The 72,089-nt window shown below is 41.0% G+C and overlaps 1 protein-coding gene across 1 annotated transcript; it reads right to left on the bottom strand.

Annotated features, from left to right (window-relative positions):
* Positions 1-5,066: 5,066 nt before the first annotated feature.
* LOC6603701 (homeobox protein extradenticle) lies at positions 5,067-43,775 on the bottom strand. Its single transcript, XM_026990946.1, has 5 exons — positions 43,603-43,775; positions 32,908-33,213; positions 6,060-6,378; positions 5,731-5,989; positions 5,067-5,673 (listed from the first exon to the last, which is right to left on the bottom strand). The coding sequence occupies exons 2-5, from the start codon at positions 33,170-33,172 to the stop codon at positions 5,386-5,388; spliced, it is 1,131 nt and encodes a 376-aa protein (XP_026846747.1). The 5' UTR covers positions 33,173-33,213; positions 43,603-43,775; the 3' UTR covers positions 5,067-5,385.
* Between the last annotated feature and the right edge of the window lie 28,314 nt (positions 43,776-72,089).

Genomic DNA, 72,089 nt, shown 5'->3' on the forward strand with positions numbered 1-72,089 from the left:
TGCGTGCAGTTCCTTTTACTGGTACATTTTGAAAGTGCATGGGAACGGCTCAGACAGTTGAGGCATGCCTTTGCATGATCGACGATGGCTTTCCTTGCAAAGCAGTCCTTGGACAAAAGGTCCGGGCAATGCCGAAGATTGTGACTGTCGCTACAGTGAGGGCAGCGAGTGTGTTCGGCCACCGCAGTCTTGGCGTGGAAACTGTTGCCCTTGTATGTTACGTTGCCAACTGACTTCTTCGGGTGCCTTTGATTGACAGGCTGCGGCACAGGGGTCCGCGTCGTGGAGTGGCCTCGATTTTCGAATACATCGATGCTGACGAGACGGTCGTTGAGAAATGATTGTAGCTGAGAAAATGTGGCAAGTTCGGCAGAGCTCCCGAGATGGAGCTCCCAAGCTTGCAGGGTCGGGCTTGGCAGTCTGGAAGTGAGATGATGAGCCATCCAATGCTGAACATCTAGATTCTTGAAAGCATTGAGACAAACCGTCGCAACATTAAGCATATGTTTTATATCAGCAGACTGCTCCTTTGTCAACTGTGGCAAGTCATACAAACCGTTCATATGGTACATAAACTGCAGCCGTTTGTTGTCGTATCGCTTGAGGACGAGACTCCAAGCTGTTGCATAGTTATTTCCCGCAAGCGCCATCTGCTGAATATCCTCGTCGCGATCCGAGGGAAGAGCTTGCTTCAGGAAATGAAACCTTTGGACGTCGGACAGTTTATGGATGAGTTGAACAAATGCATCGTGAAATGCCGGCCAATCCACAAACTTGCCTGTAAATGTCGGTACTGATGATACCGATGGATTTGCTGGCTCTGGATTCTGCTGTACCGGTGGTGCTCTTGGACATACATTTTCGTAGGCCTCTGATATGATGCTGAATGCCGTTGTATAGTCTTCATCAAAGCGAAAGGCCACTTCGCTGGACACATAACTATGCGTACTTGGACATCGAAGTATTAGTAAACGTTGATGATTTTGCTCAAATTCACCTAAGAACCGTTGCAAAGTTTGTAAGCGCGTTTGAAAATAAGCTTTTGTTTTCCGATCTGCGCCATCCTTTCTGAAATTACGAACCGTTTGATTAACCCTCGCAATGAGATTTGTCTGAATATTACTGAGATTGTCGATCTCCACCTGAGGATCGGCTTCGAGATCGTGGGACTCGGCTGTTGACATGTTGCTGTTATATGTGTATGTACCTTTCTCACCCTTAGTTGCACTCTCTTTGCCTTGTACAAAATACCCACAACGAAACACTTACTCTGGTACTCGGGAGTGCTTCTCTTTGCTTAAAGCGTAGCTTAAGAGAACTTGCGAGTCGTTCTTGTTGGTGTTGTGCGAGCGGAGAGCAGAAACTGTGCTACTGTGAGCGTTGAGTTGAGGCCTTGTGTCTAGAGATGATGTGCAGCAACAGAACGCTCGTTGGTCTCTTGGTTTCTGCTTTGCACGAGAGAGAGGCTGCTGTCTAACCGTCGGCTTGAGTTGCCTTTTGTGTGCTGCAGTGAGGCCACTGTCCAGGCGTAGAGCTATCGTCTGGTCTTCTTTGTCCCTGCTTCGTTCGAGAGATAGCGGCTGTTGGATAAACCGTTGGTTTGCGTTGTGTTTGCCGTTTACCGTTGCAGCCGGTAAAATATGATTTTGTTTGTACATTTAACTGAACGCGGAACGAGGTAGAATCATATGCGGAGAGTACGAATTAAACGCGGTTCCCCTCATGGGCCACCAAAAATGTTGTGAAATCCTCGATACGAGCTTTCAATGTTGAGCAGAAATGCTCTGGGGAATCTTTGCGTTTAATAATGTACTACACGATATAGACAATTCGAGATTTATTAATTTATACTTCAATCAACTTAAACTTTAATCGTAATCGCGTATAGAGTACAATGTAATGGGTAATACGGGTTTAAGCGCGGCCGGCTGCAACTGCTAATTGTCGTTGTAATTTCGTCGACACGCAAACAAAGACTCTTCTTGGTGATCGGAGACGAGGTTACGCCGCCCTAGCATGAAACGACGCCGTTCTCCGAGTGGGCAATTGCAGTTAGAGCGCTCTCACTCTCTTTGTAGTTTAACCCTTAGCAAACCGTCCAATTACTTAAGCATACTTCTGCAACTGAACAGCAACGATGAGTAGTCGAGAAATTCCTACCCTTTATTTCGAGTTTTTTGGTTCTTCTGAGAACTAAAAAATGCAGAATTGTTATCAAATAAACTGCGTAATTGCTGCGAATTAGTTTTGTTGGCTGGTCACAATTGAAAAATTATAAGAGTTTTTCCAATTGAAATTAGCGAAAACTTTGTGTAATTTAGTTATTTATTCGGCGGGGCGAAAATGGATACGCTCGATCTCCTTCAATGTTAGCGAACATCTATATTTTCTTCACAATGCAAAATCTCTTACTCTAGCTAACCTACGGTGGCAAAGCGGGGCGAATTCACCAAGAGCGAGAGAGCGAGCTTTTCTTGCGCTCCCGCTTTGCCCTAGCCTAACTCACACTAGACTTCATAATTACGAGCAAATAAACAATAATCGCCGCATAGAGGGAAGGTCACGCAACACTTGATGTTATCGTTACCATAAATATAAGCACATCTAAAACCTTGGATCAATTTATTAATTTAAACAGTTAGTTAGTGATTGAATTTCTCAATTTTTGATTAATTCACAATACCTATAAGCTGTTCTAATGATGCCATGAAGTTTTTATTATGTACTAGCTAACCACCCGAAAGAAGTTGATCTGCCACACAACAAAAAAATTTTCTGAATTAAATGTGGCTAATTTATAGCGAACAATTTTTAAATGACCCGGTCAACTTTTTTCTGCCTTAGAGGCAATACATAAGCAGATTTTATATTTTATCATGTTCATTTTAGTATTTTAACGTCTACTGTGATGACGTTTATGTCCTATCACACGGGAGCGCGGTCGAACGATATAAAAAGTATCCTACAGCAGTATATATATACACCGCTAACCAAATTGCCATTCAGTTCTGAACACTGGTAAACGGGTCGGACACTGCGCTCAAAGGCGATCTCCAGGCAAGCAATATTATTTTTGGGCAACATGATCGGGGATATGGCATATGTTACTTTTTTGACGGAGATATCTTTTGAGTGCCAGTGGCCGTTGTCTGGTGTTTGTCATCGGCATGATCACCCAGACGGTGACCCTTGGTCACATTCTTCACGAGTTGGCTGAAGATGTTCGCTGGTGTTGGTTTTCCAGATGTCATCAATGTCCCCATTGGTGCTCTTGTCGGCCGACGTGCATTTGGGTTTTCTGTCCGATCTGCTGGTCGTCTGACTGTTGTGGCCAGCACTTGCCTCGGCAGTGTTTTGCTGATGTTTCTCCTCTGTGGTGGGAGTAACAGCATTCATGCATCATTCATCAAAGATTGGTGCCGCCAATCGGAGAAGAATTGACGGCTGCAATAATATTGGCACAGCTTCATAAATTGTGGTGTTTTTTTCATAGTTAGGCAAGATAAAATAGGCGATAAAAAAAAAGTGATCTTCGCATAACATTTTGCAGAAGGTTCTACACGGAATTGCCGGCCAGACTGTGCTTCAATTTGTTTCTTTCCTCTAATTATTTTTTAATACTGCACAGTGGGTGAAATGGCCAGTATTGCAGAAGAAACCCTCTAGCTCATACGGTATTGAATACAACACAAATCTGGTTTAAAACGAGGGGGAACGTTGTGAGTTGCTGCGGACACCGCAACTCTACGGTTATACCCGATACTAAGTCAGTATGGCTCTCCTCCGGCAGACGCCGCTAATATTTAACGACACGACAAAGAGTGCGTGCGAGAGAGACAGAAAATCAGTCTGAGCGTGACGTCGGGCGCTGCGTAGCCACTGCAAATTGATTTGTTCCTTTTGGCTATAAAAATGATCTGATCTGATCCAGATTCAGCAACCTGATAGATATGGTCATTATTTATGATTCTGCGTTTTTAGTTTTCTCGAATGTTCAATATTGTTGATGCAACAGATTTTCGTCCTTTGTGTGGGCGGAAGGGGGTGGGGCGAAATTTTGAGATATACGTTTTATAGTGAGATCTAACAGGAGTACGGACACTAAATTTGGTTACTCTAGCCTTAATACTCTCTGAGATTTGTGAATATCCCCAGATTTGCATCCTTTGCGGGGGCGGAAGGGGGTTTGGCGAAATTTTGAAACAAACTCGTCTCGTTCTGATATATTAGGAGTGTGGATACCAAATTTGGTTGCTCTAGCTTTTATAGTCTCTGAGATCTAGGCGCTAATGTTTTACTCTAAGCAAAGCCGCCTATGCTACGTGTGTGTTAGAGAGAGACAGGGCAAGAAAAAATGAAATTGTTTTCTTGATGCTGGCTATAATAATAATACGATCCAATTCAGATTCTGCAGTCTAAAAGATATGGTCATTCTCTACGATTCTGCGTTTTTAGTTTTCTCGTATCTTTAAAATTGTGGATGGCACAGATTTTCGCCCTTTGTGGGGGCGGAAATGGGCGGGGCAAAGTTTTGAAATATTTTTGTAGCAGTGACATATCACAGAAGTCTGGATCCAAAACATCGTTGCTCTAGCTCTTATAGTCTTTGAGCACTAGGCGCTGAAGGGGACGGACAGACGGACGGACGGACAGACAGACAGGGCTCAATCGACTGTATGCTGTGTGCTGTATCATGCCTAAGCAATGTAGTTTTTTTTGCATTCTTGCTCATCCAGGCAAAATACAAAATCGCGATCGCATATGGTTATTAAATTAGCATAAAAAATATAACTAGTTTAATTTAAGAAAATAATTCCCAAGCACCAAGTTGCGCTCTGCCCTAAGCTAACCAAATTGCATGCGCACCAATCTCTACCACTTCGTACCTTCAGTTTTCACTACAAACAATAGCTTTTCACTTAAAAGAAAAAAGAAACGGTTGTTTAGTATTCTTTAAAGTTTATTTGTGGCTTTTACGTACAGTTTTAAAATTCACCACTTTTGCGTTAGGTGGATTGAGTAGTCATATTCAAAGCAGCAAAATAAATATGTATTAGAAAAAAATGTATAAGAAAAGAATTCTGTTTAATTTACTGTTGGAAAAAAATGGAAGCAAAATGTACTTCAAAGATAATGTTATCTATTAATGAATATAAACTTATTTAAAAATACGCGTTAGATATCCGTATGCCATTGGGTGAGTACTATTATTAAGATTTAATCGTATACAGTATTGTTGGTATGGTATTCTGGCCAGACTAACACACACGCGCAGCTCAGTAGTAATATGTATATATATAAAGTGCATTAGTTTCGATTACGATAACTTGCCCATATAAAGATGCCATCAATATAGATTAATAGATATTTTGATAAAATTTATTTTCAAGGGCTAAGATCCTGGTGGAGGTTGGGATCGTAACCGCCCATGCTATTATCGTAAGGTTGCTGCTGATCGTAGCCACCGGAGCCCATGGTATAACCCATTGAATCCTGTGGCGGAGCTGGTGACATCATGGGTGTTGTTGTGCCACTGGGCGGACCTGCCATCGAATAGGGGGAAGCACCTGCTGCCTTTTTGGCTGCATACAAATTGGCCTCTTCTTGTGCCTTACCAATGTTCTTTTTATAACGAATGCGTTTATTGCCAAACCAATTGGATACTTGTGAGACCTGGTGATAGATACGATTATACCACAGCCGTAAGGAATGATTGATTTCCAAACTCACCGTTATTCCGCACTTACGCGCCAGCTCCTCCTTGGCCTCCTCGGATGGATATGGGTTACTTAAATGACTATAAAAGTATTCATTGAGGATTTCTGATGCTTGCTTGCTAAAATTACGCCGCTTTCGACGTGCGTCTAGAAAGCGCGAACGAAGAATCATTACAGCTTCGCATGTCGACTGCTTCAGCTGCATTTGTATAGAGCTAAACTTTTTGTGAATGATCTGTACCATTCGCTCGATTTCTTTGGGCGTAATGGGTCTGGGTCAAAGAAAAAGAATGAATTGAATTTAAATATACTAAATAAGTCACTCATCCTAAATTGTATTACCTGGTTCGACTCTGCTCACGCAGAAGATTCATAACGTGCGTAGTGAACTCGTTACAAGCCTGCTCGTACTTCTCTAGCTCTTGGTGATAGATCTGACGAATCTGCGCCAACTTTGCGCGATAGTCTGAGTGTTCAATGGCATTGTCAGCACCATCAATCGATAGCGAGCCACCCTGACTAGCAGCTGCTGCGGATGCAGCTGCTGCGCCTCCACCACCTTTTTCGGGACCAGCAACGCCCTCGGCAATCAGCATATTATCTAGTCGCATCAGTTGCGGGTCTGGTGGTTCTTCTTCCTGAGTATTGCGAATTGAAAGAACTGTAAAAATTAAACATATAAAAAAATAGATTTTGAAATTATTTTTTATCTATTACTTCAGTATCTAAATTTAGTATTTTAGTAGTTCTTTATTTTTCGATCGTTCGTCTAAGACTGTATATACGAGTAACGTGTATATTATTTTGAGATTTAAAAGTTCGCTTTCTTGGAATCGTTTTTATTTGATGTCGAAAATATATTTTATTTGGACATCACCAATGTATTTATTTATTTTATTTACAAAACTGTAACCTTATATGAACCCTACAGCAGGGTTTTTATACCCGATACTCAAAGAGTATAGGAGTACACCTAATTCTGTTTTTATACTGTAGATTGGTTCCTGAAAAAACCATGTAAGAAATGCATTGACCGTATGAAAAAAAAGTGATTGGTTCCTTGTCTGTAAAACATATATATTATTATTTATTATTTATTTTCAAGCTTTCAAGTAGGACATACTTTTTGTTTGTTTTATTACTTTTTTAAATTTGAATTATTTATTTTACTATTTTTATTTATTTGTTCTATTATTTTTATTTATTTTCTTTCTTTTAGTGAATTTTTTAATTTTATTTTATTGATTTCCAAAATGTTTGTAACTTTAAAGCTAAATTGAGTTGCGCTCCTAATGGTTTTTATGCCATGGTGAAGATTGTTCCATAAGCGAATAGCGTTAATGCAGAACTACCTCTTCGAGCAAAGCGATTCAATTCGAGAGTGATGCAGCGGTGTTAAGTTTGCGATAAAGGTAAATCGGTCATTGGGTGGTCACAATTTTATGAAAGTATACTAAGGTTTTAAAATATATCCATGAGGTCAAGTTGAGGTGAAGTATTTTACGAGAATGGTGCGAAACATAGTCAAAACGACTTAAAAGCATAACGGACAATTGAATTAAAGCCTACTACTAGTGTAAGCCTACTACTAGTGTGTGCAAGTCACGAGCGTCACAATGACCAACAATTTCTACCCCATAAAAGAGAGTGGGGATGAGAATGTCTTTAGCAATTAATAGTCTTATTTCTTCTGGCAAAAAAGTTGTAAATGCTGAGAGGTGACGCAACAGACCATATGTACGTCCAGTTGCCTTTGATATATGTTTACTCTATGACAGAGTACTACTGAATATTATCCCCAGATTAACTGCACAATCTTCGTAGGAAATAGGTGTATTGCCTATGTATAATGTATACGAGAGATTTTTTGTATCAATCCGTTTTTTTACAATTAAAATTTTTTAGGATTTAAATATGTATTTAAATTGGAGAATTTAAATTAGGAAAAAGTTGGAAAAACAAATTTGCGAACAAAAAATGTCTTTATCAAACACGTCTGATTGCATAGTTCATCATTATTATATATGCACTACTGGCCAAAATAATAAGTACATCGGTGTCGTGCTAGTTTGTTATGGAATAGCTCGAAGGTTTGTAAATTTAAGGATGCCAATTGTTTATATTTGGAAAGGTTACAGTTTTGCCACATATTTAAATCAAAAATTAAAGTGGGGAACCATCTTAATAAAATTCTATGCATACATTTTTGCTGAATGGGCATTTTTGGTCTGGCCAAAATAATAAGTACACTGGTGTTATTTATAAATTTTAAAGGATTAGATAAGGATTTGGTCAAAGGATTGTTTGTTTTTATTGAGTTCTTTCATATTTAAGTACACGAGAGTTAAAAAAAATCTTCAGATAGGCCGTACTCCTGAAGAAAAGAAGTTTTCCATAAGTCTTCAAAAAGAAAGGAAAATTCTCCGGGAAATTGCGAAAAGTCTTGGATGCTCGGAATTTTTTGTTCAGAATGCTTTAATATCTAAAGTGCTTATTGAAAATCAAGGATGGAAAAAGAAATCGTTACAAACAACGGACACCCGCATCATCAGTCTTGCAAAAAAGGATCAGTTCATGTCTTCCAAGGCCATATTCGCTCAAATTGGCAAAAAAAAAATCAGGTCTGATGGTTCGTCGGAGACTTCAATATACAGACCTAACAGGACGTATAGTCCGAAAAGTTTCCTTACTCCGAGTAAAAAGTTTGAAGATGAGGCGAAAAGTTGTTGAAAATCATTTGGCATGATCTGGGTCAGATGGGTCTTAGAAGTGGAATAATATATTATTGAGAGACGAAACAAAAACAAATCTTTTTGATAATGACTCCAGAATTTGAAAACCTTTGGGGTGACATAAAACTTCGAATTGGTAAAAATTCTTTTCGAAAAAAAACGAGGGGGAACGTTGTGAGTTGCTGCGGACACCGCAACTCTACGGTTATACCCGATACTAAGGCAGTATGGCTCTCCTCCGGCAGACGCCGCTAATATTTAACGACACGACAAAGAGTGCGTGCGAGAGAGACAGAAAATCAGTCTGAGCGTGACGTCGGGCGCTGCGTAGCCAATGCAAATTGATTTGTTCCTTTTGGCTACAAAAATTATCTGATCTGATCCAGATTCAGCAATCTGATAGATATGGTCATTATCTATGATTCTGCGTTTTTAGTTTTCTCAAATCTGCAATATTGTGGATGCAACAGATTTTCGTCCTTTGTGGGGGCGGATGGGGGTGGGGCGAAATTCTGAGATATACGTTTTATAGTGACATCTTAAAGGAGTGTGTGTACCAAATTTGGTTACTCTAGCCTTAATAGTCTCTGAGATTTGTGGTTGCCTCAGATTTTCGTCCTTTGCGGGGGCGGAAGGGGGTGTGGCGAAATTTGGACAGGAAACGGTCAAGGTCCGATATCACAGGAGTGTGGATACCAAATTTGGTTGCTCTGGCTTTTATAGGTTCTGAGATCCTTGAACTCATATTTTGCAATTGGCAAAACCGACCATGAAACCTGTGTGTTAGAGTGAGACAGAGCGAGAAAAAGTGAAATTGTTTTCGTGATTCTGGCTGTAATAATTATACGATCTGGTTCAGATTTTGCACTCTAGAAGATTTAGTCATCTTCTACGATTCTGCGTTTTTAGTTTTCTCGTATCGTCGAAATTGTGGATGCCACAGATTTTCGCCCTTTATGGGGGCGGAAGTGGGCGGGGCAAAGTTTTGAAATATTTTTGGAGCAGTGACATATTACAGAAGTCTGGATCCAAAACATCGTTGCTCTAGCTCTTATAGTCTTTGAGCATTAGGCGCTGAAGGGGACGGACAGACGGACGGACGGACAGACAGACAGGGCTCAATCGACTCGGCTATTGATGCTGATCAAGAATATATATACTTTATAGGGTCGGAAACGATTCCTTCTGGACGTTACACACATCCACTTTTACCACAAATCTAATATACCCCAATACTCATTTTGAGTATCGGGTATAAAAAGAATTGTGGAGAATTTGTGCAAAAAACGTGGTGAGATTCCAGTGGAGACTTGCCGCAAACTTATTGCTAGTATGCCAAGAAGAATGGCCGAAGTCATCCAAAACGAGGGGGAACGTTGTGAGTTGCTGCGGACACCGCAACTCTACAGTTATATCCGATACTAAGTCAGTATGGCTCTCCTCCGGCAGACGCCGTGAATATTAAACGACACGACAAAGAGTGCGTGCGAGAGAGACAGAAAATCAGTCTGAGCGTGACGTCGGGCGCTGCGTAGCCAGTGCAAATTGATTTGTTCCCTTTGGCTATAAAAATAATCTGATCTGATCCAAATTCAGCAATCTGATAGATATGGTCAAATCAAGTCAAATCCCGCGCATTTTGCGTGGACTACGCTGTCGCAGAGCCAGCAGGGGACATTCGGCTGATCGTGAGTGATCTGCTTCTTGCAGGTTTTTTTGGCGCAGACCACAGCGAATTCCATTTTTATTATTTAAATATTTTCTTAAGAAAATTTACGAAGAAAAATTAAAATTAAAAAAATTAAAATTTCCAAATTGGTATCAGACCAATGTGCCAGACAACGCTCAAAGCGGAATTGGTAAGAAAAAAAAAAGGAGAGCAGAGTGGAGAGCGGTTATAGCGAGAGCTACTAAACAGAGAGCGCTATTGCTCAGAAAGTTGAAAGAGCGAGAGAGAAAGAACAGTTATTGAAGTTGAGGTGATAGCGAGAGAGTGATAAAACAACAAAAGCTACCAGACGAGAGCGGACTGCAATGCAATACTCACTCACTGCAACAACACAACACAAACCGACGCCGAAAAATAAAAAGTTAAATAATATTTTAACACAAATCAAAAGGCATGCACTCGCGTAAAAGAATTGGTTTCCAGATTGTTGTCTGGTTAGGGAGTATAATTAGAATTTAGTTAGGAAAACACCGGCTGTTTATTCGAAACAAAACGAAACGAGGGGGAACGTTGTGAGTTGCTGCGGACACCGCAACTCTACGGTTATACCCGATACTAAGTCAGTATGGCTCTCCTCCGGCAGACGCCGCTAATATTAAACGACACGACAAAGAGTGCGTGCGAGAGAGACAGAAAATCAGTCTGAGCGTGACGTCGGGCGCTGCGTAGCCACTGCAAATTGATTTGTTCCTTTTGGCTATAAAAATGATCTGATCTGATCCCGATTCAGCAACCTGATAGATATGGTCATTATTTATGATTCTGCGTTTTTAGTTTTCTCGAATGTGCAATATTGTTGATGCAACAGATTTTCGTCCTTTGTGTGGGCGGAAGGGGGTGGGGCGAAATTTTGAGATATACGTTTTATAGTGAGATCTAACAGGAGTACGGACACTAAATTTGGTTACTCTAGCCTTAATACTCTCTGAGATTTGTGAATATCCCCAGATTTGCATCCTTTGCGGGGGCGGAAGGGGGTTTGGCGAAATTTTGAAACAAACTCGTCTCGTTCTGATATATTAGGAGTGTGGATACCAAATTTGGTTGCTCTAGCTTTTATAGTCTCTGAGATCTAGGCGCTAATGTTTTACTCTAAGCAAAGCCGCCTATGCTACGTGTGTGTTAGAGAGAGACAGGGCAAGAAAAAATGAAATTGTTTTCTTGATGCTGGCTATAATAATAATACGATCCAATTCAGATTCTGCAGTCTAAAAGATATGGTCATTCTCTACGATTCTGCGTTTTTAGTTTTCTCGTATCTTTAAAATTGTGGATGGCACAGATTTTCGCCCTTTGTGGGGGCGGAAATGGGCGGGGCAAAGTTTTGAAATATTTTTGTAGCAGTGACATATCACAGAAGTCTGGATCCAAAACATCGTTGCTCTAGCTCTTATAGTCTTTGAGCACTAGGCGCTGAAGGGGACGGACAGACGGACGGACAGACAAACAGGGCTCAATCGACTCGGCTATTGATGCTGATCAAGAATATATATACTTTATAGGGTCGCAAACGATTCCTTCTGGACGTTACACACATCCACTTTTACCACAAATCTAATATACCCCAATACTCATTTTGAGTATCGTGTATAAAAATGCGGAGCGCAAAACAAAAACACGTCTGATCACTACGAAAGAGAACGGATTATGATTCTGCGTTTTTAGTTTTCTCGAATGTGCAATATTGTGGATGCAACAGATTTTCGTCCTTTGTAGGGGCGGAAGGGGGTGTGGCGAAATTTTAAAACAAACTCGTCTCGGTCCGATATATTAGGAGTGTGGAGTGCTGAAGGGGACGGACAGACGGACGGACGGACAGACAGACATGACTCAATCGACTCGGCTATTGATGCTGATCAAGAATATATATACTTTATGGGGTCGGAAACGTTTCCTTCTGGACGTTACACACGTCCACTTTTACCACAAATCTAATATACCCCAATACTCATTTTGAGTATTGCTACAAAAATATTTCAAAACTTCGCCCCGCCCACTTCCGCCCACACAAAGGACGAAAATCTGTGGCATCCACAATTTTAAAGATATGAGAAAACCAAAAACGCAGAATCGTAGAGAATGACCATATTTCTTAGACTGCAGAATCTGAATTGGATCGTATTATTATTATAGCCAGCATCAAGAAAACAATTTCATTTTTTCTCGCCCTGTCTCTCTCTAACACACACGTAGCATAGGCGGCTTTGCTTAGAGCAAAACACTAGCGCCTAGATCTCAGAGACTATCCAGTGGCATCCACAATATTGAAGATACGAGAAAACTAAAAACGCAGAATCATAGATAATGATCATATCTATCAGGTTTCTGGATCAGATCAGATCATTTTTATAGCCAAAGGGAACAAATCAATTTGCACTGGCTACGCAGCGCCCGACGTCACGCTCAGACTGATTTTCTGTCTCTCTCGCACGCACTCTTTGTCGTGTCGTTTAATATTAGCGGCGTCTGCCGGAGGAGAGCCATACTGACTAAGTATCGGGTATAAATTTAGCAGCAACTCACAACGTTCCCCCTCGTATTTTCTAAAAACTGCTTTAATTTTAAAGATTTTAAGATTTGTGTTGTATTCAATACCGTATGAGCTAGAGGGTTTCTTCTGCAATACTGGCCATTTCACCCACTGTGCAGTATTAAACAATAATTAGAGGAAAGAAACAAATTGAAGCACAGTCTGGCCGGCAATTCCGTGTAGAACCTTCTGCAAAATGTTATGCGAAGATCACTTTTTTTTTATCGCCTATTTTATCTTGCCTAACTATGAAAAAAACACCACAATTTATGAAGCTGTGCCAATATTATTGCAGCCGTCAATTCTTCTCCGATTGGCGGCACCAATCTTTGATGAATGATGCATGAATGCTGTTACTCCCACCACAGAGGAGAAACATCAGCAAAACACTGCCGAGGCAAGTGTTGGCCACAACAGTCAGACGACCAGCAGATCGGACAGAAAACCCAAATGCACGTCGGCCGACAAGAGCACCAATGGGGACATTGATGACATCTGGAAAACCAAAACATCTTCAGCCAACTCGTGAAGAATGTGACCAAGGGTCACCGTCTGGGTGATCATGCCGATGACAAACACCAGACAACGGCCACTGGCACTCAAAAGATATCGCCGTCAAAAAAGTAACATATGCCACATCCCCGATCATGTTGCCCAAAAATAATATTGCTTGCCTGGAGATCGCCTTTGAGCGCAGTGTCCGACCCGTTTACCAGTGTTCAGAACTGAATGGCAATTTGGTTAGCGGTGTATATATATACTGCTGTAGGATACTTTTTATATCGTTCGACCGCGCTCCCGTGTGATAGGACATAAACGTCATCACAGTAGACGTTAAAATACTAAAATGAACATGATAAAATAAAAAATCTGCTTATGTATTGCCTCTAAGGCAGAAAAAAGTTGACCGGGTCATTTAAAAATTGTTCGCTATAAATTAGCCACATTTAATTCAGAAAATTTTTTTGTTGTGTGGCAGATCAACTTCTTCCGGGTGGTTAGCTAGTACATAATAAAAACTTCATGGCATCATTAGAACAGCTTATAGGTATTGTGAATTAATCAAAAATTGAGAAATTCAATCACTAACTAACTGTTTAAATTAATAAATTGATCCAAGGTTTTAGATGTGCTTATATTTATGGTAACGATAACATCAAGTGTTGCGTGACCTTCCCTCTATGCGGCGATTATTGTTTATTTGCTCGTAATTATGAAGTCTAGTGTGAGTTAGGCTAGGGCAAAGCGGGAGCGCAAGAAAAGCTCGCTCTCTCGCTCTTGGTGAATTCGCCCCGCTTTGCCACCGTAGGTTAGCTAGAGTAAGAGATTTTGCATTGTGAAGAAAATATAGATGTTCGCTAACATTGAAGGAGATCGAGCGTATCCATTTTCGCCCCGCCGAATAAATAACTAAATTACACAAAGTTTTCGCTAATTTCAATTGGAAAAACTCTTATAATTTTTCAATTGTGACCAGCCAACAAAACTAATTCGCAGCAATTACGCAGTTTATTTGATAACAATTCTGCATTTTTTAGTTCTCAGAAGAACCAAAAAACTCGAAATAAAGGGTAGGAATTTCTCGACTACTCATCGTTGCTGTTCAGTTGCAGAAGTATGCTTAAGTAATTGGACGGTTTGCTAAGGGTTAAACTACAAAGAGAGTGAGAGCGCTCTAACTGCAATTGCCCACTCGGAGAACGGCGTCGTTTCATGCTAGGGCGGCGTAACCTCGTCTCCGATCACCAAGAAGAGTCTTTGTTTGCGTGTCGACGAAATTACAACGACAATTAGCAGTTGCAGCCGGCCGCGCTTAAACCCGTATTACCCATTACATTGTACTCTATACGCGATTACGATTAAAGTTTAAGTTGATTGAAGTATAAATTAATAAATCTCGAATTGTCTATATCGTGTAGTACATTATTAAACGCAAAGATTCCCCAGAGCATTTCTGCTCAACATTGAAAGCTCGTATCGAGGATTTCACAACATTTTTGGTGGCCCATGAGGGGAACCGCGTTTAATTCGTACTGCATATGATTCTACCTCGTTCCGCGTTCAGTTAAATGTACAAACAAAATCATATTTTACCGGCTGCAACGGTAAACGGCAAACACAACGCAAACCAACGGTTTATCCAACAGCCGCTATCTCTCGAACGAAGCAGGGACAAAGAAGACCAGACGATAGCTCTACGCCTGGACAGTGGCCTCACTGCAGCACACAAAAGGCAACTCAAGCCGACGGTTAGACAGCAGCCTCTCTCTCGTGCAAAGCAGAAACCAAGAGACCAACGAGCGTTCTGTTGCTGCACATCATCTCTAGACACAAGGCCTCAACTCAACGCTCACAGTAGCACAGTTTCTGCTCTCCGCTCGCACAACACCAACAAGAACGACTCGCAAGTTCTCTTAAGCTACGCTTTAAGCAAAGAGAAGCACTCCCGAGTACCAGAGTAAGTGTTTCGTTGTGGGTATTTTGTACAAGGCAAAGAGAGTGCAACTAAGGGTGAGAAAGGTACATACACATATAACAGCAACATGTCAACAGCCGAGTCCCACGATCTCGAAGCCGATCCTCAGGTGGAGATCGACAATCTCAGTAATATTCAGACAAATCTCATTGCGAGGGTTAATCAAACGGTTCGTAATTTCAGAAAGGATGGCGCAGATCGGAAAACAAAAGCTTATTTTCAAACGCGCTTACAAACTTTGCAACGGTTCTTAGGTGAATTTGAGCAAAATCATCAACGTTTACTAATACTTCGATGTCCAAGTACGCATAGTTATGTGTCCAGCGAAGTGGCCTTTCGCTTTGATGAAGACTATACAACGGCATTCAGCATCATATCAGAGGCCTACGAAAATGTATGTCCAAGAGCACCACCGGTACAGCAGAATCCAGAGCCAGCAAATCCATCGGTATCATCAGTACCGACATTTACAGGCAAGTTTGTGGATTGGCCGGCATTTCACGATGCATTTGTTCAACTCATCCATAAACTGTCCGACGTCCAAAGGTTTCATTTCCTGAAGCAAGCTCTTCCCTCGGATCGCGACGAGGATATTCAGCAGATGGCGCTTGCGGGAAATAACTATGCAACAGCTTGGAGTCTCGTCCTCAAGCGATACGACAACAAACGGCTGCAGTTTATGTACCATATGAACGGTTTGTATGACTTGCCACAGTTGACAAAGGAGCAGTCTGCTGATATAAAACATATGCTTAATGTTGCGACGGTTTGTCTCAATGCTTTCAAGAATCTAGATGTTCAGCATTGGATGGCTCATCATCTCACTTCCAGACTGCCAAGCCCGACCCTGCAAGCTTGGGAGCTCCATCTCGGGAGCTCTGCCGAACTTGCCACATTTTCTCAGCTACAATCATTTCTCAACGACCGTCTCGTCAGCATCGATGTGTTCGAAAATCGAGGCCACTCCACGACGCGGACCCCTGTGCCGCAGCCTGTCAATCAAAGGCACCCGAAGAAGTCAGTTGGCAACGTAACATACAAGGGCAACAGTTTCCACGCCAAGACTGCGGTGGCCGAACACACTCGCTGCCCTCACTGTAGCGACAGTCACAATCTTCGGCATTGCCCGGACCTTTTGTCCAAGGACTGCTTTGCAAGGAAAGCCATCGTCGATCATGCAAAGGCATGCCTCAACTGTCTGAGCCGTTCCCATGCACTTTCAAAATGTACCAGTAAAAGGAACTGCACGCAGTGTGGTCAAAGACACCATACACTGCTGCACTTCCCAACTCCTGCTCAGGTGGCAACGCAGCCTCACGCAGCCTCCCATAGCGCTCGTTCCGGTAACTCCTGGCAGTATACAACGAGCGACTCATCTGGCAGGGCTACACCTACGCAACTCTACGCTAGGACCCCACTTCCTACTCAGAGCACTGCACAGCCTCTCCCAGGTGTTCCCAACACTAGTTCACATACTCTGCGCAACTAGTCTCCGCTACGGCAACGCATCACGGACCCAGCACAGTCCTTCTGGCCACTGCCCTGGTCACAATCCACAACCCCCACACTGGCCAATCAGCTGTGGTACGTACGTTAGTGGATTCAGGCTCGGAAGGAACCCTCATTACAGAGCACACAGTGCAGGCTCTCAACCTCAAGCGGCATCCAATTTCGGCAGAAATTGCTGGAGTTGGGACCACCTCCAAGAACAGGTGTACCTACACTACAGAATTGTCATTAAGTTCTTGTTCTTCGCAGTTTTGTACTACCATTGATACTGCGTTTATACTTAAAACGCTATCAAATTGCAGCAATGTCCTCATTTGAACGGAATAGAACTCGCCGATCCCAGGTTCTACAAACCACAACGGATTAATCTTCTGCTGGGAGCGGACGTAATCCCACAGATCCTGCTTTCAGATATCCGCAGAGGAAAGGAGAACCAACCAATTTCACAGCACACCCAGCTTGGCTGGATAGTCTTTGGTCGAGCCACTTCCACACGCTCACACGCTGTCACCATTAGATGTCACCACAACAGGCTAGAGAATCTCGTCCAGAAATTCTTCGAAATGGAGCATCTCGGTTCTGCAAAACAGCTCACACCAGAAGAGCGATGGTGCGAGGAGCATTTTAAACGAACTCACATCCGTCAACGGAACGGCAAGTATTTGGTACGGTTACCACTTAAGCGTTTGTTTGACCCTTCGCAGGTGCTAGGCAAATCACGTCAAATCGCGATGAATCGATTCCAAATGCTTCAACGAAGATTCCAAAGGCAGCCGGAGCTGCAAGCCTAATATTCGGAAGTCATGAATGAGTACTTTCAACTAGGCCAGGTGACCAAAGTAACAACCAAGGAGCAGCAGTATTGCATCATTAGCAAGGAGAATGGAATCGAGTCCACATGTTGCACCTTGCCTCATCACGCAGTATTCAAAGAGGAAAGTGTCACTACGAAGGTTAGAGTAGTATATGACGCCTCCTGTAAAACGTCAAACGGAAAATCGCTCAATGACGTCCTATGCACCGGACCAGCGATCCAAAACGATCTAGCCGGCGTGGTCCTGAATTGGCGTTTCCATCGTTTTGTTTTTGCTGCCGACATTCAGAAGATGTATAGATGCATTGACATGAATGCAGAGGATTCGCAATATCAACGCATCTTTTGGCATGACGCAACTGGCGCAGGATGAACGCGACCGATACCCACTCGCGGAAAGGGTCCTTCGACATGAAATATACGTTGATGACGTACAAAGCGGAGCTTCCACTCGCCAAGGAGCATTAGAAATTCAAAATCAATTGATCGGAGCCTTACGATCAGCAGGAATGGAACTTCGAAAGTGGTCTGCGAATGACGCTTCTCTGCTACAAGACATACCTCCAGACCATTTATCTCATAAGACACTATTAGAGTTTGAATACCAAGATCCCGTTAAAACCTTAGGCCTCTATTGGCATCCACATCAAGACTATTTTGGGTTCACGATAAATTTTGAAATCAGTCACGCACATACTAAACGTTCTTTACTTTCCACAGTCGCCCGACTGTACGACCCATTAGGTTTCATCACGCCCTGTGTCATGACCGCGAAGGCGATACTCAAGGACTCATGGATGGCCCGCATCAAACGCAACGATGGCAGCCTAGCACAGCTGGACTGGGATGAACCGCTGCCAACCGAACTGCTTGATAGATGGCAGGGATTCATACAGAACCTGCCATATGTCGAGCAAATTCAAGTACCACGATGGCTGCGCTTCAACATCCACGAGCTTGCGTCATTACAGCTACATGTTTTCTGCGATGGATCATCACTGGCGTATGCAGCATGTGCATATATTCGTGCAGAGCTACCAAACGGAATGATTCAAACTCATTTGCTAGCTGCACGCAGTCGAGTCACACCCACGAAACCGATCACAATTCCACGAGTCGAACTTTCGGGTGCGCTGCTGGCAGTTAAACTGGCAAAATGGATCCGGGACCAACTTCGCACTGCAGGACCACCTATGTCAACCTTCTATTGGTCAGATGCTACTATCGTTTTGTTTTGGATAAATGGAGATCCCCACCGATGGCAAACCTTTGTGTCAAATCGCGTTGGACAGATTTTGGAGCATAGTACATCAACTCAGTGGAGACATGTACCTACTGCGGTAAACCCAGCGGACTGCGCAACTCGTGGCTTAACACCACAAGAGTTAGCAGTACATCCATTATGGTGGGCTGGACCATCATGGCTACAGCAGCCGGAAAGCCAATGGCCGGCAAACGGAGTTCCCAGTCAGGACATCGACAGGACTATAATCGAGGAGAAACCATCAGTTTTGTTCCAAAATGCTGTGCAAGTCTCGGAGGCTCCAGAAGCCTTCATCCAAAACTCGTCCTCATACGACAGGTTAATATCAGTCATGGCATATATTCTACGGTTTATACATAACATTCAAGCCAAAGGGGACAAACTGTCTGGACCACTGAGTGTGCAGGAGCTCGACAACGCTTTAATTCATCTCGTTCGCAGCATTCAACAGGAGGTCTACGCGACAGAAATATTGAGGTTGAAGGGAAACAAGGCACTATCGGGCACACACAAGCTGTGTCAATTATCCCCATTTCTAAATGACCAACAAATTCTACGAGTCAGAGGTCGACTGCGAAATGCAATGCACCTTCCAATAAGCCAGCGACAACCAATGATCATTCCCAATCATCATCATTTTACCGATCTCGTCGTGCGTAATGCCCACCGTCTCGCACTCCACGGCGGCACCGAATTAACGCTGGCCACTATTCGACACAAATTCTGGATAGTCAACGGAAAACAAACTGTCAAACGCATTCTTCGACAATGCGTCCGATGTTTTCGTCACCGACCGAAACAGCACAATTGATGGCCGATCTTCCCCTACATAGAGTCAATCCGCCAACTCGTGCATTCATCGCCACCGGAGTGGACTATACAGGCGCGTTCGAAATTCAAGCATCCAGATTCCGTGGACACACAAACTACAAGGCGTATATCGCAGTTTTCATCTGTTTGGCTACAAAGGCAATTCATCTTGAAGCGATCACGGGCTTAACCACCGAACACTTTCTCATGGCCCTACAACGTTTCATCGCGCGTCGGGGTTACTGTCAACACATGTATAGCGACTGCGGCACGAACTTCATTGGTGCCCACCGGGCTCTTCAAACCTGGCAAATACATTTGAAACGAGAGCTACCCACAACTGTAATACCTGCTTTAGCGACCCGAAACGTCCAATGGCATTTTAATCCACCGCATAGTCCTAATTTCGGAGGCCTTTGGGAGGCAAATGTAAAGTCTGTCAAAACACATCTCTATCGAGCTTTTTCAGGATATAAAATGACCTACGAACAACTTGCTACCGTGCTAACACAAATTGAAGCCTGTTTAAATTCCAGGCCTTTATGTCCACTAAGCGCGGAGCCGGAGGACCTAGCTGTCCTCACCCCGGCACATTTTCTTATTGGAGATTCATTATTAGCTCCGCCGGATGTAACGACAAGGGATGTTCCACTCACAGTCCAATTTCTGGAAGGACAGAAAATGATCCGGCAATTTTGGAAGCGTTGGAGTTCGGATTGGCTATCACATCTTCAAGCCCGTCCAAAGTGGCGACATGAAACCGACAATCTACAAGTCAGCGATCTAGTAATTGTCAAGGATGACCGACTGCCACCCAACGAGTGGAAACTGGGAAGGATAATAGAAGTTCACCCTGATGGCCTTCTAACTAATTTAAAATCGTGTAAATTTTCTTTCTCCACTGGTCCAGATTTGGTTCCCAGTGACGTGCTTAAACTTTGTGCGGATTCACTTTGCGTGCCTCTCTTAAAACTGTTCAACCTCTCTCTCGAGTTTGGTGATTTTCCCACCGTCTGGAAGGAATCATACATAATTCCTATTCATAAAAAGGGGTATAAATCAGACGTCTCAAACTACCGGTGTATCTATAATTTATCTGCCATTCCTAAGCTCTTCGAAAAAATTATTATTTCTCAGCTCCAACACTTCTGTAGTTCCCTGTTATCAGAATCACAGCCCGGATTTGCAAAACGTCGCTCCGTTTCGTCTAACCTCCATGAATTTTCCTCCTTCGTAACTGCCGGATTTGGAAAGCAATGTCAAACTGACGTAGTTTATACTGATTTTAGTAAAGCTTTCGATTCAGTTAATCACAATCTCCTCATCCACAAACTATATCTACTAGGATTTCCGACTAAACTTCATCACTGGACTAATGCGTACCTTTGCAATTGTTCTCAGCGTGTCTGCTTCCAATCTTCTCTTTCTAAACCAGTTTTTGTCTCTTCGGGTGTGCCGCAAGGTAGCCATCTCGGGCCCTTATTATTTAACCTGTTTATCAACGATCTTCCCCAAGTTTTAACGAATTCACGAGTCCTAATGTATGCTGACGATGTCAAGCTATGTTTTTCCTACAGCGATCCGGTGTCCCCGTTATTTCTTCAATCAGATCTCGACGCTCTCAACAATTGGTGTACTATTAACGCTCTTCCTCTTAACATTTCCAAATGTAACGTCATGACCTTCCATCGCAACAAGCCTTACCTTTTTGACTTTACAATTAATACAATTCCTTGGAACGCCTGTACAAAGTTAATGACTTAGGCATTATCTTCGTTCCACACATATTTTTTAATTCTCATATATCCGCTATTTCAAATAAAGCCAAAGGAGTCCTTGGCTTTATCAAAAGATGGTCGAAGGAATTTTCTGACCCCTATACCACTAAACTACTCTACATTTCTCTTGTACGGCCTATCTTGGAATATGGTTCCTGTATCTGGTCTCCCCATTACCAAAAATATCAAGATATGCTTGAGTCCGTTCAAAAACAATTCCTTATCTTTGCCCTGCGCGGAGTTAATTGGGACCCCTCTCGTCATCTTCCTTCTTATGAGAGTCGGCTGCGCCTCATTAACTTGCACTCTCTTGAAAGCCGTAGAACTTGTCATGGAATTCTCTTTCTCCACAAACTTCTCCTAGGCGAGGTTGAATCTTCGGCCCTCATTAGCCTTATCAGAATTCCTGTCCCATCCCGCCCGACTAGGCATTACTTTCCTCTCCGTCTTCCTCTCTGTCCTTCAAACTACTCTGACCATGAATCTTTCCGTAGCCTTTGGCGCGATTACAATAAATTTTTCCATCTTTTTTCCTTTGATACTTGCGCTTCCAAAGTAAAATCTTCTTTAATGAATAATTTAAGTTAACTTCTTTCGGCCTTGCATTGTGTTACCGTACTTTCCAGTAGCAGATAATCTTATGTTTTGTACATTCCTATTTTTACACAGTTTAACTGTCCACAGTTGAACTCTAAACATTAAACTTTAGTTAGTCGTAAAATAATTCTTGATGTAATTTTCGTGCACAACTTGATCGAGGGTGACGTAAATAGCTCTTGTTGTAAATAGACTTGTTAAGCCACATAAACTTTATGATTCCTATTAGATCCACTAGAAAGTATTTACCGTTGACCCTTCCCCTTTTGCAGATCGAATTATTTCTTGCATGAACCGCTTAGGGTCTTATCGGATTATAATTCTCTCTATCGTATAATGTCCCTCCCTCTGCTTAATTCACAGATATTAGCCTACCTCGTAGTTGGTATTAGTATTAATATTTTGAATAAATGCTTAGTTATTTTAGCATGATAGCTCTAATTTTCCTCGAACATCTATCTTTCCTGCATGTCCGCGACAGGTTCGGTTAACGCGTCGCGCGTCATGCGGTAGCGCCCCTCGGTCGGTCGGGCTGGAGGAGGGCTGCGTTACTGCCTGGAATCCGCACGTAACAGTCTTAGGCTTGGTTTCACGGGGGCAACTTGTTGGTGCACTTGATACTGCCACTTAATGGTGCAGTCATTGAAAATAGTTGCACCGTCATTATGTTTCTACTCTGGCTAACGATTCTATCGTATTATGTCATTTGATATGGTCATTCTCTATGATTCTGCTTCTTTGGGTTTCTCGTATCTTTAAAATTTTGGAGTCCCATACATTTTCCCGATTCGAGTGGGCGGGTAATAAAAAAAATGTTCAGTTCAGTGTGTCTTAAAGTCTGTGAGAAGTAGCCGTCAAAGGCTACGGATGGAGGGACGCCTGACAGACTTCTGGCTGCTGCATCTAACTGCACGAATTTACTATACACCTGCCGGGTATTAAAAAAAACAGCCAAGAAAAAACGATATAGGATGATAGGGTTGTTCGATTCTTATACGCTGCATATTTATGTATCCACATGCAGCTCTGGACAACACAAAGACTGCCTAGAAAGCTTTGAATCCTTGTCATTCCCAATGACATTTTGAAAACAGACGACACCTAAGAAACGCAGCACAGATGGGTGAAATAAATTATATTGCAATCTGATATTGATCTGATTGGATCTGCCATGAATAGATTAAAACGAGCTACAGAGTCTACATTTATACTAGAGGTCTGCATGAATAGCTATAACCGGTATTCGAATTAACTATGCGCAAAATGAATTGAATAAATTCGAATGCAACGCCGATAGAATTTGGTTAAATGAGAACGATGAAGTATAGCACATCCAACAACATTCAAACGAATTCGCACGATTTGAATGAGTTAAGTGAGGGGCTGAATCCGATTCCATTTGAATGCATTCTATTTTTCTGCCTGTACATTTGGGCAGCAATAACAGTGTTGTCAACTTTTGAGAAAAAAAAAAGGTGGTTTTGTGGTAAAATTATAAAATAGTTTGTTTTTGGAACAAGCTTTGTAGACAGTTTCAGATAACAAAAAAATACATAGCAAAAGCTAATTGTATATTTTAAATTTTCAGATTGCCGGCTTATATTTGATTTAAATTTTAAGCAGAAATCTAGCTTTAACGAGGGGGAACGTTGTGAGTTGCTGCGGACACCGCAACTCTACAGTTATACCCGATACTAAGTCAGTATGGCTCTCCTCCGGCAGACGCCGCTAATAAAAAACGACACAACAAAGAGTGCGTGCGAGAGAGACAGAAAATCAGTCTGAGCGTGACGTCGTGCAAAAAATTGTTCCTGTTGGCTATAAAAATTATCTGATCTGATCCAGACTCAGAAATCTGATAGATATGGTCATTCTCTATGATTCTGCGTTTTTAGTTTTCTCGAATCTGCAATATTGTGGTTGCCCCAGATTTTCGTCCTTTGCGGGGGCGGAAGGGGGTGCGGCGAAATTTTGACACAAAACGGTCAAGGTCCGATATCACAGGAGTGTGGATACCAAATTTGGTTGCTCTAGCTCTTATGGGTTCTGAGATCCTTGAACTCATATTTTGCAATTGGCAAAACCGACCATGAAACCTGTGTGTTAGAGTGAGACAGAGCGAGATAGAGTGAAATTGCTTTCGTGATTCTGGCTATAATAATTATACGATCTGGTTCAGATTTTGCACTCTGTAAGATAGAGTCATCTTCTACGATTCTGCGTTTTTGGTTTTCTCGTATCTTTAAAATTGTGGATGGCACAGATTTTCGCCCTTTGTGGGGGCGGAAGTGGGCGGGGCAAAGTTTTGAAATATTTTTGTAGCAGTGACATATCACAGTAGTCTGGATCCAAAACATCGTTGCTCTAGCTCTTATAGTCTTTGAGCATTAGGCGCTGAAGGGGACGGACGGACAGACGGACAGACAGACATGGCTCAATCGACTCGGCTATTGATGCTGATCAAGAATATATATACTTTATGGGGTCGGAAACGATTCCTTCTGGACGTTACACACATCCACTTTTACCACAAATCTAATATACCCCAATACTCATTTTGAGTATCGGGTATAAAAATGGCCCGAGCTAGCTAAAAAATAGCTGATTCTTTCAATTGTGGTTGCTTTGCTCTGTATAAGGAAAAGAAGAACAAGAAGAACGTCAAGCCCAAGCCACGAACGAATACTTAGGGTACGCATGCAAAAAGTCGGACAATTCGAATGGTCGTTTCTATTTAGTTGCGTTCATTTCGTTTTGCGCATTCATTTATTTTCACTCATACAACTGATTGCTTACAAATATGAAGCCAACACTTTCTCGCATACACATCGTACTCATTCAACTCTTTTTAATTCGAATGCATTCTATTGCAGTTTTGTTATACCCGATACTCAATATGAGTAGAGGGGTATATTAGATTTGTGGTGAAAACGGATGTGTGTAACGTCCAGAAGAACGATTCCGACCGATTCCGATTTCCGACCCCATAAAGTATATATATTCTTGATCAGCATCAATAGCCGAGACGATTGAGCCCTGGTCTGTCTGTCCGTCCCTATCAGCGCCTCGTGCTCAAAGACTATAAGAGCTAGAGCAACGACATTTTATATCCGGACTTTTGTGATATGTCACTGTTACAAGAATATTTAAAACTTCACCCCGCCCACTTGCACCCACAAAGGGCGAAAATCTGCGGCATCCAAAATTTCAAAGATACGAGAAAAGGGAAAAAGCAGAATCGGAGAGGATGACTATATCTTCTAAAGTGCAAAATCTGAACCAGATCGTACAATTATTATAGCCAGAATCAAGAAAACAATTTCATTCTCTCTCGCTGTGTCTTTCCCTAACACACACGTTTCATGGTCGGCTTTGCCTATTGCAAAATGTGAGTTCAAGGATCTCAGATACTATAAGAGCTAGAGCAACTCCTGTGATATCGGACCTTGACCGTTTTGTCTCAAAATTTCGCCACACCCCCTTCCACCACCACAAAGGACGAAAATCTGTGGCATCCACAATATTGAAGATTCGAGAAAACTAAAAACGGACAATCATAGAGAGTGACCATATCTATCAGATTGCCATGGATCAGATCCGACTATTTTTATAGCCAAAATTAACAAATCAATTTGCAGTGGCTACGCAGCGCCCGACTGATTTTCTGTCTCTCTCGCATGCACTTTTTGTCGTTTCGTTTAATAGCTGCGTCTGCCGGAGGAGAGCTTTACTGACTAAGTATCGGGTATAAATTTAGAGCGGTCGCCACAGCAACTCACAACGGCCCCCCTCGTTTTGTATAGAGCCATGCAGACCTCTAATTTATACCCAATAATCAGTCAGTATTTCTTCCCCCCGCCAGAGAGCGCACACTGCACATTGAGTGTGTGAGCGAGAGACGCGTGGACGGCGTTACGTAGCCACCGAGTTCGTTCTGGCTATAATAATGAACCGATCTGATTCAGACTCGTTAATCTGGTAGATATGGTTATTCTCAATAATTCTGCGGGGCGAAATTTTGAATTACACTTGTTACAGTGTGATATCACAAGAGTCTGGATACAAAATTGTGTAGCTGTAGCACTTATAGTCTCTAAGATCTAGGCGCTCATCGGGTCGGACGGACAGACAGACAGCAATGGATCTGATGTGCCTCTTCGGGCTCGCGCACACAGTAGCTGAAATCGGAGCTGAAAGCCGAGCTGATCTGAGAGCTTTTTTTTAGGCAGAATCAGCTGGCAGGTGAATACATTGTCGGTTGAGTTTAAAAACTATTTAAACGAAATGCCACAGCATATAGGTATATTTTATAACTTTGTAGGAATGGAATGGAAAATCTGTATTTATCAGACAGGCTCAGTTTTTCACATTCACAAAAGTTTTCCGATTTACTTTTGAATACACAGAAATTGGGGCTCCCGTTTTCACATTCCGCAAGATTTATTCGTTTCAAAACGAAAAAATTTTCGTTGACGAAATGAAAAGTAACGGCTTTTTATACAACGAAACGAACCTTAATTGCAAAAGGAAAAAAATAGGTGACCTATTGATGCATTAACATAGTCTTGAAACCTAGTATATCAGGGAATTTTAACTTTTTCTTTCTTTATAAATAATTTTATTTTAACCCATCCTCAAATTGGGCTCGGAAAAAATTGGCCAGGGCAACAATTTTCGTTTTGGTGCAAACAGAAAAAATATGTGAAAACTGGAGGACCTTAAAACGAAAACGAAACGTTTTGGCGGAAAACGTAATCCGCAAAAGTAAATGAAAAACGGATCTTGCCTGTATATAAAAATGTCGTTCTGTGAAAAACATCGTTTTTTTATCTTTTTTTAAGACAATCAGCCCAAAAGTTTATATTTGTCTAATTTGAACATAGCCCACACATTTTTGATGAAAATCTGACCACAACATAATATACAGTATGTCAAGAAACTCTTTACACACTGAAAATAAATTTAATTTTTTGACTTTGGATAAGAAAATAATGGACTTTGATTCAAATTAATCAAATTTTTTTATCTACAGAAAAATTTTCTGAAATTTTTAAAATGTCTGGCAAAAGACTAAGCTTTGACGTTGTCCAATTGATTTACTACAATCACCAGTTGGGCAAATCTGTTGCGGACATGGTAGACATGTTTTCCGTATCAAGAAAAAGCATTTACAATGTCCTAAGTCGCGCGAAAAACGAAGGGAGACTGGAAGCAAAACGTGGAGGTGGCCGCAAAAAGGAAGATTGACAAACGAGCAGACCGCCTAATCAGGCGGAAAATTACTCAAAATCCTCAAATATCGGTCAGGACTCAAGCCAAGCTTGATGAAGAACTTGACTTGGCTGTTTCACACGAAACAGTACGCCAGGCCATTCTACGTCATAAGTACTCTTCCAGAGTTTCACGAAAAAAAAACCGCTGCTTTCGTCGGTCAGTGTGGAAAAGCGCTTCACTTTTTCTGTTAACATGATCAGTAGCTGGCAGAGTATTGGGATGACATCATATTTTGCGACGAAACAAAAATTATGTTTTATTACAATGATGGTCCACCCAGAGTATGGCGCAAGCCGTTAACAGCTTTAGATAACCGAAACATCATTCCGACTGTAAAGTTTGGAAAACTTTCGGCTATGATTTGGGGGTGTATCTCTAGCCGAAGAGTGGGAAATATTGCATTTATAGAGAACACGATGGATGCCAAACAGTACCTTCAAATTTTAAGAACAAATCTAACGAGGGGGAACGTTGTGAGTTGCTGCGGACACCGCAACTCTACAGTTATACCCGATACTAAGTCAGTATGGCTCTCCTCCGGCAGACGCCGCTAATATTAAACGACACGACAAAGAATGCGTGCGAGAAAGACAGAAAATCAGTCTGAGCGTGACGTCGGGCGCTGCGTAGCCAATGCAAATTGATTTGTTCCTTTTGGCTACAAAAATTATCTGATCTGATCCAAATTCAGCAACCGGATAGATATAGTCATTCTCTATGATTCTGCGTTTTTAGTTTTCTCGAATCTGCAATATTGTGGATGCAACAAATTTTCGTCCTTTGTGGGGGCGGATGGGGGTGGGGCGAAATTCTGAGATATACGTTATATAGTGACATCTTAAAGGAGTGTGTGTACCAAATTTGGTTACTCTAGCGTTAATAGTCTCTGAGATTTGTGGTTGCCTCAGATTTTCGTCCTTTGCGGGGGCGGAAGGAGGTGTGGCGAAATTTTGACACGAAACGGTCAAGGTCCGATATCACAGGAGTGTGGATACCAAATTTGGTTGCTCTAGCTCTTATGGGTTCTGAGATCCTTGAACTCATATTTTGCAATTGGCAAAACCGACCATGAAACCTGTGTGTTAGAGTGAGACAGAGCGAGAAAGAGTGAAATTGTTTTCGTGATTCTGGCTGTAATAATTATACGATCTGGTTCAGATTTTGCACTCTAGAAGATATAGGCATCTTCTACGATTCTGCGATTTAGTTTTCTCGTATCGTCGAAATTGTGGATGCCACAGATTTTCGCCCTTTGTGGGGGCGGAAGTGGGCGGGGCAAAGTTTTGAAATATTTTTGGAGCAGTGACATATCACAGAAGTCTGGATCCAAAACATCGTTGCTCTAGCTCTTATAGTCTTTGAGCATTAGGCGCTGAAGGGGACGGACAGACGGACGGACGGACAGACGGACAGACAGACATGGCTCAATCGACTCGGCTATTGATGCTGATCATCAACGTCCTTCTGGACGTTACACACATCCACTTTCACCACAAATCTAATATACCCCAATACTCATTTTGAGTATCGGGTATAAAAACAGCTGACCTGGTTGCTTTGAAAATATACAGCCTGATAAAAATGCCTTTATATTTTCAATTGATTGTTTTGAAGCAACGTTCCGATAACCAAATCGGACTGCGTAAGCGGTTTGCACCAAAACGAAAAAAGTGGTTGAGATTGAGATTGGGTTAAGAAAAAATTATTTATAAATAAAGCAAAGGTTAATTTGCCCTGATATAGGTGTCAAGCTCATGTTAATGCATCAATAAGTCATCTAATTTTTTTTCCTTTTGCAATTAAGATTTTTTTTGTATCAAAGCCGTTTACTCTTTATTTCGTCAAGGAAAATGTTTTTGATTTGAAAAGTAAGAAATCTTGCGGATTGTGAAAACGGGAGACCCAATTTATGTGATTTCAAAAGTAAAACGAAAAACTTTTGTAAAAGTGAAAAACGGAGCCTGCCTGTTTTTTGCTCATATTCATTGAAGCCCTATGGAAGAGATCCATACATACTGTTGAGTGATCACTTTCACAAATAGACCATTAAGCATTTAGGTTGAGTGGTGGCTAGCAAAGGGAGATGTGTTCATTAGTGAAGGTGTTGTGAGTTGAGTGTGTGCTTGGGCACCATTGTTAAGATTCGCTTATTGTGTGGAAAGCGAACACCAGGCCTTAAAGTCCCCAAGCATACGTGTTCTTGAAATTGTTAATAAGATCGTGCAAATCTTGCTCAACAAAATTATCAGTTGGCGAGATGTAGATATTTATTAATACAAGGGGTGTTTCAGGTTTGATTCCTGCACCAATGGAAACCAAAGTGGAAAATATAGGAATTATTTTGCGATCAATACTTTTTGAAATGGAGAGGGCGACGCCTTTACTTGCTTTTGTGTTTGATGTAATGTAATTTTTTTTGTATAGCTCAAATTGTTTTGCCGTGTTAAAATGTATCCTCGTTAATGAGGTGAGTTTCTTGTAGTGTAATTAGCTTTGGTTAGTACACACTAATTCGTATTAACAGTTAGGAACCACACTGTGCACAGTATCAAAACATGATTCATGTATCCTTTTCACACTATCTTTCAATTCATTTTCTTTCCTTTATTTGCTGACTCATTGACTCAAGGCATAATTGTCGAGTGACTCATGTCAAATCGTATGACTCGCACTCACTCTGTTACGAAAAACGTTGTGACAGAGAGAGAGTGTATGAGTTGTCTCTCTCGCTCAATTTGTTGTGCATTGTTTTGCTCACTGCAGTGTGGAAAAGAAAACGTCAAAAAGCTAACGAGAAGGACATTTTCATTTAATTTTCTATCGGTGCTTGTACTGTTTGCTAATTACTGAAAATGGAATAATTCGATTGTTGGTTCTTTTGATTATGTAAGTTTAGTAGAAAAATGTATGCGTGTGTTTCTATTCGAATATTATATGCACATTTAATTCGCAGTCCTTGTCACCATCTGGCTTCGAATTACCAGCCGATATAAAAGCAAAAATAATGGCTGGCCAATACAAAATTAACCAAAAAAGTGGCAAAAGCAAGGTGTGGGAAGTTTTTGGTCCTGTCGTTGGAGAGGACAGCAATGTTATTCCAAACATCGTGGCATGTCGAAATTGTTTTACGGTTTTCAAGTTTACTGGTGCCACGTCCAATTTGGTCCGGCATAAGTGCTATAAGGTTACCAAATCTGAAGAAAACGGCAACGTTTATGAACCTGTCGTAGATGCCGAAACGAAATTATCGGTGACAAAGGTCGTGAAGAAGTGGGTCGTTCAAAATTGTCGACCATTTAGTATTATCAGCGATTCAGGACTTAAGGACGTTATAACCGTTGCCCTTGATATTGGAAGTTGTTTTGGACCAAACATAAACGTTAGCAACCTGCTACCTCATCCAACAACTGTATCGCGTAACGTCACAGACTTATACATTCACACGATTCAGTTAAGCAAGATGGGATAATTTTTGGAATACTGTGCACTCATGCAGGGCTCTATTATTTACTAAGAGGGGGAGACTGTAGAATTTGTCTTTGTATCCATATATGTTCCATTGAAAGTTTTAAGTGCAACAAGCAGATCAAGTTAAATTGGTTATAACTCTATATCTTCTTATCAGAGTGCTTTGTTTGAGTATTGAGTCTTTTTTTTTTAATGTTTTGTTATTACGTTGTCAGTAATTTCTAGTATTGTGTCCTTGTCTAATTTTGAGTCGCTGATTGTTCTTGTTTGTTTGCGTTTTTTTTTTTTTTTTTCTTGTAGGTGGGTAGTTTTGTGTGGCTCACTTTTCAATCTTTGACTGATATTTTTATACCTGATACATAAAATGTGTTTAGGGGTATGTTCAGTTGGTATCACACAGTGAAACCGTAACACAGTTTAAATTGAACATGTAATATAATACCTCACGACAAAACACTAGCCACTGCAGAGAGTTCTGCTGACAATGCACTCTCTCCGCAGAGGGTGAACACATCAGTGCAATTGATGACCATGAATATTACGCAATTTCCCACTAGACAATCAACTTATCCATAATACCTTACCTTATGTTACCTATAAATAACAATCAATTTGATCAATAAAGTCAGTATCAGAAACAGTAGCACAACTGCCTGTCACTCATCTTCCATCGCAATCATCAGAGGCTGTCGCTGTGTCTTCAGACCCTTCTTTGCAACCCTTCTAGTTGCGACGACCAAACTGTAGCCGGTTTATGTACCATATGCAACCCAGCTTCCCCCACACACACACACACAATAACACGGTATATTAGATGTGTGGTGGAAATGGATGTGTATAATGTCCAGGAGGAGGCGATTCCGACCCCATAAGGTATACATATTCTTGATCAGCATCAATTACCGAGTCGATAGAGCCATATCTGTCCGTCCGTCCGTCCCAATGAGCGCCTAGTGCTTTAACGAACCCAAAAGGGTTCGATACATTCCTTCCCCCAAAGCATAATATGCATAAACCCACTACTAAGATACGCGCCGACCCCACAAAAGCTGTCCAAACGCACCAGGCCACGCGAACCTCTCCACTCCAGACCAAGCAGCCGGCCAGGCGCAGTCTTCCGGGTTCATTGACTACAAAAAGATGACACCGCGGAAACTTACGACAAACAACCAGCGACCAACCCGCCAGAAACAGAAACCAGGTCAACCCACGATCGCCAAAACAGCGAAGTGCACCCCGACACGGAAGCGCATTTCGACCCCGCTGACACAGCAACCACAGGCGTATAAATAGACGCCAGCTATTACCAGAAGACAACTTACGTAGAAGCCCGGCTCCGAGTACAGACGGTCTACCAAAAACTTACGAAGAAACCTGGCTCCGAATACAGACGTTGTATTTATCTAAGAATATAAAAGTGCTAAGAATTTATACGAATAAAGCCACATATCCAAGTAACCCGCTGCGTAAGTTCATTTCAAATAGCCGACACTACCCCCACTAGCCCACACACAACATCCGACGCTCGACCAAGCCACGATCCACCCTCTCTGAGATAGGCCAACCCCGAAATCTCCCTCAAAGTTCCATCCACTTCTAAAAATTTCTTGTGGATTGACCACTGAACGTGACTGAGCTTACTTCAGCCTGAAATAGTGCTCAGAGACTATAAGAGCTAGAGCAACCAAATTTGGTATCCACACTCCTCTGATATCGAACCAGCAGAAGTATATTTCAAATTTCGCCCCACCACCTTCCGCCCCACAGAAGAAGAAAATCTGTGGCATCCACAGCTCTGAGAGACAATTAAAGCTAGAGCAACCACACTCCTGTTAAATCTTACTGTTACGAGTGTATTTCAAAATTACGCCACACCCCTTCGGCCCCCAGAAAGGACGAAAATCTGTGTGGATGCCAATTTTAAAGATACGAAAAAATTAAAAACACACAATCATAGAGAATGACCATACCCACCATATTGCCGAGTCTGGATCAGATCGGATCATTATTATAGCCAAAAGCAACAAAACAATTTCCAGTGGCTACGCAGTGCCCGACGACACGTTCTGACTGATTTTCTGTTAGCGCCCTATGGCGGAGAGGAGCCCTGACTAAGTATCGGGTGTGAATGTAGAGTTGCGATCGCAGCAGCAACAATGTTCCCCCTAATTTTTTGTGCGATTGTGTTATTGAGGGCAATGCAACTAACCAGTTTTTTCCTTAATTTCGCATAGTACCGAGAATAGAGCTGGCTTCATTCGATGACAGTTTAGTGTGTGCTTCCTGGCCTGTGCCTCGTCCAGTGACTGCTCAGAGATGCTCATAATTTGTTGTAATATCTCGCCAATATCCTTTTGCTTCCGCACTTCGTTCTCGTTGCCAGTATTTTGGCCATCGTCCTGCCCAGATAGGCTATAGCCCTGCGGTGCCATCATTCCACCAGTGTGAGCCATCATGCGATTAGGATCCTCCATGGCTTGTCGAAAGATTACCCACCTACAACAGAAATGCAGATCTGAAAAATTGAAAATATATATAAGTAATTTTATGATCGCAATAGATTTTTCTGTTAAGTGCATGTCTGGAGTGTATATAAAATCTGAAACAAATGAATGCGGAGACAACGCCCGTTCAAAGAAAGCATTCGGTCAACGTGTAAAAACAAAAGAAAATCATTTAATCCCGAGTAACATTGATTTTCGTCCCCCTAACGGAATGAGGTAGGTCGAAATTTTGAAATACACATGTAAAAATGAGATCTAACAGGAGTGTGGATACCAAATTTGGTTACTCTAACCTTAATAGTCTCTGAGATTTTCGTCCTTTGCGGGGGCGGAAGGGGGTGTGGCGAAATTTTGAAGCTAACTAGTCAAGGTCCGATATCACAGGAGCTTTTATAGTTTCTGAGATCTAGGAACTCAAATTTTGCAATAGGCAAAGCCGACCATGTGTTAGAGAGAGACAGAGCGAGAAAGAATGAAATTGTTTTCTTGATTCTGGCTATAATAATTATACGATCTCGTTAAGATTTTGCATTTTAGAAGATATATGTAGTCATCTTCTACGATTCGGCGTTTTCTGCTTTGTCGTATTTTTGAAATTGTGGTTGCCACAGATTTTCGCCCTTTGTGGGGGCGGAAGTGGGCGGGGCAAAGTTTTGAAATATACTTGTAACAGTGGCATATCACAGAAGTCCAAAATCATTTTGGCGTCATTGTTAAGGAAATTTTATCTTCTCTTCTTTCTTGTTGCCCTTTGTGGTGATAAACGCAACTAAGAAACGTAATAACGCGCCATACATTGTTGTCGGCGGGCAAAATCACAGATCTCTGCTAAGGGAGTTAGAATTTGACGCCAATCTAAATAAACAGCTGACTCGACTTGCTAGAACGGTCAAAGGACAGTAAAAAAAAATAGTCCGCACATGAGCATTTACCACAGCTTTGACGATTTACTTGAAGTGTTAAACGATCTTAGTCTACATATTAAGCGCGGCCCGGGGGAACGAGCAGGAATAATGGACGCTGCACACCTCCAAGCCAATGTGTCCGCGGCGGTCGGCTCTGCACTGGAGGTGCAAAAGGCTGACTTTGAACAGCGTTTACAGGTAGTAACCAACCAGTTGCAGGCAGCGTTAATCACGTCACCCGAGGCTAAGGCCTTCAAGCCGGTTACCTTAGATAGAATGGTGGTTTGTGAGAAAGCTCTGGATGCAGTAAAAACACTTCCAGAGTTACATGGCATCCAGGAGCAATAGGTTTCCTGTCGCCAAGCAGCAAAGGCTGCCTATACGCTGTACGAGGGAATAGTCCTCATAATCGGAAATAAAATTAGAGGCCGCGCTGACTCCCTCTTAGCATCGTTCAACACGGTGTTGAACTTCGAGGCAATTATCAATCGTCTCGATTTCACATATTCGGACAAACGTCCACTGCCCCTGCTAGAACAAGAGCTCGCCAACCTCCGACAGGGCGGCTTGTCCGTCGTGCAGTTTTATGAAGAAGTTGAGAAAAAACTCACCCTTCTTACAAACAAAAAATGATGTCCCTAGAAGCCCCACAGGCGCAGCATCTCAACGAAAAACATAGAGATGACGCCCTCCATGTCTTCATCCCAAACCTCATACGGAACCTTACGGACGTACTATTTTCAGCTCAAACTAAAGACTTGCCATTGACTTACATGCGCGATCAGGGCAAAAAACTGACAAATAGTCACCAAGGCCTGGACAGGGTCGAAAAAATGGACGTGAACCCCTACTCCTCGAAGTTCCGCCAACCAACAAACTTTCAAAGGCAGCAGGGACCCAATGCAGGCCCACCTGTCACGGCAAGCCTAGCTAACGGTCACAACGAACAACGAACAACAGTATGAGCAGCTAGAACAGGGGGCAGTGGCTGAGATTGATGAGGAAAATAACGCAGGGTAGGATAGTGACAAGGTCAATTTTTTAGAGGAGAGTCCCTGCCCCCGTTCATCAAGAGAACAGTAGCGGGGATAACATTAAATTTTCTGTTAGACACTGGGGCTGCAAAGAACTACATCAAACCGCTAAGCGAACATCACCAATTGTTCCGGTGGAGGCCCTATTCATCGGGAAAATACTGCTCGGCTTCAATAAAGTCGAGCGAAAGTGCTTCCTTACACATTTCGGCATAAGAAGCCCGTTTTTCATCTTGCCAGAACTTTCAACCTTCGATGGACAACTTCACAATGGTGGACGACATATTAGTTCCGCGAGCTGTAAGAGACGAATTTCTGCAAAAAGGCTTTTGCAGATCTAAACGAAAAAACTGCCCTTTAACACGGGTGCAGTAGACACGATCAGAACCGAAAATGAAGAGCCATATTACTCAAAAATGTACCCTTTCCCAGTAGGATCCACTGATTTCGTAAATGACGAAGTGAATCACTTATTGCGGAACGACATTATTCGGACGCCCGTCTCCCAGGTCTCCGTGCAACCCCAAATGGGTTGTTTGAAAGAAAGGAACCGACGGGTTCAAGCAAAAAACGATTGGTCATAGACTTTCGCAAGCTAAACACAAAAACCATTCCAGACAAATACCCAATGCCTAGTAACTCTATGATACTTTCGAATTTGGGAAAAGCAAGATACTTTACTACCCTTGATCTGAAATGTGGGTACCACCAAGTCACGCCAGCTGAACGCGATCTTGATAAGATCTCATTTCGGTAAACGGAGGGATATATGAATTTTGCCGTCTGCCATTTGCCCTAAGGAATGCATAAAGCATTTTTCAGCGGGCCATCGATGATATGTTACGGGAGCATATCGGTAAGATATTCTACGTGTACGTCGATGACGTTATCTTATTTTCGAGGAGCGAGGCAGAGCATGTTAAGGACATTGACACTGTACTCGGCAGCCCCCATGACGCAAACATGAAGGTGTTGAAAGATAAATCCCAATTCTTCAAAGAAAAGTTTGAATTTCTAGGATTTGTCGTGTCAAGCGAGCGCAAAACGACGAGCCCTGATAAGGTCAAGGTACCCTGTTTACATTTAGCATTACCCTTACGGAAAAGGGACATAAACATCTACACAGGCCATCAACCGCTGATTTTTGCAGTTTCCGCCAGGAATCCCAACTCAAAAATAAATCGCTGGAAAGCGCGGATTGATGAGTGTGGCACAAAGGTCTTCTACAAGCCAGGCAGGGACAATCATGTAGCAGACGCACTGTCGCGAAAAAGCATTAATGTTTTAGAGAGCCGGAGTCGGTCAGATGCTTACTTCTGTAATCGAAGCTGTTGACAAACCGTTGAACTGCTTCAGGAACCAAATAATTCTGGAAGAATCAAGTACCCCTTCAAAGCAATATCGCATCTCTTCTCCGAAAAATCCCGTCACAAAATTGACTCCATCAAGGAAGTAGTACAGCCTGGGGTCGTTAATTCCATCCACTGCACCCTGCCAATACTGGCGTTTGTGCAAAATGACCTGGTTAAAGCCTGCCCGGACACAAAATTCCGGTATTGCAAGGCCTTGGTGACGGGCATCACCAATGACGGAGAGCGAAGGGAAATAGTAGTCCCCGAACACAATCGGGCGCACAGAGCAGCCCAGGAAAACGTGATGCAGGTACTGCGCGATTACTACTTTCCAAAAATGGAAACAATCGCGGCAGAAGTAGTAACAAATTGCAGGATATGTCAAAAGGCAAAATACGATAGACACCCTAGGAAGCAGGAATTAGAAGTAACACCAATACCAGCAAGGGTAGGCCAATTGATTCACATTGACATATTCTCCACCACAGAAAAATAATTTCTCACTGCGGTCGACAAGTTCTCAAAATTTGCAATTACACAGCAGGTGGCTTCGCGCACGATCACTGTCGTAAAGATACCGAGCCTGCAGTTGGTAAACATCTTCCCAAACATCAGAACCATTTATTGTGATAATGAGGCAGCCTTTAAGTCAGAGACTATTTGGTCTTTGTTAAAGAACCAGTTCGACATTGATGTGGCAAATGCCCCCCGCTACACACCACATCAAACGAACAGGTGGAACGCTTCCAAAGCACCCTACTAGAAATTGCCAGATGCTTAAAACTTCAACGCCAAGTCGATGTTACGGTTGAGCAAGATATTATAGCGACTATTGAGTACAACCGGACAGTCCACTCGGTCACGAACAGAACACCCGTTGATGTGGTTCAGCTGTGACCTTGGGGAGGAAATAATGTTGATGTTAATGAAGGCGCAACAAGAACAGCTTGATAGGAACAAACCAGTCAGAAAAAACAGGACGTTCGACGAGGAGAGAAAGTCCTAGTAAAAACAAATAGGAGGTTAGGAAACAAACTAACTAAAACTCTCGAGGAAAAGGTAGAAGCAGATTTGGGGACCACTGTTCTTATAAGGAGATCGGTCCACAAAGACAATTTGAGGTAGATAAGGAGTTAACTTTTAAGTTATAGTTAATAAGTTTTTGTATTTTTTCAATTTTACTAGGCCCCTCAACAAGTATTTTTAGCCTTCTTTTAATCATAAAAATAGACAAATAACCGTAAACTCGAAAACCCAGGCACAGATTAATGCCCTCACTGCAACCGTCAACCAATTGTTGAAGTTTAGCAGGAAGAAAGAAATATAATTCTGACGCTTGAATTACCAAACATAATGACAGCCACCACTTTGGCGCAAATAAACACCATCAAACCGTCTATCATTGATAGCGATGATTTGGAAGAGATTTTGAATAAAAGTTCTACCGGTATCAGCGTATCCCAATTAATGAACGCTACCAATGTGAGTGCCTTAGTTAATAAAGAATTAATAATATTCGTAATCGAAATGCCTAGACCTTACATTAGTACGAAAATAACTATATTTCCTGTCGCCCATATTGGGGAAATAATCCGAATGCCAGAGAATGCAGTAACGTCATGCAAAAGTCTCCCAAACCTTCAAAGCAGCACCGACAAACAACTGTGCCCAAGAGCTGCATTCCAGAGCAGTAGCCCACTGGGACACATAACCTAACGATTTGCCGCCGATCTTCGAAGTGGATGACGGCATCGTAATAATCAACGCCGCGTGTGCAATCGCCTCATTGACAATTTCTCGGAATACCGAATTATAATGACTTCTGACCAGGTCACCTGCATTCATGGTTCAACGCACACCAACTTTAACAGTACACCGAAAAGGCTTCCAGGTGTGGCAGCCCGGAAGAATCAACGTCAGCCGACACCAAACTCTGCTAAGCCTGCCATACCTCCACAAACTCAGCAAGGAAAATTTGCAAACCACCGCTGAAGTTCAGACGGGCCTTGTCACCGGGTCCGTGATAGCCGTCGCCGTAGGCATACTTACATGCGCCGTCATAGCCGGAATCTTCTGGCAGCTGCGTCGCAAGCAGCGGAATGAAACAACCAACGCCATTCAGCAAGTGTTGAAAAAATTGAGCTCTACCGAGGACAGCCAAGTCTTGGAGGAGGGAGTAGTTAACAAATGTTAACCAAATTGGCCATTGGGCGGAGTGAAATCTGCAATATCGCTGAGTAGGCGACCGCAGGAGCGCGGCCGCCGAGACCGCCGGCCTGAATCGGACACCAGACACGAGGCGCAATGTCAGCGTTTCTGCTGAGCTGCGACGGGCCTTACGGACGATGAGCTCAAGATCGGGAGTTTGAGTATCATAAGTTTAGTTTCATATTGATCCGCCGAGTGGCCACAACATATTTTAGTGTGGTCTATATTAACTCATAATAAGTGTTTACCATATTAATCAAAATAACATTAAAACACATTATTACTTGTACATGTTTGTGAATACAATGCTTTCCACACAAAACAATAATCGGGATGTTTCGCCAGCCTTTCTACCTATTGGCGTATCCTCAGCAAATTTTTTGTCAGTAAATTCTGCCAATATCTGAAGACAATATTTTAAGCTTATTCTAGATTTAATAAATTTTAAATAGCAAAAAATCTTACCACAAAACCGCCCTCACCCCCATTTAATTTTCTAGTAGAATGAAGGAGAAAAATGTACCAAAATTTATTGAGTTTTTTTCTTCTTTCAGCTTAAAAATGTTTGTTTATGTGTGAGCATCTGAATTGGCTGTCACAGTCATTGTAGTCGAAACACAAAGCAAAGCAGTAGACACATCGCAGCTTTGACTTCGGATTCTGTCGAAAAAAAAAACAGTCGACTTGGAGTGGCAGTGTCCTGAAGATTTGGGCAGTCGCTAGTGTGATACAGAAATAATCTTAACACTCTGATTCAAATGGTCAAACATGTCCGTCCCCTTCAGCGCCTAATGCTCAAAGACTATAAGAGCTAGAGCAACGATGTTTTGGATCCAGACTACTGTGATATGTCACTGCTACAAAAATATTCCAAAAGTTTGCCCCGCCCACTTCCGCCCCCACAAAGGGCGAAAATCTGTGCCATCCACAATTTTAAAGATACGAGAAAACCAAAAACGCAGAATCGTAGAAGATGACTATATCTTACAGAGTGCAAAATCTGAACCAGATCGTATAATTATTATAGCCAGAATCACGAAAGCAATTTCACTCTATCTCGCTCTGTCTCACTCTAACACACAGGTTTCATGGTCGGTTTTGCCAATTGCAAAATATCAGTTCAAGGATCTCAGAACCCATAAGAGCTAGAGCAACCAAATTTGGTATCCACACTCCTGTGATATCGGACCTTGACCGTTTTGTGTCGAAATTTCGCCGCACCCCCTTCCGCCCCCGCAAAGGACGAAAATCTGGGGCAACCACAAATCTCAGAGACTATTAAGGCTAGAGTAAATTTGGTTAGATCTCACTATAGATCTGTTAGATCTCACTATAAAACGTATATCTCAGAATTTCGCCCCACCCCTTCCGCCCCCACAAAGGACGAGAATCTGTTGCATCCACTGCAATCCTATATAGCACTATATACCACTGCATCCATTGCAGATTCGAGAAAACTAAAAACGCAGAATCATAGAGAATGACCATATCTATCAGATTGCTGAGTCTGGATCAGATCAGATCATTTTTATAGCCAACAGGAACAAATCAATTTGCAGTGGCTACGCAGCGCCCGACGTCACGCACAGACTGATTTTCTGTCTCTCTCGCACGCACTCTGTGTCGTTTCGTTTAATATTAGCGCCGTCGGCCGGAGGAGAGCCATACTGACTTAGTATCGGGTATAACTGTAGAGTTGCGGTGTACGCAGCTACTCACAACGTTCCCCCTCGTTTTTTTAAAATTACGTGTATTTTAACCACATTTCCGTTGAGTTTGTATTCGTATTACTTTTATTTTACGAATTATTATTGCATTTTTCAATTATTATTTATTTTGTATAATAATAAACATTGTGATGTCTTTCGAGCGTTTACTGTACTTGGGGACATAGTATATTATATTTATTGGTAATGGTAAATAATACAACTTTTTTGCCCAATTTATCGCCTTCCAGAAATAATAGAAATAAAACTATTATTCAAATATTTTTAATAGTCCCGCTTATTCCCCTGCGCTGGGTTAACCGTAATTTCGCTTAACAATGTTTTGCAGCCCATTTTCGATCACTTATGAACCAATACACTTGAACAAAATCAGCAATCAGCTTGATGAAAAAAACAAGCATGCTTGATTGATCAAACTAAGCTGAGCTGATTTCAGCGAGCTTTTTCAGCTTTCAGCTCAGCTCAGTCTGCAATGTGCGCACTTGCACCGGTGCAGTGTGTTTGTATTTTCAGAGCTTATAAATGAGCTATCATCTTCTCCGATTTCACCTACATTGTGCGTGAGCCCTTAGTATACTGCGCTGCACTGATTCCTTTTGCAGATACATTTTTCATTTCATTCTATGGATAGTAATCCGACCATTAGCATGTTTTTGGAGTATATTTGCTCAATTTTAGATTTGAACAGATTATTTTGCCAGTCACATTTATGTCTTCGATGGATTTTAATCAAGGTCTCTAATTGGGCGTGCTACAAATTAAAAATTTGTTGCTAAAAATGATCTAAAAATTAAAAGCCGAGTGATAAAATGTAATAGTTTGCTGTCTAATCTGATACAAAGCTATTTTTCTTAGATCGCGAATAAAAAAAAATTTGGCAGACACTCACATTTCACAAATTTCTTTTTGAAAAACTTACAGTGGCGCCGAACAAAAATAGCACCAGTAGGGACGACCGTCTTTACTCCTTCAAAACAAGACCACTGTCCAACATTTGCTGGACTTTACTGCAATATAATGTAGCTTTATATATCTCCTCTCTGAGAGAAGTGTGCTTACTCTCTCAATTCTAACGGTTCTTATAACATTAGACAATTTTGCGAAAGAGGAGCGAAATAGAGCACCAACAAAAATAGCACCAGTATCTGTTTTATGTAAAAGCTTCTACTTTTCTGAGCTTCTTGATATTTTAAGTTCTTGATTGAATTAAAAATCGGTGGCTTTAGGTGATTGTGACAAGAAAGTTACAAAATTTAAGTAGTTATGGGTCTTGGAAAGCAGTAAAGTGAAGAAAAAAGCCAAAGGATCAAAACTTTCATTTCAGAAGGCAGGACCTATGCCAAGGTGGGGCAAATTGTCGGTTGTTCAAAAGAAATGATTAGCAATGCTTTTAAATATGTTTCCAACAAGAAACACGCGGAAGAAAGGCCGCGAGATTCCCATTTCTGGTAAAACTACTGGTTCGTGAAAGCAAGGAGGACCCATTTAAGTCGGCCACAGAGCTAAAGCAAGGATCTTAAAAAATCTTCGAGTACCAGGAAAGTTAGATCTTATATACAAGAACGTAAAATGGGTACTCGTAGTCCGAGGAAAATTCCACTTCTCATGGGAAGGCATAGGGTAAAAAAAGTTTGGTATGCAAAATAGCACTAAAGTTGAGCCAAGGAAAATGGATAAACATCCTGTGGTCCGACTAAAGCCAAAATTTATTTTTTGGTGTAAAAAGGTCTTGTTCTTGTGTGAAACGACTACCGAATGCAGAATATAACCCCCTGACTCACATGTAAATTCATTAGACATAGAAAAGCAAGCAAAATCGTATGGGCATGATTTTCGTACTAGGCAGGTGAACCAATACATGGCACAACCCCATTATGGATCAACATGTCTATGTCAATACCAAAGAAACAGTGATTCTGCTTTATGCAGAATACGAAATAGACTTGTTTTGTGTCTTCCAGCAGGAAAATGACCCAAAACGATCTAGAAAGAGAGCTCGAAAGTGGTTCGAGCACAATTCACTTAGTGTAATAGATTGGCCTGTTCAGTCTCCAGACTTGAACCCCATTGCTAATATTTTGGGTCAAGTTAAAAAATATGTTTCTAATGCGGAATCAAAGAACATTAAATATGTTTGGGGTATTCTGCATGGTTCGTGGATCAATATCCCAAGGAAAAGATGCGAAAATGAGGTGAGCTTTAATGCCAATATGCTGAGCTGCTGTTGTTGCTGTCAAAGGTTTTACAACAAAACGCCAACCTTTAAATACAACTAAAGTAACATATTTTACAAAAAAATTTGGAAAGTTTCCTTGTATTTTATAGTTTTTCGATTTCTTTGTAAATTGGTGCTATTTTTGTTGGTGCCCAAATTTCTGATAAAATCCTTTTCTTTTCAAATATTTTCATTTGGAGTTTGCGAATTATGCCAGTGCTCTGGGATACGATAAATTATACCTTAAAGTTTACATATTAGTCTTAACAACGTTCATTAAAACCATTGCTTGAGCAAAATCCGTCAATATAGACACATTAGTCCACTGGTGCTATTTTTTTCGGCGCAGCTGTATATTTTAATATACTCTAAATTCTTTTTCACACAGAAAGCCATATTACGTGTATCTTACCAACATAAAAGCTATGCGAGTTGCAGTAGAAAAAACATTGTTATTAATCATTGTCGAAATGTAAATGTGATAATTTCACAACTCAAATTCTTACTCGAAGTTTGCTATGTATTAACCGGCTTTGCAGCTTACTTTCATCGCTCTAGTAACACGCACTTTAACTAAAAGATATGTAGTATAATAAAATCAAACAAATACTGGTTTTCCAGAAATTTATGCATATGAACGTATCCCCCATACAAATTTTGTGCGGAAGTATTATAATCATTCTACATGCTCATGCAATATAACACACAAAAAGAAAAATTTTAAAACCAGTAATTTTGTAATGTACACTATTTTTGAGGAGCAACTGATGCTTTCGTTATGTATTCTGGCTTACAATTTGTTTGATTCTTTGTAAATTTTTTATATAGAAATACAAGGCATGTACATATGTAAAGAATGTATATCAAAATAAATATGTATGTATGTGTATTGTTACTTACAGTTAGCCCAACACCATATCATAACCAACATGTGTAAATAGTTGTAATTTCATACTTACATGCTTGTTTCGTACGTGTGTTGAATATGTGCTCAATTGGTGTTTGACAAATTAACTGTTCTACTGCTATATATTATAGTTCTAACTAAACTTTGTTTCCTTTCTGCCCTTATTAGTCCCTTATTTCCTCAATCACTTCTTCCTTTTAATTTTTAATAGCTCAGATGAGAATAATTAATGCATTTTGTATGACATATTTTGACAATTTTGACAGAAAATTTAATATTTTATATAAAGCATAAAAGATGTGCAAAAAAGTCTACCAAAAAATTAGGCTGTGTATACGGTTGAAAACAATCGATTATGGTTGTGTTGTACATATTGATATATCGATATAAATATATATATATATTTTTAATTGATATCATTATCGATATTTCTGTTTGATATTTCAACTATAAACCCTAGTATATCTAGATAAAAAAAAAATGTTTACATTAACATATGTTAGTTCCCAGGCATAGACTTGGTCCCCCTTAACCTTATCGGCAATGGAAATGGATTTATCGAATATTGACTTTTTTCTTCTTTTTCGCATATTGTACTCCTCATCGGCCACATAAAGAGGCGAAAATCCGACGTGGTATAAACTGATTTTTGTCTTACGTTACTTTTGTCTATTTCCATGTCAGCCTTGTCATGCTCCTCATGAGGGGCTCTTTGTGGTGCTCGTCGCTGGTCGCATGGGCAGCGTCGCCATATAATGCTGCTGATACTCTGACATATTATATTGTCAATAAAAGAATAGGGGCCTCGCTATGCCTGCTAATGAGGACCCCAGCCGCAGTAGACTCTTTGATTAACTTTGTTTACCCTAAATTTTTAAACAAAGCCCAACCGTAGTGCATCTTCATCTCGTCACACTCTGCTGTTAGCTTAATATTATTCTTTTTGCCAGAAAACCATTTTTCTAATCTGAGTACTATGCTTAATCATACAGTATACACCATGTAGTTGTGCCAGCTCATACCAAAAAACTGTTGCTGCTATCGGGCTGTTGGCTCTGCTTATTTGTTGCAACCTCCCAATTTTGATTAATCGCGGTGTTGTGCATATATAATATATTATGTAAAATACAACAACACAATATTATGGCGCTATTATTTTTTTATTTAATGTACTTGTTATTAGCAGCAGCTGTTTTTGACGTATGCCAGAGTTTCAAATCTATCAAAAAATCCCACCATTCCCCCGGGTTGGGTTCAGTGTGCAGCCTATAAGTCAGAATTGCTGTTTACACTTGACAAACTCGAGTTATCGAGTTTGACTGCTGACATGGGCGAGTGTTTAAAAATAAACCAAATTATGCTTATATACATACATATGTTTAAGAAGAAGGTGCCATAAGTCTGCAAAAATGTATGGATTGGGCGGTTATGGAGAATTGCTCAATTTCTGAAAAGCAGAGAAATGGCGAAGCAGAGTTCAGTAATAAGTAAGAACAATTTGTGCATGAACATTGCGTGTGGAATTCAAATGTAAGGGAAAAAGCTATACGGCACGCTTTGCGGCTAAATTTTGAAATTCTGTGTGATAAACAAGTTTTAAAAAGTTCAATTTAATGGTGAAAGTCGGCAGATTCATTTGCAATGTTTTGCATCACTGCCAGTTTTCTTCCACTGTTTCAATGATTTTTTCGACGGGGTGTATTGTATTTTTTCTTCATATTTCCAATTTATTTTTTTACCTCGAAATGCCACGGTCAGTATTTTTATAATTATTCGGCCATATCCTTAATTTCTGCGATTTTTCCTCACGTCCATTTCGTAAGTCTAGAAATGGCCACCGGTGTCTCACAAATCTCTTATCCAATGACAAGATTGGTTTGATGTATCCTTTTAAAGGATTTAATGATTGTTAACTTTACCTCCATTTTTCACATCTTATTTTGTTGTTTTTTGGTGATAGTTCACACGATAGGCACATAGGGTTGAAAAAGGATTACGAAAATCGAATCAACTTTTTACCCTATGAATATCCTATGTAAAACAAATCTGAGTGTTGCCACTAACCATATGGTACATAGATGTGCCTGTTCATACAACCAACATTTTACACAGCCAACACAGAAAATTAAATCCCAGGGTCTTCGGTTCTGGTATTCGGCAACGCTTTGCATGTGTTAGTATAACACGCACAATCTTTTTCATTAAAAAATGTAATTGTATGCTTATTTCGTTTTTTAGAGTTCTGGGTTTCTGTTTTCTGTTTTGCTTTCAGCTTACTTTATTGTATGTGTGCACACGCATTTTCACGTACTTTGTACCGCAAGGCAGCGTGCTTGGGCCGACACTGTACTGCTTATTCACCCACGACATGCCATATCTCTCTACGGTTCGAAGGCAAACTGGGCAGACCTTCAAGGTAGCAACATTTGCTGATGACACAGCAGTACTCTCGAGAGCTAGTCTATGATGCCACAGACAATCTAAGCAATACCTCAAGCTGTTTGAAAACTGGGCCTGCCGATGGAACATCTCCATAAACCCTGATAAATGTGTAGTGGTGACGCACTGTATAAGAATGGGCTCTGGACCTGGTGTCTTCCTGCTTGGCAATCTTATGGAGCAGCGTAGGAGTCCCACATACCTCGGAGTTACACTGGATGCACGTTTAATTTTCGACAGTCACATCCGTATCGTGAGGAGCAAGTTGGTGGGTAAGGTGTAATATGAGCTTTAGTTTTTACCGAGTTTGTTCGGTTCTCGTTTATAACTCATTCTGGGTTCTAAGGGGCTAATTTAATAATAAAAGGCTGGGCGCTGCTTCGGCAGAGAAGCCAGCATCAGCGCTGTACATAAATGTATATAACAAACATATAAGTGGATAAACATGTATGGCAACGGGAACGTTGCCATTTGACGGAGGTTGGTTTGCACAAGTGTTTTATTTCATGGTCAGTATCCTACGGATATGCTGACACTGCTTTGATTGTGCCCGCTAAACTCAAGGGCGATCATATTGCATCGCACTTGGAATGTGTGGGTACTTGTGTTTGTTGAGTCTACAAGAATGTGTAGTTGTTTTGAATAAGTCTGTAAATTATGAGTTTGTATATTTGATATATACTGATTACTAGACCTCGGATTTTGCATATTTGCATATTTTCATCTGATTTTTACCAAAATTTTTATTGAGACGTTTGATCATTCAAATATAACGAATTTGAATGCATATCTTGAATATGCAAAACATATGCAAAATATATGCAATCAAAATATGCCAAAAATAAGCAAAATATATGCAGCATATGCAAAAAATATGCAAAATATATGCACACGAATTTCATCAAAAAATTGAAGCAATACTACTTTCCCTAGTCCAACGCTTTACCATATATTGTTGTGTTGTTCTTATCGCAAGCCCGGCTTAAAACAAGAGCCAAGCTTTTTTTCTTATCGCAAGCCGGACTTGAAACCAGAGCAAAGCTTTATGATAACACCAAAGATGTGCAGCTTCTTTATATGGAGTCTCTCTGTAACATATTGTTACTGTAATTTCTTATCAGTTTGATCTCTGGCGTTATTTTAAGCTATTGATTTGCGCGTTTGCTTTACTTTTCTACAGTCTTTGAAGTGAAGTGTAGTAAAATGCCGAAAATCAACAGGTATAAAAGAAATTTGTTAGGAAAATGGTTTAACAGCCTTTCCGAAAAGTGTTTTAAAGTTGTTGTTGTCGTAACAGCCTTCTGCTGGTTTCACACGGGCCTATCCTATCCTTATGTACTTTTTGTTGTTTATTTCTATTGCCTTTAATAAAAATATTGTTATCTTCTACTGATACTACTGTATAAGGTCATAAGTATTTTGGGTCCAATTTTACTGTAAAATCCATCACTTTTTTATTTTGTTATCATTATCATTGTTATCATTGCTATCATCCATCATTATTTTGTTATGACCGGCCTCTTTACCACCCAGGGGTGTAGGGGTGTTTCCGACCCGATAGACGGATTAACAAAAAAAAAAAAAACATACAAAAATTGTCCTCATTGGCACTCTCTTAAGCGGGGATATTTGATATTATTTTCCATGAGCGTGGTCCCACCCTTCCATGAGCGCCATTTTTTGAATTCGCTCGCTCCCTTTTCATTTTCAGGGTCCCGCTCTTTTTCCCGCTCTCGTCCCACCCAACTACCGTTTTCTACTCACTCATGAATACGTTTTACTTTCATATTATATTCATGTTATATTTTCTTAATTATCTATTTTCTTAACAATATTAATTAATAACCTAGATTCTGCCGACGAATACAAATACTAATACAAAAAAATACTAACAGAAATACTACAGTCGGTGCTCAGCTGGATTCCTTGGTCCCGGTGATTCTCGCACCAGGTTTCCGACCTGGCCAGTACCGGGCTGCTGCTGCCGATGTCCGCCGCTTTCGCTGATGTTGATGCCTGTCGTTGATGTCTTCGTGGGATCTTCGTCTCCACGATCACCAATTTTTTATTTTTTTTTTCCTTCAGGGCACTTGCGGCCGGAAACTCCCCTTTTTTTCTCGTCCCGTTTCCTTTTCTCCCACGCAACTCTGCCACTGCTTGCCAGGATCCACAATAGATGTCGCTGTCTTTTTCTTCTCCAGCCCTGATACCTATCGGATCTCTCCAAAACCGCCCATAACAACGCACTACCGTTTCCAGGATTACTCGAAACGGGAGTGCAAAGCAAGGCGGGCTTTTTCAATTAAGGGGCCCCAAACGTAGGCCATCGCCCACACCCTGAGATTGAGAGTCTCTGGCTCCATCGACTGAGATGCCCGGGCTACTGCTTCAGATCCTTTGTGTGAAACACTCCAATACGTGAGCCTTGCAACGTCTCCAGCTCGTACAGACTGCTGCCCATACTCCGGATCACTCGTCACTTTACGTATTTTGGGCTGAACTTAGCGTTGATGTTGTTTTTAAAATTGCTCAACACGAAATTCCGCTTATATATCTCCTGACCCGGTGAATACCTAATTTCTTGAGCTTTTCGATTATACCTGTTCTTCGCTGTATTGTAGGAGTTTCCTCGGACCTCATCTCGGACTATTTCCATCTTATCACTCCTCGCAAAGGGTGCATAGTTCACCCGGTGCATAATTCCCCCGGTTGAGATGTATGAGCGTATGAACTAATTGAATGTTCTGTGGCTTCGCTTCACGGTTCCTACAGTCTGGTGATGATGTGCGGTAGATGTTATGTTTTGAATATTTAGGTATTTACATAAATCTTCAATTATTGAGTTTTTATATTCGACGAAAATTCGATGACTTGGTTGGTCCCCATACAAACTTATATGAAAGGGCCTTCGCTTAGTACGTCTCCGCTTTTAGCGACAATATTTTTCACAATTCAACCGGCTATTACCACGTTCCGAAGAAAAATACAGCGAAATAATGCCAAAAAAATTAAGTGTTAATGTGTATGTGTGTGTAGGAAGCTAGGTTGTATACGGTACATAAACCGTCTACAGTTTGGTCGTCGGAACTAGAACATGAACCAGTTGGACTGCGGAGTGGGTATCCTACGGTGCGCAAAATCAGGATCTGAAAACACGGCGACAGCCTCTGATGATTGCGATGGGAAAATGAGTGACAGGCAGTTGTGGTACTGTTTCTGATACTGAGTTTTATTGAACAAATGCATCTCCTTATATAGCTAGCAGTGGTACTCTTATTCTATGGGAAGGAACGCACAGTCTCCTTGTGAGTGTATTTTTAGATTGGGTGCACTTACTCTGTGCGGGGGTTACATTTCAGTGCATTTACTTAGGTACTTGGAGGCAATAAATTAGATAGTTGCTTGATCCCTTTTGGTGGGTTCGAGTTTACAAGCGCTATTGTCTATTCTTTCTTGCTAATGTAATTTTCGTGTCGTCATATATTCACATGAATTGACATGGACAATTTTATTTATGAGTATTTGTGTATGAGATTGCACTGTATATTCTGTAATATTAATTAAATATATGTCTGTGACTGAACATTCTCCCGGCCGTTGAACTGGTGATTTGATGTCCTTGGTTTCCATAATTAATACTTCTTTTGGAAAATGTAGGCAGTAATCAATATAATTGATATTGCTACGGTGCTGCATGGTGTTGAGATGGTGTGGCAACTCGTGATTATTGATGGCTGATAGTTGCTGGCGTAGATCATCAAGTTTTTTAGGATAATCTGATGTCTGGTTTTTCAGTTGCCACATTGGTGGCGAGGATGGTGTCTCTGATTGGCTTATGTTACCAAACCGAGTGTAGGTTGATTTTACTTCGTTGATTGTAGTGCTGAAGGTGCTGATGCTTACTTCGGTATTTCGAGCAGTGCATCCAGGGGATAGCGAGAGTAGGCCAGTTCCTTCCAGTGTTATAGTTGACGGAACTTCGTTGCATACTGCTTGAAGTTTAGTTGTAGAATGCGTTGCGAAGATCCATATATTTGGATGCTGAGTATTTTGCCACACCATGTCAGCCTTTGTTTGTGTTACCTGACATAGTGCTGCTGTTTTATTGTTAGCCAGTTGAAACTCGCAGCGATTGTCCACATTGAAGATCGTCTGATGGTCAAAACAGATGAACTCCTCGTTGTGCACTTTAAGACATCGTCGGAATTCCTCTTGGGTAGTGCCCATGAACTGGTCTCGGTGGATGTTCACAGTTACTATGGTGGTTTTGAGGTCGACCAGACTCCATCTTGTTGAATCCCAGAAAGGAATTGGTATGATGCTGAAGACTTCGAGTTGAATGGTTGAGACCAGAGGCAGCGTCAACTTGAAGATGACGTGTGTTGCAGTCGGGGTTCCTTCGGCTCGGATGATTCTGTATAGTTGAATCACCTTTTTCGTTGTGACCGGCAGCATTTGATCTTGTGGCAAATGATCCCGTATCTGGTCTAGTTGGTCTCTTAGTTGCTCGGGAGACACCAACGTGGGGCTTATTCTCCGATGATGAATACCAATTACATCAGATATGTCAGACTGCATTCGTTGGAGAGTTGTTGTGAGCAGGGTTAACTGTGCTAATAGTCCTAAATACACTTGAGTCAGATGATCGCTGTGATATGACACTCTTTGTCGGTTGATTGCTGTTCCAAAACTTTTAGCGATTATCCGTGGATACTTTGTCTTTTCTGACTACGTTTATTGTAGTGTCGATAATTGATGTTTGATTTTGAAGCAGATGTAGTAGGAAGTCTTCATTGGTTTTCACTTTTTTAATTACTTGAGTCATCTGCTCCGCGTATTTTGAGTCGAACACACCAAAAAGACTGCATGCTACATTTCCTATGATATCCAGGGGTGATCTGCGTTTTCGAGAGTTTTTTATTTAATTATTCTGCTTGTCGGGAGATATAGGCCGAAATGCGCACATTTATGAGACAGACTCGAACTGGGTTTTTGGATATCCGGAAACAATTTGTGGCTCTCAACGAGAAATTTCTTGCCCTTGAATCACAGTTTCTTGGGCTCAAACTCTTGAGCGAGTGGCCTAGACGGAAAATTCCGCATAATGATACCAATCTCTTGCAACCTAATCCGATTGGTACGCCTGCCTCCCACCTTCATCCATCGGAAGCATTTCCGTGTATTCATGCCACGCCGTTGTCTGTAAATCCGCCAACGGTGGCTCCGGAGTTCTTTACACCGAGCAATGTGCTTCCTTCGAGCATCCAAGTTCCCAACAGCATCAATCCCATCCCTGCAGTTTCTGTTGCCGTCACTTCTGACGTGGTCAGTGCTCCTAGTGCGGGTGTGCTGGTTGCTGGTGATGTCTTGCCAATTCCTGCTCCAGCCATTGCTGCCAATTCTTCTGCCCCAGGACCGAGATCTCTTTTAGGAGTGGCTCCACCATCTCGATCTCGCTCGGGTCTTCAACTTAGAGCAGTGGTCCCTCGGAAAGCAATATTTGTTTCTCGTCTTATTCCTGAGGCTACAACGGAGGATGTTAAACAACATCTTTCCTCTAAACTTAACACTTCGCCTGTTGATATAGTTGTGACTAAATTTACATTTGAACATAAGCGCAACATATCATCATTTAAAATTCTTCTCCCTGATTCTTTACTATCCAGTTCTCTAGAACCGTCAATATGGCATGAGCATTCAATTATGCATGAGTTCCTTCTCAAAGATTCGAACTCGAATCCAAGAATTACCGAGCCTGCTCCAAAAAACTGATGTTCCATTTTTCCAGGCACTATCAGAACGCTCTGGCTCCATCGACTGAGATGCCCGGGCTACTGCTTCAGATCCTTTGTGTGAAACACTCCAATACGTGAGCCTTGCAACGTCTCCAGCTCGTACAGACTGCTGCCCATACTCCGGATCACTCGTCACTTTACGTATTTTGGGCTGAACTTAGCGTTGATGTTGTTTTTAAAATTGCTCAACACGAAATTCCGCTTATATATCTCCTGACCCGGTGAATACCTAATTTCTTGAGCTTTTCGATTATACCTGTTCTTCGCTGTATTGTAGGAGTTTCCTCGGACCTCATCTCGGACTATTTCCATCTTATCACTCCTCGCAAAGGGTGCATAGTTCACCCGGTGCATAATTCCCCCGGTTGAGATGTATGAGCGTATGAACTAATTGAATGTTCTGTGGCTTCGCTTCACGGTTCCTACAGTCTGGTGATGATGTGCGGTAGATGTTATGTTTTGAATATTTAGGTATTTACATAAATCTTCAATTATTGAGTTTTTATATTCGACGAAAATTCGATGACTTGGTTGGTCCCCATACAAACTTATATGAAAGGGCCTTCGCTTAGTACGTCTCCGCTTTTAGCGACAATATTTTTCACAATTCAACCGGCTATTACCACGTTCCGAAGAAAAATACAGCGAAATAATGCCAAAAAAATTAAGTGTTAATGTGTATGTGTGTGTAGGAAGCTAGGTTGTATACGGTACATAAACCGTCTACAGTTTGGTCGTCGGAACTAGAACATGAACCAGTTGGACTGCGGAGTGGGTATCCTACGGTGCGCAAAATCAGGATCTGAAAACACGGCGACAGCCTCTGATGATTGCGATGGGAAAATGAGTGACAGGCAGTTGTGGTACTGTTTCTGATACTGAGTTTTATTGAACAAATGCATCTCCTTATATAGCTAGCAGTGGTACTCTTATTCTATGGGAAGGAACGCACAGTCTCCTTGTGAGTGTATTTTTAGATTGGGTGCACTTACTCTGTGCGGGGGTTACATTTCAGTGCATTTACTTAGGTACTTGGAGGCAATAAATTAGATAGTTGCTTGATCCCTTTTGGTGGGTTCGAGTTTACAAGCGCTATTGTCTATTCTTTCTTGCTAATGTAATTTTCGTGTCGTCATATATTCACATGAATTGACATGGACAATTTTATTTATGAGTATTTGTGTATGAGATTGCACTGTATATTCTGTAATATTAATTAAATATATGTCTGTGACTGAACATTCTCCCGGCCGTTGAACTGGTGATTTGATGTCCTTGGTTTCCATAATTAATACTTCTTTTGGAAAATGTAGGCAGTAATCAATATAATTGATATTGCTACGGTGCTGCATGGTGTTGAGATGGTGTGGCAACTCGTGATTATTGATGGCTGATAGTTGCTGGCGTAGATCATCAAGTTTTTTAGGATAATCTGATGTCTGGTTTTTCAGTTGCCACATTGGTGGCGAGGATGGTGTCTCTGATTGGCTTATGTTACCAAACCGAGTGTAGGTTGATTTTACTTCGTTGATTGTAGTGCTGAAGGTGCTGATGCTTACTTCGGTATTTCGAGCAGTGCATCCAGGGGATAGCGAGAGTAGGCCAGTTCCTTCCAGTGTTATAGTTGACGGAACTTCGTTGCATACTGCTTGAAGTTTAGTTGTAGAATGCGTTGCGAAGATCCATATATTTGGATGCTGAGTATTTTGCCACACCATGTCAGCCTTTGTTTGTGTTACCTGACATAGTGCTGCTGTTTTATTGTTAGCCAGTTGAAACTCGCAGCGATTGTCCACATTGAAGATCGTCTGATGGTCAAAACAGATGAACTCCTCGTTGTGCACTTTAAGACATCGTCGGAATTCCTCTTGGGTAGTGCCCATGAACTGGTCTCGGTGGATGTTCACAGTTACTATGGTGGTTTTGAGGTCGACCAGACTCCATCTTGTTGAATCCCAGAAAGGAATTGGTATGATGCTGAAGACTTCGAGTTGAATGGTTGAGACCAGAGGCAGCGTCAACTTGAAGATGACGTGTGTTGCAGTCGGGGTTCCTTCGGCTCGGATGATTCTGTATAGTTGAATCACCTTTTTCGTTGTGACCGGCAGCATTTGATCTTGTGGCAAATGATCCCGTATCTGGTCTAGTTGGTCTCTTAGTTGCTCGGGAGACACCAACGTGGGGCTTATTCTCCGATGATGAATACCAATTACATCAGATATGTCAGACTGCATTCGTTGGAGAGTTGTTGTGAGCAGGGTTAACTGTGCTAATAGTCCTAAATACACTTGAGTCAGATGATCGCTGTGATATGACACTCTTTGTCGGTTGATTGCTGTTCCAAAACTTTTAGCGATTATCCGTGGATACTTTGTCTTTTCTGACTACGTTTATTGTAGTGTCGATAATTGATGTTTGATTTTGAAGCAGATGTAGTAGGAAGTCTTCATTGGTTTTCACTTTTTTAATTACTTGAGTCATCTGCTCCGCGTATTTTGAGTCGAACACACCAAAAAGACTGCATGCTACATTTCCTATGATATCCAGGTGTGATCTGCGTTTTCGAGAGTTTTTTATTTAATTATTCTGCTTGTCGGGAGATATAGGCCGAAATGCGCACATTTATGAGACAGACTCGAACTGGGTTTTTGGATATCCGGAAACAATTTGTGGCTCTCAACGAGAAATTTCTTGCCCTTGAATCACAGTTTCTTGGGCTCAAACTCTTGAGCGAGTGGCCTAGACGGAAAATTCCGCATAATGATACCAATCTCTTGCAACCTAATCCGATTGGTACGCCTGCCTCCCACCTTCATCCATCGGAAGCATTTCCGTGTATTCATGCCACGCCGTTGTCTGTAAATCCGCCAACGGTGGCTCCGGAGTTCTTTACACCGAGCAATGTGCTTCCTTCGAGCATCCAAGTTCCCAACAGCATCAATCCCATCCCTGCAGTTTCTGTTGCCGTCACTTCTGACGTGGTCAGTGCTCCTAGTGCGGGTGTGCTGGTTGCTGGTGATGTCTTGCCAATTCCTGCTCCAGCCATTGCTGCCAATTCTTCTGCCCCAGGACCGAGATCTCTTTTAGGAGTGGCTCCACCATCTCGATCTCGCTCGGGTCTTCAACTTAGAGCAGTGGTCCCTCGGAAAGCAATATTTGTTTCTCGTCTTATTCCTGAGGCTACAACGGAGGATGTTAAACAACATCTTTCCTCTAAACTTAACACTTCGCCTGTTGATATAGTTGTGACTAAATTTACATTTAAACATAAGCGCAACATATCATCATTTAAAATTCTTCTCCCTGATTCTTTACTATCCAGTTCTCTAGAACCGTCAATATGGCATGAGCATTCAATTATGCATGAGTTCCTTCTCAAAGATTCGAACTCGAATCCAAGAATTACCGAGCCTGCTCCAAAAAACTGATGTTCCATTTTTCCAGGCACTATCAGAACGTTCGCAGTTTTTTGGGAAAATTGCGTCAAATTCATACAAGTAGTGCGTCCTTTGATTTCGATGCCATCGCGTTTACCGAAACCTGGCTTAACTCCTCTGTCAATGATCATGAAATTTTCATTGATAGTTACACTATTTATAGAATGGACCGCCCATCTTTTGCAGGTGGGGTTCTGATTGCAGTTAAATCTGTTTTCTCATCTGAGTTATTCCCATTCAATAACATCCATGGAATTGCATTTTTTGCAGTCAAAGTTCGTGTTGGCTCCGCATTTTTCTATTTAACCTGCTCTTACATTCCTCCCAGGTCTGATGCTGAGCTTTACTTACACCACCTCTCAGCAATTAATACTGTCTACTGTCTGTATCTGCATTAGGGTGCAATGATCGAATGATTGTCATGGGGGACTTTAACCTCCCATTTTTTCCTTGGCTGCCTTGTGATGACGCTAACCTGTTGTTTCCCAATTGCCATAATGACTTTATCAATGGGCTAACGGATATTTCCCTTGTCCAAATTAATGCCGTTAAAAACATTAGGGACAGACTTCTTGACCTCGTTTTTGTTAACGATGCTTCTCTTGCTACGGTATCTAGAGCAAGCCCAATATCACTCCCTGAAGATCATTACCATCCAACTTTGTTGATATCCCTGGAGTGTACACAATCTAGAGGTACTGACAGTTCCATGGCTCCTTGTCACATAAAGTGTTTTCGCAAAACAAACTTTATCGATTTAGATCTACATCTTTCGCGTGTGGATTGGTCGTTTCTTTATTCATTACCGAACATAGATGCAGCTGTTAACTCGTTTTATAGTTCTATTTACTCCGCCCTTAATACTTTTGTTCCAGATATCACTGTACCTGTATCGTCCAAGCCTCCCTGGTTCTCCAAGTATCTGTCATACCTAAAAAATAATAAATCCGGTTCTATAAAAAGTACCAGAAGTCGGGCTCCACGTCGGCCTTAGCTCTATACTCCTCCGCTCGCTCTCTGTTCCTTGCCGTTAATAGTCAGTGTTATAATCATTACCTTTCACAATGTAGTAGTAACTTTCGTAGTGATCCTAAAAAATTCTATTCGTTCGTTAACTCTAAGCGCAAGCCAAACGCTTTTCCTCCGTCCCTTCATTAACAGAACACAACAGAAGCTTCTGCGGATGGTATTGAAAATTTATTCGCTACCTTTTTTTCAATCAACGTACTCGTCTCATATTTACAACGCATCCACTCCGTATCCGTACCAGCTACCTCAAGCTAACAGCATTTTTCTGCCCTTTTTCGAGGAAAGCGTGGTTCTGGAAGGTTTGTCATCTATGGACATATCGTTTTCTGCGGGTCCAGATAAGGTACCAAGTTGCATTTTAAAACACTGTGCCCAGTCCCTTTGCAAACCCTGGACCTTTCTCTTCAACCTCTCTTTGGAACAGTCTTGTCTACCAGTAATTTGGAATGAGTCCATTATCCCGCTTCATAAAAAAGGTTCAATATCAAATATTGAAACGCATCGTGGTATCGCAAAGCTTTCCACAATCCCGAAGCTTCTTGAGTTCCTGGTCACCCGGCAACTGCAACATCTTTGTTGCAGCTTGATATCTCCGTCGCAACACGGTTTTTTCAGACATCGTTCAACTTCGACTAAACTTCTTGAGTTTTCTAACCTAATCCACCGTGGTTTTCAAATTGGTTTGCAGACGGATGTAGTTTTTACGGACTTCAGCAAGGCATTCGATTCTGTGAACCATGCTCTGCTTATTCACAAGCTCTCTTTATTAGGGTTCCCAACGAATCTTCTAGATTGGATTTTGTCCTATCTCTCTAACCGTACTCAACGTGTTTTGTTTTCTAACGTGTTGTCAAATACTGTTAATGTTACTTCAGGTCTGCCACAGGGAAGTCATCTGGGCCCGCTTCTGTTTATTTTATTTGTGAATGACCTTCCTCAAGTTATAACATACTCTACTACACTAATGTATGCTGATGATGCTAAAATCTGTCTTTCTTACTCTGATTGGTATTTGCACACACGCCTTCAACTTGATCTAAGTGAACTACTATTGTGGTGGTCAACTAATCTTCTTTTTCTGAACCTTTCCAAATGCAAACTTATGACATTTTACCGTCGTGCTCCTCATTTTGTCTCATATGTTCTAGGAAATCATATCCTTGAGCGAATTTCGAGTTCAAATGACCTCGATGTCCTTTTTGATCATAAGATGTGTTTTAACACCCATATAGCTGCAACTGTAAATAAAGCTAAGGGTGTTTTAGCATTCATCAAGCGTTGGTCCAAGGAGTTTGACGACTCGTACGTTACGAAACAACTGTACATCTCGTTAGTACGTCCTATATTGGAGTATTGTTCTTGTGTGTGGAGCCCGCAGTATAAAGAGCAGCAGGTTGTTTTTGAATCCGTGCAAAAGCAATTTTTAATTTTTTCCCTTCGGAACTTTAGCTGGGACCCGGGTAGAATCTTGCCACCCTACTGGTCTAGGCTAAATCTTATTGACCTGCCGTCGTTGCACCATCGCAGAATATGCAATGGCGTAATGTTCGTGCACAAGCTCCTTCTCGGGACTGTTGACTCCCAAACTCTCTTGGGTCAGATTGACTTGGCCGTTCCATCTAGACCTACAGGTACTTTTAGGCCTATCCGTCTACCCATATGTTGGTCTAATTATGCTGATCATGAACCTTTTAGGGTTTTATGCCATAATTATAACTCCCTCTGCCAAACCCTATCCCCTGAACTGTCTCTTAAACCAATTGCATGCAATTTTTAGAATCACTTAAATTTAGCTAACTTTTAACTTCTCTTTTTCCGCCTTTAGTAACTAAGTACCATTATTAACAGATAATTTGTTAATTTTAATAAATAAATAAATAATTAAATTGGTCCATAGTGCTCGGAACCGTAAGAGGGACTGTCGAGGGGAGCAACAAGACATCGAAAGCATATTCTCCACCCATAAAATTCGAACTTTATAAACGTAACAATATTATGGAAATTGTAAAATGTGGCCGGAATGTGCAGATATAAATACTACGATCAATAAATGTTTAACCAAGAGCGAAAATTGTGGACGAACAATAATATTGAGGCACGAGGTACGAGGTATAGAGTCGGTTGCAAACGGCAGTTCAAAAAAATATACTCTCGAAATGCGAGGTAGCGCATTGCTTAACGTTCCATTAAGTTCAAGCGCGGCATCGAAAACTATCCCAACAAATACAAAGCAATCAACCGGTGGAGAAGCGAAAAAACGAAAAGAATGCAGTGCATGTATGTATGTTGGTTGTAAGTGGTATTTACCGCGGCTTCGGTTAACGAACTACCCTTTTGACGAGATTCAAACAACGGGTAAAACGGTATATAACCATTTTATACACAGGTTATGCTAGATACATATATGTATGTGTATCAATAACTATGAAGGCATGAGTGAATATATATATGTAAATTAAACAACTGCGGTAGCGGATTGTGTTTTTAAAAAGTTTTTATTTTACTTCGAACTTCACTGATATAGATTTAAGTAGAGGGTCACAAAGGAATTCCGGGCAAGGGATTGCGCGATCTTAATATTTAGCTAGACTTTGCGGTGTCGCTGCTGGATCAAGACTGATTTGAACTTTCTGATCTTTGCATCGTTGATCCCTTTCGGGAATCGTTTTTCTATAAACATTTCAATTGATTTCGCCATCCCGAGTATTGGATTTCGTCAACCAAAGAGAGAACTGTAAAAGGCCTAAAGTGCAGGATCTGCAGAAAGCCGGGAGTGAGATTGTTTATGAGAAGCCGGGTGTGGGCAAACATTGGTTTTCCATTTAGGCGAGTGTCAAAGATTGGGATTGCGGCGGGGGCGCTTGAGATTGTACATCTTAGAAATCAATTAGGCGGAGGCCCAAGATTGAAATTGTTTTCGTTTTGGAAAACCAAAGATTGTTTACAACTCGTATAAGAGCTCAATGGAATTGGGTACGTTAACTCCCCCCATTCTTAAATGTTTCGTCCCGATACATTTTGAAGTTCTGATAGAGCTCTAATTTCCTCTGACAGTATTTGAATGTTGCTTTCCACTATTTCTTCTGACGGTATTCTTATTGATTTAATAAGTACAAATTTGGTTAATTTATAGCCGAAGTAAAATAACATTAACAATATCAAAATGATTAAAAATAATGTTGTTAATGGTAAGGCCGTATTACCTAATGTTATAAGGGGATTTAAAATATTAACATTATCAAAAGAAAATTGCTTATCATTCGATTGTATATAATCAACTAATTCAAAATCGCTATATCTATGATGCGATATATATTTTAGAATTTTACCCTTATCATTTATGTGGGTTATATTATTTATTACAATTGTGTTGTTGAATATAAGGAGATACGATCCTAACAAAGTAGTATTGTCTACGATATTTTTGCCTGAAACTAATATGGCACCATCCTGAATGATGTCTATTTCTTTGTTTTTTTCCCTTTTTTTAGTGCAGTTGGCTTTAAAGCCATTAAGTAAATTGGTGAAACAGGTACTCTTTAAATTTATTTGTGCGTAATTGTTAAAAGTTTCACTTTTAAAATTATTCATTAAATAGTATTTCTCCTTACATTCACAAACTTTTTCACTTATAACTAACATTCCATCATTTTGTGAGATGGCTCTTGCATGGTAAAACTTGCAAATATCTTTAATTTGAGGATATTTTATGTAAATGATTATTAAATCTGCATTTCGAATTATTTTAACCGTTGCAATGTCCAGCAGATCAGACAGTTCAACATTATGTTTTTCATGCTTATAAATGTCCTCTATTTCGTTTTTATTTAAAATTTTTGTATTGAAAATGTTTACTTTTAAGAGGGTTATGGTATCAACTAAATTTAGTAGGTCAAAAGTTATTAATTTTAAACGATGCTTTCTCAGTATCGTTTCTTCATTGAAGATGACATTTTTTAATGAATTTGATAGCAATTCAATTTCTTTGAAAAATTTGGAATTTATTACAAATTGTTTATTATTATTTTCAGTTAATTCATTTACTTTATTTTGTATTTTCAAAAAGTCGTCATGATCAGGGCTGCCTGCTATCCATTTCCAAATGGTACCTAATTCATTTATTCCCCTTTCTTTCCGTTTTGGAACTAATTCTGAAATCATTAATTTTAATAGACTTAAGTCCATTGATATTTCCCACTCATCGTCTGAATTGATTGATGTGTTGACATATTTGGATTCTTTATCAATTATCTCTCTATAAAAACTCAAATTAGTAATATGGAAAAGTTCAGCGTATGTTTCATAAGTGTAAACGTCTCTGTCGTCTTTGAGCAATAGATAGTCACTATGCGTATAGTCAATTACTTCCGAAGTCGTCAATATAACAAAAGTCAGTATTAGTATATTCGCATACATTTTGAAATATCCGGTAGGGGTCGTCCTTCTTAGTTTGGCAGATCTTCGAACGGTTCTTCCTTCTTGATTTGTCTGACAGGTCTTCGAACGGGTCTTCCTTCTTAAATTTCTTTGACTGAATTTGTTTGACTGGGTCTTCTGGGGGTCTTCCTTCTTTGGCTTCGCTGATCGTTTCACTTTCTTTGTATTTTGGTTTTGTCGGTTTTGTTGGTTTTGTTTTTTAAAAACTTTGGGTTTCTTTGGTTTTTTTTGTATTTACGAATTGCCTTGATTAGCTTTTTGTTTTATTTGTATTTTGCATTTTATTTGTATTTGTATTTGTATTTGTATTTGTATTTGTATTTGTATTTGTATTTATTTTTGCACTCCCTAAGCTCTGGTTTGTTTCCTTTTTATCTCACTTTTTTTTATCTTATATCACACAGTCACTCCGCGTTTTTAAATTTGAAGGATTTATTCCATTAATTAATTGTCCTTCGGGTTTCGGCACGACGCAACACTTTTATCATTCGGTGTTTTTTATACAACGTCGCCCCACGTTGGGCGCCAATTATACAACTGCGGTAGCGGATTGTGTTTTTAAAAAGTTTTTATTTTACTTCGAACTTCACTGATATAGATTTAAGTAGAGGGTCACAAAGGAATTCCGGGCAAGGGATTGCGCGATCTTAATATTTAGCTAGACTTTGCGGTGTCGCTGCTGGATCAAGACTGATTTGAACTTTCTGATCTTTGCATCGTTGATCCCTTTCGGGAATCGTTTTTCTATAAACATTTCAATTGATTTCGCCATCCCGAGTATTGGATTTCGTCAACCAAAGAGAGAACTGTAAAAGGCCTAAAGTGCAGGATCTGCAGAAAGCCGGGAGTGAGATTGTTTATGAGAAGCCGGGTGTGGGCAAACATTGGTTTTCCATTTAGGCGAGTGTCAAAGATTGGGATTGCGGCGGGGGCGCTTGAGATTGTACATCTTAGAAATCAATTAGGCGGAGGCCCAAGATTGAAATTGTTTTCGTTTTGGAAAACCAAAGATTGTTTACAACTCGTATAAGAGCTCAATGGAATTGGGTACGTTAACTTGTATGCATATGTTCAAGTATATGCTAATTCAAAATGTATACGTAGCCATAAACATATGTACATAAATATGTGCGGGGGATTCAAGTTCAAGATTATTAAGAAATAGCTACTGGATCACTTGGAAGTAACGTGTAGGTAGCGCGCCGGTTAAAACGGTGGTGGGAGCGTAACTAACTTGTCTTAAGCGTTACGCTGCGGTGAACGCCGTGCGGATTGTGGATCTTCCGAGCGCACCGCCAAGCTCGCGACATCGAGTTGGGACCGGAGCGCACGGAGTTGGCACAGTGCGCGGCAATTATCTACTGATGCCCTGAACAAAAAATATTCCGAAAATATCGACGTTCTGCCATGTTTAGCCCAGTCACTGGATCTTAAACTCATCGAAATCTTATGGCCGAAGGTTAAAGGAATTCTACCAACTGCAAATCCGTCAACCTGAACTCAGTTTTGGCAAGTGGTTTAAGAATTATTAAAATTATTGGCTCAAATCGTATTGAAACGTTGGCAGGACCTTACTGACTGTACGATTTCGATTAAAATACAAAATCGTATGATTAGACCTAGACAAATAGCTAGCCATAAAAGGTTAAGATTTCCCAGCCACCTAAATAAATAAACGATAATGCGCTCTAAATATAAATATGTGACATGCACTACTGACCTAAATAAATATACAACGGACAGCTGCATGCATTTGGGTACATACACTGTTAAGATATTTACAGCACTATCATTCAACACATTCTGGATGACCTGCAGGCTGTCAAATCTCTCACCATCTGCATGATAACCATTGTGACCGTTATAAATCTGACCCTTGGAATATTCCACTGTTGGATTTGTAGTAATTGCTTAGTCCTAAATATATATAACACATTTCCCTAGCAATATTATACTCAGAACTAATTAAACATACCTAATATCCTAAGTAAACAATTATACTCATAGAACTTGTATATAAACCTCGCATTTTACCAAATAAAATCAGTACGAAAGAAAACTCTGACGTATTCACATCTCCGAAGCCCAATTTGTTCAAGTACCGATTGCGGCGACCATTTGTTACTGGTACATGAACCGGTAGCATACAAATTTACATTTTCAGCATACGATTGTCATATTGACAATCACACAAAATCAAGTGAATCTACATCAACAGATTCATTTGATTTGTTCATTTGGTGACCCCCGACTTTTGGACACTTAACCGTTCATCTGGATTGTTGTTCCCGATTTGGAACTTGGATTTAGTTGGAAAATCCTACATAATTGGTCAACTTGTCGACCAATTTACACACATACAACATACAACAATCAGAGTTGTGATTTCAAACCTTCGGTGAAGGAAAACTTAATTGGTGTTATTTGGATCTAACTCAACCATCACAGTCAACTTGGCGACTAAGGTTGAATTGGAAACAAGGATTCCAGTGTCATAAATATTTATTGAGATACTTTGACCATCTTCGTGGTTGTGAGTAGAGGCACAACCAGTCATAGTGACAAATAAATTACCTCCATCGGGTCAAAGTATTAAAATAAATAAAATAAAATGGCATCATCAAGCATTAATGTTATGCTAGACAGGCAGCTTGCCACAGGCGAAGAGATTCAGAGCCTGGTACGAAATTATAAAAAAGATTCTGCTGAAAGAAAGCAGAAACCAGAATATTTTAAATCCCGCATTGAGAACCTAATGAATCTCTGGGATATGTTTTCAAAAGAGGAAACTAATATTCAAAAAATAGTTCAAGGCTCAGAATTTGAGCATAATTATTTCGCCAATGACTATTTTAAACAAATAAGAGATTTAGTCATAAAATACAAAGGCGAATTAACCAAACAACTATCTTCAATCGAAATGGAGATAGACGCAGGATCGATAACGTCTTTGGAGGATGAGCATGAAATAGGGCCCATCATGAACAGAATGACGAATGAGACGCGAAAGGACTTCAAACCAATAATCATAATATATTGGGATGAGATAAGAACAATCCACATTCAAATTCACAAAAAATGTACAGACCCTGTAAAAATGGGTTATAACAATAAAAATTACATAGCAGCTGAAGACGCAGTGTTATAAGTCCAAATAATGACGGAATCAGACTCTGTTCAGCAAGTCATCGCTGCTCCTCATGTTAATAACGCATTACCATTGCCAAAGGTTGCCATTCCAAAATTTGATGGAGATTACCTTAAATGGCAACAATTCCATGACATTTTTAAGAAAATGATTCATGAATCATCAGTACCTGTCATACAAAAGATGTGGTATTTGAAGACCAATGTAACGGGAAATGCAGAAAATTGAATACGCCACCTTTCGTTAACAGAAGGAAACTACATTACAGCATGGAATATGTTACAAGATCGTTTTAGTAACAAAAGAGTGCTAAGTAATGCATTGATTCAACGACTATTGGATCAACCTAGCACAACCAACGATGCTAAATCAATTAAAATGTTGCATGATAATGTAAAGGAAACATTAGCAGCATTAAACAACATTGAGATAGAAACAGACAAATGGGACACGATTCTTCTTTGTCTGTTGACGAAAAAATTAGATCGTCAAACTCTTACTATGTATGAGCAATCCATACAAAATACAAAGGAACTACAGCCGTTGAGCGAGTTCATGCAGTTCCTCGAGCAAAGATTCCTAACTCTGGAAGCTATTGGATGGGAAAGGACAAAGAAGCCCATGAAATGCGCATCAGCAGGAGCAGAAAATCAATATTACTGTTATTTCTGCGAGAAACCTAACCACGCCATCTATAAATGCACCCAGTTTTTAAAGAAAACTGCTGCGGATAGATTGAATTGGGTTCAAAAGAACCAACTATGCGTTAAATGTTTTAAACGCGACCATGCTGCAAGAAATTGTCAAAGAAGAGATTGTTTTAAATGCAGCAAAGGACATAACACTCTTCTTCATTTAGAAACCAAGTTGGAAGCCAAAACTGCAGCATCGGTAAACAGTATACAAAGCAATTATGTACTATTAGCCACTGTTTAGGTACTCATAAAAGGCAATAATGGACAAATTGGTAAATTTAGAGCTCTGCTTGATTCAGGCTCGCAAGTCAATGTGATTTCGGAAAGAGCATTGAACATCTTAAATCTGAAGGTGCACAAATCGGAGCTTCAGATAAATGGAATTGGCGGCCGAACACAAACATCAAAGGCGAGAGTACATGTTATGCTCAAATCACAGCATAATAGCTTCAATACACGATTAGAAGCAATTGTGTTACCACACATAGTGGCAGATCAGCCAGCGCAATCAATCGATACATCTCGTTGGAAATTTCCAAAGAACATCATTTTGGCAGATCCCAACTTTGACAAGACTGGAAGAATAGACATACTGTTGGGAGCAGAACATTACTTCGAAATCATGCAAGATAAGCATGTATCAATTGGAAGAGGATTGTCCAGGCTACAGGAAACGAGACTAGGCTGGATAGTGGCTGGCAAGCTAAGACAGGAGTCAAAGAGCCAAAGCACGTGTGCAGTTTTGACTGAGGAGGACAAGGTGGATCAGCAAATCTCCAAGTTTTGGGAATTGGACTCATTCCCGAGCAACACACCAGGCTTATCTCCTCTAGAGAAGCGATGTGAGCAATATTTTGTTCAAAATATTCAAATGGCATGTGACAAGAGATTCATTGTCAGACTCCCATTTTTGGAAGATGCTTCGTCCTTAGGGGAGAGCCGTGATTTGGCTACACGTCGACTTTGTTGCCTGGAAAAACGACTGTCACGAGATCCGGAAACCAAGGCAAGCTATGTGCAATTCATGAAAGAATATGAGGCACTTGGGCATATGAAGGAAATGCACACTAAAGAAATAGCACGATCACGCTATTTTATTCCACATCACTGTGTGATGAAACATGACAGCTCTACAAAAAAATTGAGAGTTGTCTTTGATGCTTCTTCTGTTACGTCGTCCGGCAAATCACTCAACGATTTGATGCATACAGGTCCGACTGTGCAAAGTTCGATATTTTGAATATTGCTTCGATTCCGGATGCACAAATATGTATTTACGGCAGACATCGAAAAAATGTTTCGTCAGATCTGGGTCAATCCTGAGGACCAGTACTATCAATCAATTGTATGGCGAAATGATCCATCAGAAGATCTGAGATATTACAGACTCAAAACTGTAGCATATGGAACTAAGGCAGCTCCATATTTAGCCACAAAATGCCTACAATATCTTGCTCAAAAGGGCAAGAGAGAATACCCGGCTGGAGCTGCTGCACTAGAAAAGGATTTTTATGTTGATGATTGCTTAACAGGAGCAGATACCATACCAGAGGCCCTCCAGAAACAGAAGGAACTTAACCAACTCCTACAAAATTCTGGATTTAAGCTGAGAAAATGGTGCACAAACAACGTGCACATACTACAGAACATTCCGAAGGAAGACATGATTCCAAATGTACAACTGGAGGATACCACGTATGAAGACTGCAGCGTGAAGACCCTGGGAATCACGTGGATGCCTAAATCGGACCATTTCTGTGGAAAAACGGAGATTGCCACCAAGGAAACAATATCCAGAAGAGATGTCGTATCCGAAATTTTTAGGATCTTCGATCTGCTTGGATTATTTGCACCTGTTGTTATGAAAGCAAAAATCTTTATGCAGCATCTCACAAAGGAAGGTTTTGACTACAAAGAAGCGCTTCCAGTTCATCTCCAGGAGGAATGGAAAAGGTACAGGGAGGAGTTAAAATTGTTAAACTCCATACAGGTACCACGTCATATATTCCAGGGACAAATTCCGATATCGTCAGAGATACATACCTTTGTTGACGCATCGGAGAAAGCATTTGGAGCTGCAGTATATATCCGAGCAATACATAAGGATAAGCGGGCAACGATTCAATTGCTATGTGCCAAATCACATTTAGCGCCCATCAATGCAATGAAATTACCCCGTTTGGAATTTAAAGCAGCGGTGTTAGGTGCTCAATTGACAGCAAAACTAAAGGAAGAGTTATCAATGGAAGATGCATCTGATTTGGTCTGATTCAAGGATCGTATTGTCATGGATTAACTGCTCGTCATCCATCCGAGACAAATTCGTAACTACAAGAATAGCTACGATTCAAGAATTGACGATACAAAGACAGTGAAGGCATGTCTCATCAGAAAATAATGCAGCAGATGTACTCTCCAGAGGAATGACGGCGACGAAGTTCGCAAAACATAGCATGTGGTTTTATGGACCACTATTTTTACACGGCCCAACATCTACATGGCCACCATCATTTGTGGCTACAAAAGAGGAATTGATGAGTACAGATCCCCAAAAGATTGGTCAGTCATCAATTATGACTATCACTCAGGAGGATGACTTAATCTACAAAATAAAGCACAACAACTCATACAACAAGCTATTGAGAATAGTAGCGTACACGATGCGTTTTCGAGGAAGGAAAACGCACACAAGCAAGACTGTCCAATTGAATGAGATGAAAGAAGCTCAGAATATTGTCATACGTAACATACATCAGAATGACTTCAAAGAAGACATACGTCACTTAACAAATCATAAGGAAACACAAAAGAGAAGTTCAATAAACTCTCTAACACCATTCATGGATCAGGAGGGAATCTTACGAGTAGGTGGTCGACTGGAAGCGGCAAATATTTCATTTGACGCCAAACACCCAATGCTCCTGCCCTACAACGATCCAATTGTGAAGTTGATCATGCAAGATAAGCATGTATCAATTGGAAGAGGATTGCCCAGGCTACAGGAAACGAGACTAGGCTGGATAGTGGCTGGCAAGCTAAGACAGGAGTCAAAGAGCCAAAGCACGTGTGCAGTTTTGACTGAGGAGGACAAGGTGGATCAGCAAATCTCCAAGTTTTGGGAATTGGACTCATTCCCGAGCAACACACCATGCTTATCTCCTCTAGAGAAGCGATGTGAGCAATATTTTTTTCAAAATATTCAAATGGCATGTGACAAGAGATTCACTGTCAGACTCCCATTTTTGGAAGATGCTTCGTCCTTAGGGGAGAGCCGTGATTTGGCTACACGTCGACTTTGTTGCCTGGAAAAACGACTGTCACGAGATCCGGCAACCAAGGCAAGCTATGTGCAATTCCTGAAAGAATATGAGGCACTTGGGCATATGAAGGAAATGCACACTAAAGAAATAGCACGATCACGCTATTTTATTCCACATCACTGTGTGATGAAACATGACAGCTCTACAAAAAAATTGAGAGTTGTCTTTGATGCTTCTTCTGTTACGTCGTCCGGCAAATCACTCAACGATTTGATGCATACAGGTCTGACTGTGCAAAGTTCGATATTTTCAATATTGCTTCGATTCCGGATGCACAAATATGTATTTACGGCAGACATCGAAAAAATGTATCGTCAGATCTGGGTCAATCCTGAGGACCAGTACTATCAAACAATTGTATGGCGAAATGATCCATCAGAAGATCTGAGATATTACAGACTCAAAACTGTAGCATATGGAACTAAGGCAGCTCCATATTTAGCCACAAAATGCCTACAATATCTTGCTCAAAAGGGCAAGAGAGAATACCCGGCTGGAGCTGCAGCGTGAAGACCCTGGGAATCACGTGGATGCCTAAATCGGACCATTTCTGTGGAAAAACGGAGATTGCCACCAAGGAAACAATATCCAGAAGAGATGTCGTATCCGAAATTTTTAGGATCTTCGATCTGCTTGGATTGTTTGCACCTGTTGTTATGAAAGCAAAAATCTTTATGCAGCATCTCACAAAGGAAGGTTTTGACTACAAAGAAGCGCTTCCAGTTCATCTCCAGGAGGAATGGAAAAGGTACAGGGAGGAGTTAAAATTGTTAAACTCCATACAGGTACCACGTCATATATTCCAGGGACAAATTCCGATATCGTCAGAGATACATACCTTTGTTGACGCATCGGAGAAAGCATTTGGAGCTGCAGTATATATCCGAGCAATACATAAGGATAAGCGGGCAACGATTCAATTGCTATGTGCCAAATCACATTTAGCGCCCATCAATGCAATGAAATTACCCCGTTTGGAATTTAAAGCGGCGGTGTTAGGTGCTCAATTGACAGCAAAACTAAAGGAAGAGTTATCAATGGAAGATGCATCTGATTTGGTCTGATTCAAGGATCGTATTGTCATGGATTAACTGCTCGTCATCCATCCGAGACAAATTCGTAACTACAAGAATAGCTACGATTCAAGAATTGACGATACAAAGACAGTGAAGGCATGTCTCATCAGAAAATAATGCAGCAGATGTACTCTCCAGAGGAATGACGGCGACGAAGTTCGCAAAACATAGCATGTGGTTTTATGGACCACTATTTTTACACGGCCCAACATCTACATGGCCACCATCATTTGTGGCTACAAAAGAGGAATTGATGAGTACAGATCCCCAAAAGATTGGTCAGTCATCAATTATGACTATCACTCAGGAGGATGACTTAATCTACAAAATAAAGCACAACAACTCATACAACAAGCTATTGAGAATAGTAGCGTACACGATGCGTTTTCGAGGAAGGAAAACGCACACAAGCAAGACTGTCCAATTGAATGAGATGAAAGAAGCTCAGAAAATTGTCATACGTAACATACATCAGAATGACTTCAAAGAAGACATACGTCACTTAACAAATCATAAGGAAACACAAAAGAGAAGTTCAATAAACTCTCTAACACCATTCATGGATCAGGAGGGAATCTTACGAGTAGGTGGTCGACTGGAAGCGGCAAATATTTCATTTGACGCCAAACACCCAATGCTCCTGCCCTACAACGATCCAATTGTGAAGTTGATCATGCAAGATAAGCATGTATCAATTGGAAGAGGATTGCCCAGGCTACAGGAAACGAGACTAGGCTGGATAGTGGCTGGCAAGCTAAGACAGGAGTCAAAGAGCCAAAGCACGTGTGCAGTTTTGACTGAGGAGGACAAGGTGGATCAGCAAATCTCCAAGTTTTGGGAATTGGACTCATTCCCGAGCAACACACCATGCTTATCTCCTCTAGAGAAGCGATGTGAGCAATATTTTGTTCAAAATATTCAAATGGCATGTGACAAGAGATTCACTGTCAGACTCCCATTTTTGGAAGATGCTTCGTCCTTAGGGGAGAGCCGTGATTTGGCTACACGTCGACTTTGTTGCCTGGAAAAACGACTGTCACGAGATCCGGCAACCAAGGCAAGCTATGTGCAATTCCTGAAAGAATATGAGGCACTTGGGCATATGAAGGAAATGCACACTAAAGAAATAGCACGATCACGCTATTTTATTCCACATCACTGTGTGATGAAACATGACAGCTCTACAAAAAAATTGAGAGTTGTCTTTGATGCTTCTTCTGTTACGTCGTCCGGCAAATCACTCAACGATTTGATGCATACAGGTCTGACTGTGCAAAGTTCGATATTTTCAATATTGCTTCGATTCCGGATGCACAAATATGTATTTACGGCAGACATCGAAAAAATGTATCGTCAGATCTGGGTCAATCCTGAGGACCAGTACTATCAAACAATTGTATGGCGAAATGATCCATCAGAAGATCTGAGATATTACAGACTCAAAACTGTAGCATATGGAACTAAGGCAGCTCCATATTTAGCCACAAAATGCCTACAATATCTTGCTCAAAAGGGCAAGAGAGAATACCCGGCTGGAGCTGCAGCGTGAAGACCCTGGGAATCACGTGGATGCCTAAATCGGACCATTTCTGTGGAAAAACGGAGATTGCCACCAAGGAAACAATATCCAGAAGAGATGTCGTATCCGAAATTTTTAGGATCTTCGATCTGATTGGATTGTTTGCACCTGTTGTTATGAAAGCAAAAATCTTTATGCAGCATCTCACAAAGGAAGGTTTGGACTACAAAGAAGCGCTTCCAGTTCATCTCCAGGAGGAATGGAAAAGGTACAGGGAGGAGTTAAAATTGTTAAACTCCATACAGGTACCACGTCATATATTCCAGGGACAAATTCCGATATCGTCAGAGATACATACCTTTGTTGACGCATCGGAGAAAGCATTTGGAGCTGCAGTATATATCCGAGCAATACATAAGGATAAGCGGGCAACTATTCAATTGCTATGTGCCAAATCACATTTAGCGCCCATCAATGCAATAAAATTACCCCGTTTGGAATTAAAAGCGGCGGTGTTAGATGCTCAATTGACAGCAAAACTAAAGGAAGAGTTATCAATGGATGATGCATCAACCTTCTTTTGGTCTGATTCAAGGATCGTATTGTCATGGATTAACTGCTCGTCATCCATCCGAGACAAATTCGTAGCTACAAGAATAGCTACGATTCAAGAATTGACGATACAAAGACAGTGAAGGCATGTCTCATCAGAAAATAATGCAGCAGATGTACTCTCCAGAGGAATGACGGCGACGAAGTTCGCAAAACATAGCATGTGGTTTTATAGACCACTATTTTTACACGGCCCAACATCTACATGGCCACCATCATTTGTGGCTACAAAAGAGGAATTGATGAGTACAAATCCCCAAAAGATTGGTCAGTCATCAATTATGACTATCACTCAGGAGGATGACTTAATCTACAAAATAAAGCACAACAACTCATACAACAAGCTATTGAGAATAGTAGCGTACATGATGCGTTTTCGAGGAAGGAAAACGCACACAAGCAAGACTGTCCAATTCAATGAGATGAAAGAAGCTCAGAACAGAATGACTTCAAAGAAGACATACGTCACTTAACAAATCATAAGGAAACACAAAAGAGAAGTTCAACGAGGTGGAACGTTGTGAGTTGCTGCGGACACCGAAACTCTACGGTTATACCCGATACTAAGTCAGTATGGCTCTCCTCCGGCAGACGCCGCTAATATTAAACGACACGACAAAGAGAGCGTGCGAGAGAGACAGAAAATCAGTCTGTGCGTGACGTCGGGCGCTGCGTAGCCAATGCAAATTGATTTGTTCCTTTTGGCTACAAAAATTATCTGATCTGATCCAGGTTCAGCAATCTGATAGATATGGTCGTTATCTATGATTCTGCGTTTTTAGTTTTCTCAAATCTGCAATATTGTGGATGCAATAGATTTTCGTCCTTTGTGTGGGCGGAAGGGGGTGGGGCGAAATTTTGAGATAAATGTTTTATAGTAAGATCTAACAGAAGTGCGGATACCAAATTTGGTTACTCTAGCTTTAATAGTCTCTGAGATTTGTGAATATCCCCAGATTTGCATCCTTTGCGGGGGCGGAAGGGGGTGTGGCGAAATTTTGAAACAAACTCGTCTCGGTCCGATATATTAGG

This window comes from Drosophila persimilis, unplaced genomic scaffold, assembly GCF_003286085.1.
Source record: "Drosophila persimilis strain 14011-0111.01,24,50 unplaced genomic scaffold, DperRS2 tig00000631-arrow-arrow-pilon, whole genome shotgun sequence".
Classification (NCBI taxonomy): Eukaryota; Metazoa; Arthropoda; class Insecta; order Diptera; family Drosophilidae; genus Drosophila; species Drosophila persimilis.

Bases quoted from the DNA above. Each gene is read 5' to 3' on its own strand.
- LOC6603701 (XM_026990946.1), bottom strand. From the start codon at position 33,172: ATGGAGGATCCTAATCGCATGATGGCTCACACTGGTGGAATGATGGCA. The intron at 6,379-32,907 runs GTTAGTTGCATT...TAATTTTTACAG, and splicing joins CGAAATTAAGGAAAAAACTG to TTCTTTCAATTCGCAATACT. The intron at 5,674-5,730 runs GTGAGTTTGGAA...ATCTATCACCAG, and splicing joins CGCGTAAGTGCGGAATAACG to GTCTCACAAGTATCCAATTG.